The sequence below is a fragment of the Schistosoma haematobium genome, chromosome 3 (assembly GCF_000699445.3).
Source record: "Schistosoma haematobium chromosome 3, whole genome shotgun sequence".
NCBI lineage: Eukaryota > Metazoa > Platyhelminthes > Trematoda > Strigeidida > Schistosomatidae > Schistosoma > Schistosoma haematobium.
Window position 1 is genome coordinate 24,501,098 of NC_067198.1, and position 60,948 is coordinate 24,562,045.

Consider the following 60,948-nt stretch of genomic DNA (forward strand, 5'->3'; position numbering starts at 1 on the left):
AGAATCGATCACACAAACATGTTATTTTATCGTTCAGTCAGTCGCGACATGAATGTATGTTAAATTTTTGTACGCTTACTAATTTAGGGCAATCAAAAACACTGTCTGATCACAAATTGTTAGGAACTATAATCGCTCTAGCTTTATTTCGGCACATTGGAGATCTAACAACATATGACCTTAAATACTCCTTGTTAGTCTTGGACTCAGTCTTTACGCAACTTGATGACTCTAGTCAAATAATGTTCCTTCCACCTATGAGGAGGAATGATCATGCGATTATCTTATTCAAGTTCATGGGCTCTACTCTCCATCAAGCAGTTGAGCAGGCAGTTCTAACTTATGAAACGCAGATGTGAAGGAGATCAACTCCCCAGCCTCGATCAAAAAAATGAAAAACTGACTCCAACACATCAGTAAGAGGAGCATGGACTAATTTTCGGCAGTTATGCAATCAAGGTACTTGATAAACCGAGACATTTGACGTTGGGTAAGACAAGAATATTGGAACGTTGCCATCAGCCATGAGACGTCAAATACGATGGGACGATACAGGTCCGTCGGAAATAAGTGTTTAGGCAGTCTGGGCAGCTCAGCAAAAATACGAAAAGCAGTTGGCTCAATCTGTAATCGATCTGCCGAAGAGACTGTTCTTGTACATAATTTACAGAACAAGAACTTACCATTGGATTCCAAACCTCATTACAGGAGTGCATCATGAATGGCGGAGGAAGACCAGGAAAAAACAAGAGGAATGATGAACAATTTGGGGACATTTTTCATTCAGGAGCCCATTCTAGACGATTGACTAGACCCAAATACAAAGTCACAAAATTAGCTGCTCACTGTGAATTTGGATCAAGACGGCGTACCAAACATCTTTGGTATTTAAACACGGAAAAATCAATGGGACTGGATGAACTACACCTTAAAAATTTTACTTATGGACTGGAAAGATTTTATTGCCACTCCAATTCATAAGACAGGACTAAGACAACTCCCATCGAGCCACAGACCTGTCAGCTTCACCAGATTCGTAGTAAAGTACTGGTAGAAATAATAAAAAAGGCTACAATTTCATTCATGGAAACTAAGAATTTGTCAAACAGTGAACAACATGTGTTTAGGAAGGGATTACTTTGTTCAATAAGCCTTATAACATGAGAAATGGACGGAGGTTCCAGATAGTGGAAAATCACTGGATTCCGCCTACGTAGACTTCCGCGAAGTGTATGATCAGATGCAGAATAATAGACTCCCCCTAAGGCTAAAGAATCTAGGAATTGCTGGACCTATCGCAAAGTCAAACAAGGGTTTCGTAGCAGACTGTAGGCAGGAAGTAAGAATAAATTCAAAATTCTCCCCTTGGGAACCGGTACTTAATAGAGTACGTCAAGACTCTGTCCTAGGTGATCTACTTTTTATACTGCATGTAAATGATCTCTCAAGCATAGTTAAGTCTCCAGTGCTGCTTTATGATGATGATTTAGGAATTTGGCGAGAAACGTCAGAAAATCGAATTTTTCTACTCATTGGGATATTACAAATACACTAATTTATTTATTACTATTTTCACGATATTTAGAATCGCCCATACGAACATGTTATTTTATCGTTCAGTCAATCGCGACATGAATGCATGTTAAATTTTTGTACGCTTACTGATTTACTCATAATCACATGCTAGCATTTCCACTTTTATTCAAGTCTTGACGATATGAATGTACCTTTTTACATAAGGATAACACTTTCGCATAATATATTCACTCTTCACGTGATACTGTGATCTATGGTGTATAGTACAACTGTTTTCGCTACGTATTGTTAGCGCTAATCACACACCTCTTCAGTGTTATTTCCAAAAGCCGACTTTTTTAGAAATTAATGTATTATTAATTTGATTTTGTTCATGAATGCACACACGCTCCTTCGCCCTCATTTATTTTGCATACGTGTTTCTTCCGGACATTCTGCGGGGGACCTACGTGAGGAATAGTGCTATGTTAACCCTACATAGTTTATTCTAACTTCCAAACAAACCAATCTATTCATTCTTCTTAAACCACATTTCGACCTTGTCACTTATTGGCTTATTTATTCTGATTGTTTCTAGATGAGCGTATGTGTGTGCACATCTTATCCTACTCATCATATGTCTGTAGATTATTTTTATCTGGTTATAAATATTGATTAAAGCTTGATTAAACCGAGTTGGCCCGCTCGCCTTCTTCAATATGCTTCACTTTTCCCTGTTTCGTTTCCTTGATTGCCTTTTCAAATCACTGAATGCACGAAATACACATATTCAAAATCCATTCTCGTATTCGGCTTATTTAATTCTTGTCAGAATGAGGGTTTTTGGAAATTGTGGTGATATTAATGGTTGAACTTATGAGTCGATTTAAGCTACACAAAGTGGTAAGCCTAAGTAATACATATGAAATAACCGGGGATCTACAAACCAGTTGAAGTCAAACTGGGCTTGTGTGGACATTTGAAATAGGCTAACAAATTACTACTAACCTGAAATGGGCTAGAACTTCGACAGGACGAAATCACGAAGTCAAATTTGAAATAGAATTGACTTGTATTCTATCAGTGTAACATTAAAAAATGTAACACAAAACATTTAATTGTACAGTAACTCTATTGGATATTCACCAGAGATATATATGTAATTATGTTATATGAACGAGCTAGCAACGATTTGAATGAAAAGGTAAGTGCTTGATCGAAAATGCAAGTCTTTTCGATATGCATAATTGTTCTCTGTACTTATGAGAAATAAAGACGACCTGTTTAAATAGCTAGTGAATATCACCTTCGAACAGCAAGGTCTGTCAATTTGATTGATTACTAAAGTACATTGGTCAATAATAGCATTATCTACACGGCTTCAATCTCATTACTTTCCTCGCCCAAAACAATTACTTTTTCCGAGGATACCAACTTAGTCAGAACCGGGGAATAAAGATGTGGTTAGCACGACTGAGGCAACTAATCTAAGACCAAACGTTAAATGCTCATTGATTGCGAAAAGCTTAGAGTTAATATTGGTAGGCTTTTGGCAGCATAAAACAAATGGTAACCCACAACGAAAAAGCGTTGTGCTTGCTGGCACAGGAGTTTATCTAGCATAACATCTTTGTGAGGACGGAATCTAGGACTGTAACCTGTAGCGGTAAATAAATCCCCAAAATAAATAGCATTAAGTTTTCGACATTGGATGCTGACCATATGTTTTAGTGGACTCATCTAGCTGAAGGCGCTCGGTCAGGCATCCGTACCAGATCACGTGTGGTAACGCCGTGCTCAACATCAACCGCAATCGCTAGCCAGATTAGATCAGAGAATTCCGATATATTGGTCATCGCCAAATATACTCTTCCGATCTCCTCGACTCTGTCTTTTGATTTCTCTTGGTGGGAACGAAATATATTAGAAGGTGTTACTGATAGAAGCGTTGTCAAACACTGAATACCTGTGACATCATCATTGGTGAACCCGACGTGATCTGGTACACCTAATTGCAACTGTGAGTCTGTTCCTTTTTGGGATTTTTATATATCATTGCCTTGTTTTTTACTTTTTTTAAACATTGTGATTTTTTTTCGTGTTTTTTCTTGGATATATATATATTTTCCCCTCGTTCATTATCGTACTTCATACTTCATCATGACTGAACAGACACCTAAAGTACTCAAGCTTAAGACTTTGTCCCCGCCTTCGTTTCAACTGATGCCTTTCTGGCCCGACAACATCGAAGCCTGGTTTTGCTACGCAGAAGCCTACTTCTCCGAGCACGGCGTGATCGACACACGTGCACAATTCCTCGCAGTAGTCAAGGCACTACCGCGCGAATTCAACAGGTACGTAACACCTAGTATGTTTACTAGTGATGTTTCCGATCCTTACGAAATCTTAAAACGCTCGATTCTTAAACGAGGAGATCTAACCGATCGACAAAGGTTAGATCAACTCTTCAATAACATCGACCTGCAACACGGTTCTGCGACAGACATGTTGCAACGGATGAGAGAGGTTATAGGCCTAAGAACTTTCGACGAAGGTCTATTCAAACAACTCTTCTTGTCAAAACTTCCCCAACAGGTGCAAGCAGTTCTGGTCTCGTTCCAGAACAACGGCTTAGACGAGCTAGCTGCATCTGCCGACCGCATTCTAGAAATTACGAAACCTTCTACTACCGAGGTATTTTCAGTCAAAGAAAGGCCTCACACGACTCAGAATGATACAACCGACTTATGTCACACACTCACGCGTTATCTTAGTCTTCGTACCGACCGTAAGAGATCGCGCACACCACGTAGAAGCATTTCTCGTAAGCGATCTGTCTCTAGACCACGAGAGACAGATAACCCCGACTGGTGCTGGTATCATAACCAGTATGGAAAGCTTTCCAGAAATTGCAGAAAACCCTGCAATTTTCCCAACACGAAACCGACTGATTCGAAAAACAATTCGGGAAACTTCCAAGCCGGCACGCGTTAACGGCAACCGTAGCCGGCGAACAAAGCCGTCTGTTATTCGTCACAGATGTGACAACGAGAGTTCGCTACCTCGTCGACACTGGCGCAGAAGTTAGCGTTCTCCCAGCAAATCCTAACGACCGACTACACGAATCGACCCTAAACTTACAGGCGGCAAACGGAAAACCGATCGCTACATATGGCAAAAGGTACGTTTACCTTAACGTGGGTTTACGCAAACCCATACACTGGATTTTCGTTGTTGCAGATGTTTCTATACCAATCATTGGTATGGACCTTCTACAACACCACAATCTGATCATCGATACGCGCAAACGGAGGCTAGTAGACGGGAACACTAATTTGTCCGTTTGCGTAACTTCTTTTACTGGTTGTAGAGTATCCCCAGTCACAGTTAAACATATGATAGACCCACTCTATCAACCACTACTCGATAAGTACCCTGGGATACAACAAACTCAACCGAAACTACCGTGTGTAACCAGCAACGTTACACATCACATCACGACTACAGGACCACCTGTATTCTCTAAAGCACGACGACTAGCTCCTGAAAAGCTAAGGTTAGCGAAAAACGAATTCGATCACATGATGGACTTAGGAATCATACGACCGTCAAGTAGCCCATATGCATCTCCGTTGCACATGGTCCCTAAAAAGGACAGCAACGATTGGCGTCCAACTGGTGACTATCGGCGATTGAACGCGAAAACCATTCCCGATCGTTACCCGTTGCCTCACATTCACGATTTGACAGCTACCTTGAAAGGTACAACTGTCTTTTCGAAAATCGACTTGGTTAAAGCGTATAACCAAATCCCTATGGCTACTGACGACATACCGAAAACAGCTATCATAACTCCTTTCGGACTCTATGAATTTTTGCGAATGCCTTTCGGTCTAAGGAATGCTGCTCAAACATTCCAAAGATTCATAGACGACGTTTTTCGAGGTCTCAACTTCGTACACGCGTATGTTGATGACTGTCTAATCGCAAGTCCGGACAGAGAAACACATCTCAAGCATCTGGATCTTGTTTTCGAACGACTTCAAAAACATGGCATTACTGTAAACGTTCAGAAATGCCAATTCGGAACCGACTCGTTAGACTTTCTGGGACACACTATCGATGCTCAAGGCATTCGACCTCTTAGGACCAAAGTGGCGGCCATTCTGGATTACCCAGAACCGACCACCGTCAAGCAATTACGCACGTTCAACGGCCTGGTAAGTTTCTATAGACGTTTCATACCCAAATGCGCATTACTTATGAAACCTCTGACCGACCAACTTCGTGGAAATGCGAAATCCATTAATTTGGACGACACCGCACGAAAAGCATTCTCCACAGTTAAGGAACTGATTGCTAAAGCAACAATGCTCGCACATCAGGACACCCGAGCACCCATTAGCATCGCAGTAGACGCATCCGACTCAGCAATCGGAGGAGTCTTACAACAATGGGTTAACAACTCCTGGCAACCCTTGGCATTTTTCTCTAGAAGGTTGCTAGACACCGAATCGAGGTACAGCACATTCGGTAGGGAACTCCTAGCTATGTATTGTGCTGTACGGCATTTCCAACACTATATCGAAGGCCGTGAATTCACTCTTTTCACGGACCATAAACCGCTCACTTTCTCGTTAAGCTCTCCTTCTGACAAGTACTCTCCTCGTGAGTCTCGACAACTGGACTACATTTCGCAGTTTACTTCAGATATTCAACACATCTCTGGAGCAAACAATGTAGTTGCAGACGCTTTATCTCGTATAACTTCCTTGAACAGTTTCCAAGGAATCGACCTTCTTAAACTCGCCGAGCTTCAAAAAGAAGACAGTGATCTTCAGCACGAGTTATCGTCCACAACACTTAAACTACGCATCAAACAGATGGGAACAGGTAAAGAAACCTTACTTTGTGACACATCTACAGGTAGGGATCGCCCAATCGTGCCGAAACATTATCGACGCAATGTCTTCAACACATTGCACAAACTTTCGCATCCAGGTGTTCGTGCAACCATCAAGCTTATAGCAGAAAGGTTTTGCTGGCCTGGAATGAATAAAGACGTGAGGGAGTGGGCACGCTCCTGTGTAAGCTGCCAAAAATCTAAGGTTATCAGACACAATAAATGTCCCTTAGGCTCGTTTAAAACTCCCGATGCCCGTTTCGACCATGTTCATCTGGATTTGGTAGGACCTTTACCAGATTCAAATGGATACTCTTATCTCTTAACCTGCGTTGACCGTTTCACTCGATGGCCAGAAGCAGTACCTATTAAGGACATCACTGCTGAAACAGTGGCCCGCACCTTCGTCGAACGATGGGTAGCAAACTTCGGTTGCCCTTCAACCATCACTACAGACCGCGGACGTCAGTTTGAATCTGAACTTTTCCGTCGTCTGACCACACTTTTAGGAATCACTCGCTTCCGAACGACCGCCTACCATCCACAAGCAAACGGGTTGGTAGAACGTTTTCACCGACAACTGAAAGCTTCGCTATCAGCAGCAAACGTTTCACAGTGGACCGACGCTCTTCCACTCGTCTTACTAGGTATCCGCAATGCAGTGAAAGCTGACATTGGATACACTGCGTCTCAACTCGTTTATGGAACGATACTTCGACTTCCAGGAGAATTCGTGGATCCTTCATCCTCTTCAATGAACATGGATCTAACCTCCTACACGAACAGGCTTACAAACGCAATGCGTTCAGTTAAACCTGCTTTCACTCGACCTCAATCAACTGATGTTTTCGTTCAACCTGGCTTACGATATAGTACACACGTTTTCATTCGTCGAGACTCGCATCGACGACCATTCGAATCAGCATACGAAGGACCCTTCAAAGTTCTTCAACGTGAATCTAAGTACTATATAGTCGATAAGAACGGAACAAACGATAGAATCAGCATCGATCGCTTAAAAGCAGCGTATTTAGAAGGAAATCCTATCCACGTCGATTTTCCTTCGGTACAATCGAACGACACGACTCCGACACTTACAATACCTCATCCGACAACCAACACACACGATGATACTTCGACAGTATCCGAAAATAAACTTAAAACGACGCGTTCTGGAAGAAGGGTGAGATTTCCAGAACATTTAAACGACTATTGCACGTAAGGCACTTCTCGACATTTTATATTATTTTTAAAAAAAAACAATTTTAATATGCTTATATATTTTTATTTCTATTTAAAAAAACAAAAAAAACAATTTTTTAATGCTATTACGTGTTCATGAGTTTATTTTCCATTTTTTCCGCCGACATTGTGTTTTTACGCACATACGAGTGTATTTCGACATGCACTTACATTTTCTTTTTTCTTTTCCAGGACGGCTGGAAAAGAACGATGACGTTTATGAGGATCCGAAATTTTCATTGTACATTTTCCTTTTTTACTATGTTGAACCTCCGTCCCATATAGTAAGGAAAGACGACCAGACGCTGCTAAATTTAGTAAGCTATCAGAAGAGTGTTTACCAACGACAAACTCGTTGGGTTTAAACTTCTGGCTGGCCACGTCTTAGGGTGGTCACTGCCCCACTAGGGGGGGGGAGTGATCTGTAGCGGTAAATAAATCCCCAAAATAAATAGCATTAAGTTTTCGACATTGGATGCTGACCATATGTTTTAGTGGACTCATCTAGCTGAAGGCGCTCGGTCAGGCATCCGCACCAGATCACGTGTGGTAACGCCGTGCTCAACATCAACCGCAATCGCTAGCCAGATTAGATCAGAGAATTCCGATATTTTGGCTATCGCCAAATACACTCTTCCGATCTCCTCGACTCTGTCTTTTGATTTCTCTTGGTGGTTACGAAATATATTAGAAGGTGTTACTGATAGAAGCGTTGTCAAACACTGAATACCTGTGACATCATCAAACCTAAGAGGATATGACAAGTTGTACTGGTATTACTTGTTAAAAAGAAGAGATTTAGGTTCATAACAGGGGATGCAGACGCATATGCACTTCAGATGAATTTAGTTGTTCTTGTTGGATGGTCTGAAAGATTATTGATGCCTTTCAAAGCGGAAAAGTTTGTCTACATGCACATTGTGGGTACAAAGGTAAATAGTTGCAGCATAGTGGGAGAGTCTTTATCCTTAGATCGATCTCACAGTGATCTTGGGGTAACAGCAAACCGTGATCTTAAGACTGCGGCTCACTGCCAACGGTCGCTGCCAAGTGGTGCAGAACCCTATGGGCTATAAGACAAACATCTAACAAGTTGGATTGTAATATGTTCACTACAGTACACATAGCCTTTGTAAGGTCCTGAATTGAAAACTGCCCCCGTCTAAAAGGTGACTTAGATATCCTGTAAAAAGTACACCTGGAAACTACCCGTGCAATTCCAGAACTCCAGGGTTAGCTATACAAAGAGCAGCTCGACCTTTTTAATCTGTCCTACCGCTGATTAAGGGGTGGTCCGATTTTGATTAATAGAATAGTAATGCATAATCTTAGATCTGATATATATCCTCTTTTTCTTCCTACCAGTTCAGGGCAACTCAGAAGACATAGCAGACAAATAGGAAAGCCGAAAAACAAACGAAATACCCAAGGCATACAGGTTTACACACTGGGTCATATATTCTTGAAACCTGTTACCGTAGGAAGTGGCGTCCGCCTCTTTATTTGACTGATTCAACAAAAAACTAGACACTCTCAGAAGCCTACTAGAAAAGGACTGATACGATTATTGGGCCTTCTGTCCTTACCAGACAAATCTAAATCATAATGTGAAACATCTAGATTTCGCGCCACCACCCGACATTTTCAAGTTTTCTTTTTCGTCCTACACTAAGCATTTCTTGCAAGCAAAATTATGTTTTTTATGTAGATGTAAGTTCTTCATATAACAAATAAGGTTTAACACATGCTCCAAGTACATCTCCTGTTTGTTTCTCCCAATCCGATCTTGGCGAGAATTCTGAGTTTTGGGAAAGCTGCATTACAAATTTTCTGGAGATACGAAAAAAGCTAAAACCTTTCTTGGGTGTGGGTCCTATTCAAGTGGGACTTGTAGGAGTACTGCAAATGCCAGTAAAAAGACCAATGACCCCCTATTGCACCATATATGGTGCAGGCATATTTTAATTTCGTACTTTTAATTTTATATAACAGTGGACGGCGAGTGTTTTCTTTTTTAACTGTAACTCAGTTCTTAGTGCTTTAGGTTGTCATCGTGATAAATCCGCAATAGTTTATGAACTGGCGGACAATATCAACAAGAACTTCATTTACAAGGGTTCTTATTGCAGTCCCATGCATTCGGTAACCCGAAAAACCCTATATACCTGTAGTTACACATAGGTGTTGATAAGCTTTCTTTTGTTAACACCAACTAACAAGCTGAATCTGCTTAGAAGTACTACACCCAATATAGGGTGGCGACAATCGATTTGCTTGTATGAAATGTCTCCACTGTATGTAGACGTTTATCATGTTCCCTCTGCATAATAACAAAAGCTCACCTGCAATGTACTTTTGTATTAAACAAATATTTAGACTAACGCTTATCTTGGGTAAAATTGTTATCTAACTCAGTACTTACAGGTCATTTTCATAGATCCTTCAACTACCAGTAGTTTCTTAAGAAGCATTTGTAAAATGTATTCAATAAGAATAAGTCGCTGTAACGACTTACATACAATTACAGTAGCACTGGTTGTTTGGGCCTTAATAATGGGGGGACAGGGTTGTCTTCATGTTAAAGGATCGTGTTGGCGAAATTCCTGGTTACGAAACCAACTTGGTTACTACCCACCGTACTTTTTCGTAATATGATTTTTGAAACAACAATGTGTTTTAAACACACGTATGTAGCTTCCAGTGTACTAAACTTAACAGTGATCGGATCATGAGCTTCTCTTTTTGCACATTTACCTTCATCTACTGGTAAAACTTTATAACAAAACTTAATATTATTAATCATACTGTTATGTTAACGCTGTTGTAAACACGTTTAATTTGGAAAGCCGGATATCTTATAAGTTTATGTATCAAGTACTCAGAATGCTCTCTATCTAGGTTAGTTAAGTTTTTCAATCACTGAAACATGTAAATTCAAGTTTATATTTCTTATCTTAATACCGATGGCTTGGAGGTTAATTTATTAGATCTTCAGCCACTAAGCTACAGCTTTAATCCTCTATCTATTGTGTTTTGGTTTTGCTGAAATTGAATTTCACATATATGTAAATTTTTGAATAACTTGTATTATCATCATTGCCGTTAATATCACTATTAATATAAAGTGACATTTGGAGAATCAAGGATTTTGTGTGAAACTCGATGCAGATTGGATCTCTTTAAATGTACATTTAATCACAAAATGATACACTTATGTACATCAATAAATGGGGAAAAATGTATCAAGGAAATAAATTGCCCTAGAAAGTAAGAAAAATATACAACTTTACTGGTTGATCACAGGTCCTAATACCAGTCCTACGCTCGGTCATTCACACTGGAAATTTTTAGTTTACAGAAAATCTGATCCTACATTTTGTGCTTTGTAGCCTTTATTCGGCAAGTGTCATAACTCTACATTTTCTCTCAGTTGTCTAACATAAAGAAATTATTTCTGAACTACGAGTTATTTGACTGATCTTCCTTGAGACGACCCCACAGCAAGTATTGTCCCCAGATACATTGGAATCTTTCTACTGTATTTGTGAGACCATTAGCCTAAGAATTTACCAGTCACTGGAGCATTCGGTACAAAGCCATAGGGACATTACTTTTGATGTCAATGTAATTAGTTCTGTGACTACTTGTACCAAGTTATATAGGGGAGAAAAATGTTTTTTGCACTGTCTTATCCTATAGTTGGTTCAGTCTTGACTTTGTTGTCTCTAACATATTTTCATGTTATCAGTGAAACTAAACCGTGGATTTGTTTTCAAATGTTCTCGTTTTTTCTTATAGTATGGATGATAATAATGATGATGCTCCATTAGAAACGTCATTTAAGGAATTTAAGAAAAAGAAAATATATCTAACAGAAAACCTTAAAAGTGTTTATCAAGACGGTATTCAATCGTTGAAACGTAAACAAAATCGCAAGAGTGACCCTAGATTTGACCCTAGAGTTGATGGTATTTGTTACGTTGATGATTGGGAATTTTTAGAAGATGAAAGAGCGAAAACCTTAAAAGTATGTCATGTTTTGATGTATAATTATTTAATTCTGTTCTGTTTCTATGTGGGTTCAGTAAGCATGGATATATTATTTGACACAACTTCATTGATTTGCTATACTACTAAGAGTGGATATCAAAGAAAACTTACAATACCACCTGAATAATAAAATGACTTATAATAAACTAGTCAACGAAATCGAATCTAGGTGCATCTGCTTAATGACCGAACCTATCCATTACCGTGAATCCTGAGGTGTTAGTTATTAATATCTACCTTCCGACATGTCGCTACGTTCAAAATTTATAAAATTCAATACGTAACCATAAATGGTTCTTCGTAGAATATGGTGTGTTATTCTATAGATCACTTTTACAAGGTTTACGAGATAAAAGCACTAAGAAGAAATTAGTACTAGTAGCAGAAAATAAAAGAAGCTCTTGACTAAAGTCGACGTTAAGTGTTATCCAGGGGAGATATGCTGTTAATATGAGTATATATGGAACTCTCCTAACCGAGTGAGGTAGTACCTTGAAGTTACCAGGTTAACGGTTGCTATTGTACCCAATCTTTTCACTTCATAAAGATATTTCTACTTGAAACCCTTCATTGCGATAAGTGACTTAAAACATACCTCCAAATGCCGTGGTACGTCAGGAAGTGGGGAGAGTCAGCTCTCCTCGAAATGCTGTTATATGGCCACGTGCATACCACTGCCAGAAAAAGCCCTACTCATTGCCTTCTCGCGGCGTGGGTATTGTTTATGAAACTGAGAGGACGAAAAGCGAATGTCTGGCGCTCTAACCGGGTTTGTAAGTACGGAAGGCCCACCTAGGGGAGTTACAAAACCTGATTCCAATCTACTGGTGCACATGGGCTCCAGGATCCTGAGGGAACAAATGGTGTATGAACCAATTGTTGGTCACAGGCTACCATGGGACTGCATCTCCTTACATTGCTCCACTGCCTTGTGGACTAAACCTCTAAGTAAAAGACTCAGGGAGTAGCCCCCTAAGAAAACTACCTTCGGTTTGGGCACCCGGGCAGTATTCCAGCCCTCACGCAAATCGAATGATTTATGTGGTGCATATCTATTTGGTGCCTCCTCATACCAATGTTTATGTGTTTAAATAGATAGATAAAACATACTATAATAAGAAATTAGTTATTTGGTCAAAGTATCCTGGTTATTTCATGTTTACTCATATGTACTTTGGTCACCGAGGCGGATTTTGTAGTACTGTTAAGTATTCTACAAGTTTATCAAGTCCCGAGAATTTTCCAGCTCTAGACATGTTAAGAACTGTTAAAGATTTCACATATTAATACAAAATAACAAGTGTGGTGAATTTTTCTAATGTTCTATCTAAACGTTCTCGAGTCACTGCCTGGTAGAAAATTGTATGCTACCACCAAATACGCATACTGAAGCAGTTTTTCTGAAACCACGTGCACCATTCAAACTGACTGCCTTCAACGTTCGCACACTTATGCAGGTCGGACAACAGATAGGGTTGGGTATCTCTTTGGGGAGTCTTAATATCAACGTTCGTTGTCTATTCGAGACCCGTATTCAAGACTCTGGTGAAGAACTACAAATTCACACTCCATCTGTCGCCTCAAAAAGCTTGTTGTACGTGCGTTTATCCTGGGACCCTGTGGCATTTTCGTCTGGTCTTGCTGGCGTTGGTGTCGCACTAAGCGCTAGAGCTGAGGCAGCACTAATCGATTGGATCCCCATTAACAGTCGGTTATGTGCTGTTAGATTAGAAAGTTCCATCAAAGTGAGAAGAAATCGGCGTGAGAAACGATGTCTTTTCGTCATCTCCGCCTATGTTCCGACAGATTGCAGCCCGGATGCAATCAAGGATGAATTCTACCACCAATTATCTGTTCTTCTCCAGAAAGTGCGTTTGACAGATATTGTAGTACTAGCTGGAGACTTGAATGCTCAGGTCGGGCGTCTAGGCACAGAAGAGAGTCGTTTAGGTGGCCGATGGGGAATTGTTGGTCGCAGGACAAATAACAGGGACCGTCTACTGCAACTGTGCACATATCACAACCTGTTTCTGGCTAGCACCAACTTCCGGCACAGTCATCGCCGATGTGCCACCTGGCGTCCTTCCTCTGCATCTCAAGCCTGGACTCAGATTAATCACATCGCGATCAGCTACCGCTGGCGTGGTTGTGTACAAGACCGCCGCCAATCTTACCTTACTCTTCAGTGGCCAACGAAGTGACCACCACGAAAGGATTGATGTCAGCAGGTTGGTTGCAACTTCTGTTGCAGGTAAGTATCGAACCGAGCTAGCTTCTAGGCTGGCTACCATTTCACCGAAAAGTATAGATGAGCATTGGTTGCAACTGTATGACGCCATGAAAACGGCGGGTACAGTTAGTTGTGGGTTCGCGAAACGTCCCGCTTATAAGCACTGGGTTTCTGTAGTTTCCTTACAACTCATCGAAGCCCGTCGGTCTACTCTGGGTGACCGTGAGTTTGACCACAAACGAAGGATGTTACGTAATGAAGTTGGGGAAAGCTTGCGTAAGGACCGAGAAGCCTGGTGGTCGGAGCGTGCTAATGAGTTGGAAGCAGCAGCTGCATCTGGTAATTACCGGAAGCTCTTCCAGCTCATCCGAGCCACTGGCAGCAAGAAGTCTGGTGTGAGCGAAACAATCTGTGAGGAGGACAGGATGCCAATCACTAACATCCATCGACGTCTTGGACGATGTGCAGAATTCTTCGAAGGGCAGTTCAACTGGTCTGCTGCTCCGACAACATCGGTCAGACTGTCCTGCCCTCCATGGCTGGTGGCGACTGATCCACCAAATGAGGTGGAAGTCCGCAAGGAACTCCAACTCTTAAGGCGCTACAATTCACCGGGCCCAGATGACTTACCTCCGGCTCTTTTTAAAGATGGTGGTGACTTTCTGGCATAGAAACTGATTGTGTTGTTTACAAAGGTCTGGGAGCTAGAGAGTGTACCAACGTCATGGAATGAGTCGATAGTTGTCTCTATCTTTAAAAAGGGTTCATGTCATTCCTGTAACAACTATCGGAGGATAAGTCTGCTTCCGATTGCGTCCAAGCTATTGGTTTCCGTCATACTTCGTAGGTTGTTCAAAACCCGAGAAAGATTGACTCGCGAGGAGCAGGCTGGTTTTCGTTCCGGTCTAGGATATATTGATCATTATCTTTACCCTCCGCCAAATGTTAGAACACCACCATACTTATCAAAGGCCAACAATCGTAGTGTTTCTTGACATCAGGGCTGCCTTCGATTCGTTGGACAGGACTGTTCTTTGGGATTGTCTATTGAAGAAGGGTGTGCCTGAGAAGTTTATTAACATCGTAAAAGCCCTATATACAAACACGTCAGGTAGAGTGAGGGGCATACAACCACTTCTCTCCATTGTTCCATTCGAGCAGTGGGGTTAGGCAGTGTTGCCCAATCTCACCATTCCTCTTCAACTTCGCCATCGATGACATTCTGGAAACAGTTGTGATGGATGTAAGTAATGGTGGTGTGGATCTGTTGCCTGGAGAAAGACTTCTCGACCTTGAGTATGCGGACGATATTGTCTTACTGTGCGATAATGCCCAAGGCATGCAATCCGCACTTAATCAGTTGGCAATTAGTGTCCGTAGGTATGGTATGTGCTTTGCACCTTCGAAGTGCAAAGTACTTCTACAAGACTGGCAGGATTCTAATCCTGTACTCACCCTGGATGGTGAGCAGATAGAAATAGTCGAGAAGTTCGTGTATCAGGGTAGCTGCATAAGTGCTGGTGGGAGTGTGAGTGATGAGATCAATGCACGTATAGTGAAAGCCAGAGCGGCTTATGCCAATCTGGGCCACCTTTGGCGCCTTCGTGATGTTAGTCTGGCTGTAAAAGGTCGGATCTAGAACGCGTCGGTGAGAGCAGTTTTGCTCTATGCTTGTGAAACCTGGTCTCTCCGAGTTGAGGACGTTAGACGACTCTGTGTTTGATCATCGTTGTCTCCGAAGGATTGCTGACATCCAGTGGCAACATCATGTTAGTAATGCAGAGGTTCGGCATCATGTGTTCGGGCACAGAGACGATAGTGCAATTGGTGTCACTATCTTGAAACACCGACTTCGGTGGCTTGAACATGTTCTACGAATGTCGTCCCAGAGAATTCCACATCGTGCATTATTTGCCGACTCTGGGACTGGTTGGAAAAAGCGGAGAGGTGGTCAGTGTATGACATGGTGTCGTAGTATGAAAGAAGGCTGCAAACGGCTGGCTTGTGTTGATCCTTCACGACTCCCTGGTTGGGGTCCGAGAGATGGCGCAACACAGTGGCTAGAGACGTTATCAGATATGGTTCAGAATAGAAGCCAGTGGTGATCCTGCTGTAACCTTTTACTCTCTTCATAAAAAAGTGGTTGTATCTTCCTTAACTGAAGGAATTCTTCTGGCTGTACCTCTTCGTTTCCCCCATTATTATTATTATTATTATTATTATTATTATTATTATTATTATTATTATTATTATTATTATTACACTACCTTGCACCAACCTCTTCGTTATTGTTCTTTTTTTAACACTCCTTACCTTCTTTTTTTCTCTTCGAATTCTCATTGTTTTGTGTGGCGCATATATATTTAGAGCCCCCCTTGTACTAATATTTATGTGTTCAAATAAATATCACTCTCACCCAACCATAGCAACTTATATCTTCTACCGCAATCAACTGGCTATTCAGTGTAGTTTATTGTGACTGTAAAGCATTGTACTGAATTCAAAACCTACTGTATATTTCAAATTTGGGATATTTTTTATCAGGTTAGTAACTAGTTATCTGCATATTGTCGTAAATGTTCCTGTTAAAATATTTATCTACTTTCTGCTGTGTGAATATATACTTCCAAACCAGAAACTGAAAAAGATGCTGCGTCAGAATTTAGACTCGAACAAACGTAAGGAAGTGACGGATGCGTTACATTTGGTAAGACAGCGAATAGCCACAGCAAAAGATAGAAAATTCCGTAAGCAATTCATGGATAAACTGCAGAAGGAACAAATTGAAAACTTGGAATCAGGGAGATCTGTTGGTTTTATTCCTCGAGGTAAGTACACGTATGTTACTTTTTCAAGAGCCTAAAATAACTGGGCATAATTTTCAGACATTCTTTTCTTTTGACGTAACTTTCGTCACATTTGGGTTTTCTAAAAGCTATAAATGTGCATTTACTAAAGTTTTTATACCTAAAAATGAATAAATGCAATTAATTTGTTAAAGGAGTTTGTGTAATGTGTCTAGTAGAACGTGTAGTAAACTGAATAAGAACGTTGAGAATACGTTTAAGAGCAAAATGAATGATGTCTTTGGAAATAGACACCTCTAACCAGTCAATCAAGCTATAATGAGATGCTTTCGCAGATGTTTTGTAAAACCTGAATCAAACTAATCGTTTTATCGATTTTCTGAATGCTTTGTTTTCACTTCATGATACTTTAAACCTGGATTTAAAACATACAGTATGACGTAGTAACTTCTAGTCCAACATCTGTAAATCTTCTATCTTTTGTTTAGTTGAGCAGTACTAATTATCATTTAGCTGAAAATACTGAACGCATATCTTAGTTATTCTGTTCGACTCGGATTCAGAGCGTTGCAAATTAATTTTCATCTATTAAATGGGTATGCTCTTCACATCAACACTTCTGTTTTCAGCAGTTCCACCACCTGCACCTGTTTTCCTATTTGAGCGATGACTTGTCACTTATCACTTAATACTATTAACTATGATCCCCGTGTATGCGTAAAGCGGTCTTCCATATCGACGTTTATCTTCTAGATTCTTATCCAACTTTGTCATATTTACCTTTTCAAAGGTAACAGTTTCTTCCTTCAGTTGATCATTATTAGTTTCCTACTTTAGTGTTCTCTAATTCTTCTGGGATATACAGGCAACATTTTTTCAGTGCTCATATTGGCAAAATACGGTTTCATTAATATATGTATTAATACTATAAGGATATTTGATATCCGTTTCTCACTTCCGAAATAATAAAATAGTGCCTTAGTTGTTGGTCTACACCAACGTCTAGCCTATCAATAGGGAGTGACGTGGTTAGTCACTGTGACCATTTCATATAATTGCCGGGTTACATTAGTATTAGTATAGATACCGAAAAGAACTAAAAGTAAAGTTCTAAATATTATCCACCAATATATAGCAGTAACGGTCGTTTTATTCATTACCACAAATATTTTTACAATAAGGAATTTTAAGCACCACTTATGGAGTATTGCAGTCAGTTTCGCTATGAAACATTTATGTTGCAATTATGGAAAAATTTTCATTAGTGATTACCGATAATCACTATCTGCCGCGGTAAATATCAGATCAGTCTCGCTTTAATCTATCATTATTTTCTGAAATTATTTTTATTTTACGAATGTAAGGCTCATTGACATGAACATATAACCCCTAGCCACTTCGAATTTCGTCAAAGTTATTATTTGACTTCCTTATTTATAACTTGTCAATCAGTATAACAATCACGTAATTCTTGGGACAGTTTATGAGGATATAAGTTACTGATTCTGACAGTCTTTTGTAGATTTTTGGTTGATTTATCTTTTCGATTATCAGGTCTCATGAAACAAATTTTCATTACTTCCGGTCGCAAGCACAAAATGATTATCGACTTAAATCAATTGAATATATGGAGTAGAGACACTTGTATTTGATAGGGGAATGGTATCGTGCTCACAGCGGAAGGTTACCACCCCTGGTTGAATTCCGTTCGGGAATCACAAACTAGAAAATACCGGTCATTAAATGCTTCCTAATATGTATATGTTCTTCGTAATACAAACTATCTTTGAGAAATAGTTATGGTTCGTTTCGTTGTCCTAAAACCGCGTTCTTTTTGTTAGACTTTAGATCAGTTCAACAAGTATTTTTTTATGTCAGAGCTTACTTACACTATTAACATAACTTTCAAACTAATTTTCAAAATTTATCAGCGGAACTCCGTAAACTCGTTCAGAATGAACGTCTGGCACAAATGAGCAAACGGCAAAAAGAGCGGTATTTGAATAGGAAAAAAAGAAGATTTACTTCGGATGATAGATAAATTTATTTATATATTCTGCATATAGTTTTCCTAAATGATACATTCGAACTGCCCACTGTAAATTACTGTACATTTGTAAAAGTTATTATCTCATCCCAACAATGTTGTATTCTTTGTCCTCTATCAGTATCTGGTTTTTTTGTTTATATATATATATATATATATATATATATATATATATATATATATATATATATCGGTAACATTTTAGTATTCAGTTTATACTGAAACTACACGATCACAAATTTCAGCAACATATGTAACAATGAATATTTAAGTTGAATTTTACCACTTTCCAATTGAGCTTATTAACAGTGTCCTTGCGTGTGCTCAAAGTATTTCTGAAACAAATTGATTAATGAATTATACGTATAACTTTATTCCCATTATTCTTTCAATTTATTAATCTTAATTTTCTTACGTTAGGATCAGTCCTCAGTGATTGCTCTTTCAAATGAAGTGATTTTTAGCTCTATAGATATAAAAAGACTATTATATAATTTTCCGTTCAAAGAATATTCGTTCTCACAGGTGCACTTATTTTAAAATATAATATATATAAGGTGATACAGCAATCAAAAGACTTCATTACAGTCAATATCGAATAAGTTTAGGATTTGAAGATTAAAACAATACATATTTAAGTTAGTCAGGAAGCTTCATATCAGTAGTAAACTAAATTTATTCTTTTATTCACACAACTGGTATGAGTATGGGGTCTATGTGGAATAAATAGAATGTGGCTAACAGTAGGATCCAGGATGTTTTTTCCTGTTTGGGACTCTTCAGGTGGGTGTACCTGTACCCTAGAGTTAATGTCCACCCCGGTTTTCGGACCCAGTGCCTTTTGTTTCGAAAGCCAACGCGTTGTCAACTTAACTACTCCATCCAGATAGACACATCTGAAGATGGTATAAAGTTTTCGATTTGTAGTAGTTTGGATTATTCTGTCATTGACATTTGACAAGTGAGTGATCATATGAAATTGTACTGTCAGTTGCTACGTTAACCCTACATAGTTTATTCTAACTTCCAAACAAACCAATCTATTCATTCTTCTTAAACCACATTTCGACCTTGTCACTTATTGGCTTATTTATTCTGATTGTTTCTAGATGAGGGTATGTGTGTGCACATCTTATCCTACTCATCATATGTCTAGACTATTTTTATCTGGTTATAAATATTGATTAAATCGGGTTGGCCCACTTGCCTTTACTGCACGTCACTTTGTTTTATCTTGCTTTCCAGTCAACGCTTGTTCGAAATATGCATATTCAAAAATCCATTTTCGCATTTGACTTATTTAATTCCGTTCTTCACCAACGCGAGTTAAGTCGATGATTATATACGAGGTTTGGTGATAAGCATGTTTCAATAAACATCAGCATGCAATCTAACTGGATTCAGATTAAGGACTACTAGGGACCCAGTAGCTTGGTGGATAACGCGTTGGCGTTCGAAATGAAAGGCAATTCGTTTGAATCTCAAGGTGAACACCACCTCTAAGGTACAGATACACCCAGCTGATCAGTCCCGAATAGAATGAAAACACATCCTGGATCCAACTGTAAGCTGAATTTTGTCTGATCTACGTAAACTTGTAACAGTGTCTATGTGGGTGTGATCCTCATGGAATGAACATGCGCCAACTAAAACTAGTCAATATATCAACAACGGGATAACCCAAACCAATACAGATTAAATTAAAAAATAAGTATAAGTTTCCAAAATTGGTCGTTAGTCTTTGTTGCACCTTTCATATTATTTTTACCGTCTGAGATCAGTTGTGTGACTTCTCCATTCATCTAACAGTATCATGAAATTTACTGTGTAATGTTATATGACCAGTCGATAAAATCTGAACATTTCTTTACGTCGGAGTAATTAAGGACTACTGACGCAGTAATTCAACTTAGTCCTTGTACCATTTACGCTCTTTTAATTGTTTTATTCGGCTCTAGTTTAAATTAACCTCGCCAAGTATTGGAGTATTTATTGTCTACTGTTAATTCATAGGTTTACTGGTGTCAGCTTTCCTGTCTGCTGTCTTCTGTTAATGCTCTGCGCTAATTTCTAAACGATGAGTGTTGTAAACTAGTTAGAAACCTACCTCTTTCCGTACATTGTATTCCAATTGTTATGAACCTAAATCTCTTCTTTTTAACAAGTAATACCAGTACAACTTGTCATATCCTCTTAGGTTACAGTCCTAGATTCCGTCCTCACAAAGATGTTATGCTAGATAAACTCCTGTGCCAGCAAGCACAACGCTTTTTCGTTGTGGGTTACCATTTGTTTTATGCTGCCAAAAGCCTACCAATATTAACTCTAAGCTTTTCGCAATCAATGAGCATTTAACGTTTGGTCTTAGATTAGTTGCCTCAGTCGTGCTAACCACATCTTTATTCCCCGGTTCTGACTAAGTTGGTATCCTCGGAAAAAGTAATTGTTTTGGGCGAGGAAAGTAATGAGATTGAAGCCGTGTAGATAATGCTATTATTGACCAATGTACTTTAGTAATCAATCAAATTGACAGACCTTGCTGTTCGAAGGTGATATTCACTAGCTATTTAAACAGGTCGTCTTTATTTCTCATAAGTACAGAGAACAATTATGCATATCGAAAAGACTTGCATTTTCGATCAAGCACTTACCTTTTCATTCAAATCGTTGCTAGCTCGTTCATATAACATAATTACATATATATCTCTGGTGAATATCCAATAGAGTTACTGTACAATTAAATGTTTTGTGTTACATTTTTTAATGTTACACTGATAGAATACAAGTCAATTCTATTTCAAATTTGACTTCGTGATTTCGTCCTGTCGAAGTTCTAGCCCATTTCAGGTTAGTAGTAATTTGTCAGCCTATTTCAAATGTCCACACAAGCCCAGTTTGACTTCAACTGGTTTGTAGATCCCCGGTTATTTCATATGTATTACTTAGGCTTACCACTTTGTGTAGCTTAAATCGACTCATAAGTTCAACCATTAATATCACCACAATTTCCAAAAACCCTCATTCTGACAAGAATTAAATAAGCCGAATACGAGAATGGATTTTGAATATGTGTATTTCGTGCATTCAGTGATTTGAAAAGGCAATCAAGGAAACGAAACAGGGAAAAGTGAAGCATATTGAAGAAGGCGAGCGGGCCAACTCGGTTTAATCAAGCTTTAATCAATATTTATAACCAGATAAAAATAATCTACAGACATATGATGAGTAGGATAAGATGTGCACACACATACGCTCATCTAGAAACAATCAGAATAAATAAGCCAATAAGTGACAAGGTCGAAATGTGGTTTAAGAAGAATGAATAGATTGGTTTGTTTGGAAGTTAGAATAAACTATGTAGGGTTAACATAGCACTATTCCTCACGTACGTCCCCCGCAGAATGTCCGGAAGAAACACGTATGCAAAATAAATGAGGGCGAAGGAGCGTGTGTGCATTCATGAACAAAATCAAATTAATAATACATTAATTTCTAAAAAAAGTCGGCTTTTGGAAATAACACTGAAGAGGTGTGTGATTAGCGCTAACAATACGTAGCGAAAACAGTTGTACTATACACCATAGATCACAGTATCACGTGAAGAGTGAATATATTATGCGAAAGTGTTATCCTTATGTAAAAAGGTACATTCATATCGTCAAGACTTGAATAAAAGTGGAAATGCTAGCATGTGATTATGAGTAAATCAGTAAGCGTACAAAAATTTAACATGCATTCATGTCGCGATTGACTGAACGATAAAATAACATGTTCGTATGGGCGATTCTAAATATCGTGAAAATAGTAATAAATAAATTAGTGTATTTGTAATATCCCAATGAGTAGAAAAATTCGATTTTCTGACGTTTCTCGCCAAATTCCTAAATCATCATCATAAAGCAGCACTGGAGACTTAACTATGCTTGAGAGATCATTTACATGCAGTATAAAAAGTAGATCACCTAGGACAGAGTCTTGACGTACTCTATTAAGTACCGGTTCCCAAGGGGAGAATTTTGAATTTATTCTTACTTCCTGCCTACAGTCTGCTACGAAACCCTTGTTTGACTTTGGGATAGGTCCAGCAATTCCTAGATTCTTTAGCCTTAGGGGGAGTCTATTATTCTGCATCTGATCATACACTTCGCGGAAGTCTACGTAGGCGGAATCCAGTGATTTTCCACTATCTGTAACCTCCGTCCATTTCTCATGTTATAAGGCTTATTGAACAAAGTAATCCCTTCCTAAACACATGTTGTTCACTGTTTGACAAATTCTTAGTTTCCATGAATGAAATTGTAGCCTTTTTTATTATTTCTACCAGTACTTTACTACGAATCTGGTGAAGCTGACAGGTCTGTGGCTCGATGGGAGTTGTCTTAGTCCTGTCTTATGAATTGGAGTGGCAATAAAATCTTTCCAGTCCATAAGTAAAATTTTTAAGGTGTAGTTCATCCAGTCCCATTGATTTTTCCGTGTTTAAATACCAAAGATGTTTGGTACGCCGTCTTGATCCAAATTCACAGTGAGCAGCTAATTTTGTGACTTTGTATTTGGGTCTAGTCAATCGTCTAGAATGGGCTCCTGAATGAAAAATGTCCCCAAATTGTTCATCATTCCTCTTGTTTTTTCCTGGTCTTCCTCCGCCATTCATGATGCACTCCTGTAATGAGGTTTGGAATCCAATGGTAAGTTCTTGTTCTGTAAATTATGTACAAGAACAGTCTCTTCGGCAGATCGATTACAGATTGAGCCAACTGCTTTTCGTATTTTTGCTGAGCTGCCCAGACTGTAACTCCGCCTGAAGTCCCTCTGGGGGCTACTGCCGGTCCGAAGCTCGGATAAAAGAGGTGGGTTGTGCATGGCGTTAGCGTCCTCATCCCGTAGAAAACTAACTCGCTAAAAAAACGCTAACCAGAAAAAATTATTCAAACCTTTTATACTCTGCCCTGGGAGTCAGAAGGTCTTCATTTAGAAGAATTATGACGCCTCATGATGAAAGCCGAATTCCTTCGGAAGTTACGAGGCCGATGCCCCTTCTGACAACCAGAGCGACCATTTATTTAGGTACATGGAATGTTCGTACAATGTAGGACACCGGGAGAGCCTTCCAAATTGCTGCAGAAATGAGAAGATACAACCTAGAGGTACTTGGGATCAGTGAAACACATTGAACACAAGTTGGACAACAACGACTAACTACAGGAGAGCTCCTGTTATACTCCGGCCATGAAGAAGAAAATGCACCACATACACAAGGAGTCGCATTGATGCTGTCCAAACAAGCACAAAAAGCACTTATAGGATGGAAATCTCATGGACCAAGGATCGTCAAAGCTTCCTTCAAAACAAAGAAAGAGGGCATTTCAATGAACATCATCCAATGCTATGCGCCTACCAACGATTACAATGAAGAAGCCAAAGATCAATTCTACAATAGGCTGCAGTCAATCATCGAGAAGTGCCCAAAAAAGGACCTGACTATTCTGATGGGAGATTTCAACGCCAAGGTTGGAACGGACAACACTGGATATGAAGACATCATGGGACGACACGGACTGGGAGAGAGAAACGAAAATGGTGAGAGATTTGCAAACCTATGTGCCTTCAATAAGCTGGTCATAGGCGGCACCATATTCCCACATAAACGCATACACAAAATCACATGGACTTCACCGGATCACTCTACACAAAACCAAATCGACCATATTTGCATCAACAAAACGTTCAGGAGGACGATGGAAGATGTGAGAACCAAGAGAGGAGCTGATATAGAATCAGATCATCACTTACTGGTCGCCAAGATGAAATTGAAACTCAAGAAGCACTGGACAACGGGGCGGACAATATCACAAAAGTTCAATACGGCCTTTCTTCAGGATACTAACAAACTCAACAAATTCAAGATAGACCTCAGCAACAAGTTCCAGGCCTTTCATGATCTACTCAATGGAGAAGGAACTACTGTGGAGAGCAACTGGAAGGGGATCAAAGAGGCAATCACTTCAACATGTCATGAGGTTCTGGGTCACAAGAAGCACCGCCACAAGGAATGGATCACTGTTGATACACTGGATAAGATTCAAGAAAGAAGGAACAAGAAGGCAGCAATCAATATCAGCCGAACAAGAGCAGATAAAGCCAAGGCACAAGCTGAATACACAGAAGTAAACAAACAAGTGAAGCGGAGCATCAGAACCGACAAACGTAAATATGTGGAAGATTTAGCAACGACGGCGGAAAAGGCTGCAAGAGAAGGAAACATGAGACAACTGTATGACACGACAAAGAAACTCTCTGGAAATCGCCGCAAACCAGAACGACCAGTAAAAAGCAAGGAAGGCAAGGTAATCACCAACATTGAAGAGCAACAAAACAGGTGGGTAGAACACTTCAAAGAACTCTTGAATCGACCGGCCCCATTGAACCCACCTAACATCGAAGCAGCACCCACGGACCTCCCAATCGATGTTGGCCCACAAACAATTGAAGAGATCGGCATGGCCATCAGACAAATCAAGAGTGGCAAAGCAGCAAGACCGGACAACATTCCAGCAGAGGCACTAAAAGCAGACGTAGCGGCAACTGCAAGGATACTCCACATTCTCTTCAATAAGATTTGGCATGAGGAACAAGTACCAAAAGACTGGAAAGAAGGACTTCTGATCAAAATACCGAAGAAAGGCGATCTCAGCAACTGTGATAACTACAGGGGCATCACTCTTCTCTCAATACCGGGAGAAGTCCTCAACAGGGTATTGTTAAACAGGATGAAGGACTGCGTAGACGCCCAACTTCGTGACCAACAGGCAGGATTCCGTAAGGATAGATCGTGTACAGACCAAATCACAACTCTACGGATCATCGTGGAACAATCAATTGAATGGAATTCATCACTCTACATCAACTTCATTGACTACGGAAAGGCATTTGAAAGCGTGGACAGAACAACACTATGGAAACTTCTTCGACAATACGGCGTGCCTCAGAAGATAGTCAATATCATACGGAATTCCTATGATGAATTAAACTGCAAAATTGTGCATGGAGGACAGTTGACAAAGTCGTTCGAGGTAAAGACCGGTGTCAGGAAAGGTTGCTTACTCTCACTCTTTCTCTTTCTCCTGGTGATCGACTGGATCATGAAGACGTCAACGTCTGAAGGGAAGCACGGGATACAATGGACACCTAGGATGCAGTTGGATGATCTGGACTTCGCAGATGATCTGGCCCTTCTATCCCAAACGCAACAACAGATGCAGGAGAAGACGAACAGTGTAGCCTCAGCAGCAGTAGGTCTCAATATACACAAAGGGAAAAGCAAGATTCCCCGATACAACACAGCATGCACCAACCCAATCACAATTGACGGAGAAGATTTGGAAGATGTGAAAACCTTTACATATTTGGGCAGCATCATTGATGAACATGGTGGGTCTGATGCAGATGTGAAAGCGCGTATCGGTGAAGCAAGAGCAGCATATTTACAACTGAGGAACATCTGGAACTCAAAGCAACTGTCAACCAACACCAAGGTCAGGATTTTCAATACAAATGTCAAGACAGTTCTACTGTATGGGGCAGAAACCTGGAGAACTACGAAAGCCATCATCCAGAAAATACAGGTGTTTATTAACAGTTGTCTACGCAAAATACTTCGGATCCATTGGCCGGACACTATTAGCAACAACGTACTGTGGGAGAGAACAAAGCAGATCCCAGCGGAGGAAGAAATCAGGAAGAAGCGCTGGAAGTGGATAGGACACACATTGAGGAAAGCACCCAACTGCGTCACAAGACAAGCCGTCACATGGAATCCTGAAGGTCAAAGGAAAAGAGGAAGATCAAAGAACACATTGCGCCGAGAAATGTAGATAGACATGAGAAAAATGAACAAGAATTGGATGGAACTAGAAAAGAAGGCCCAGGACGGAGTGGGTTGGAGAATGCTGGTCTGCGGCCTATGCTCCGTTGGGAGTAACAGTCGTAAATAAGTAAGTAAGTGCCCAGACTGTGCTTAAACACTTATTTCCGACCGACCTGTATCGTCCCATCGTATTTGACGTCTCAAGGCTGATGGCAACGTTCCAATATTCTTGTCTTACCCAACGTCAAATGTCTCGGTTTATCAAGTACCTTGATTGCATAACTGCCGAAAATTAGTCCATGCTCCTCTTACTGATGTGTTGGAGTCAGTTTTTCATTTTTTTTGATCGAGGCTGGGGAGTTGATCTCCTTCACATCTGCGTTTCATAAGTTAGAACTGCCTGCTCAACTGCTTGATGGAGAGTAGAGCCCATGAACTTGAATAAGATAATCGCATGATCATTCCTCCTCATAGGTGGAAGGAACATTATTTGACTAGAGTCATCAAGTTGCGTAAAGACTGAGTCCAAGACTAACAAGGAGTATTTAAGGTCATATGTTGTTAGATCTCCAATGTGCCGAAATAAAGCTAGAGCGATTATAGTTCCTAACAATTTGTGATCAGACAGTGTTTTTGATTGCCCTAAATTAGTAAGCGTACAAAAATTTAACATACATTCATGTCGCGACTGACTGAACGATAAAATAACATGTTTGTGTGATCGATTCTAAATATCGTGAAAATAGTAATAAATAAATTAGTGTATTTGTAATATCCCAATGAGTAGAAAAATTCGATTTTCTGACGTTTCTCGCCAAATTCCTAAATCATCATCATAAAGCAGCACTGGAGACTTAACTATGCTTGAGAGATCATTTACATGCAGTATAAAAAGTAGATCACCTAGGACAGAGTCTTGACGTACTCTATTAAGTACCGGTTCCCAAGGGGAGAATTTTGAATTTATTCTTACTTCCTGCCTACAGTCTGCTACGAAACCCTTGTTTGACTTTGGGATAGGTCCAGCAATTCCTAGATTCTTTAGCCTTAGGGGGAGTCTATTATTCTGCATCTGATCATACACTTCGCGGAAGTCTACGTAGGCGGAATCCAGTGATTTTCCACTATCTGTAACCTCCGTCCATTTCTCATGTTATAAGGCTTATTGAACAAAGTAATCCCTTCCTAAACACATGTTGTTCACTGTTTGACAAATTCTTAGTTTCCATGAATGAAATTGTAGCCTTTTTTATTATTTCTACCAGTACTTTACTACGAATCTGGTGAAGCTGACAGGTCTGTGGCTCGATGGGAGTTGTCTTAGTCCTGTCTTATGAATTGGAGTGGCAATAAAATCTTTCCAGTCCATAAGTAAAATTTTTAAGGTGTAGTTCATCCAGTCCCATTGATTTTTCCGTGTTTAAATACCAAAGATGTTTGGTACGCCGTCTTGATCCAAATTCACAGTGAGCAGCTAATTTTGTGACTTTGTATTTGGGTCTAGTCAATCGTCTAGAATGGGCTCCTGAATGAAAAATGTCCCCAAATTGTTCATCATTCCTCTTGTTTTTCCTGGTCTTCCTCCGCCATTCATGATGCACTCCTGTAATGAGGTTTGGAATCCAATGGTAAGTTCTTGTTCTGTAAATTATGTACAAGAACAGTCTCTTCGGCAGATCGATTACAGATTGAGCCAACTGCTTTTCGTATTTTTGCTGAGCTGCCCAGACTGCCTAAACACTTATTTCCGACGGACCTGTATCGTCCCATCGTATTTGACGTCTCATGGCTGATGGCAACGTTCCAATATTCTTGTCTTACCCAACGTCAAATGTCTCGGTTTATCAAGTACCTTGATTGCATAACTGCCGAAAATTAGTCCATGCTCCTCTTACTGATGTGTTGGAGTCAGTTTTTCATTTTTTTGATCGAGGCTGGGGAGTTGATCTCCTTCACATCTGCGTTTCATAAGTTAGAACTGCCTGCTCAACTGCTTGATGGAGAGTAGAGCCCATGAACTTGAATAAGATAATCGCATGATCATTCCTCCTCATAGGTGGAAGGAACATTATTTGACTAGAGTCATCAAGTTGCGTAAAGACTGAGTCCAAGACTAACAAGGAGTATTTAAGGTCATATGTTGTTAGATCTCCAATGTGCCGAAATAAAGCTAGAGCGATTATAGTTCCTAACAATTTGTGATCAGACAGTGTTTTTGATTGCCCTAAATTAGTAAGCGTACAAAAATTTAACATACATTCATGTCGCGACTGACTGAACGATAAAATAACATGTTTGTGTGATCGATTCTAAATATCGTGAAAATAGTAATAAATAAATTAGTGTATTTGTAATATCCCAATGAGTAGAAAAATTAGATTTTCTGACGTTTCGTGACTCAGTGTAAGCGACTTCTGCATAGAATATATAACCAAATGAAAATTAATCCGAGTTTAAATAGTACAACAGAACAACACAAGAATATATTAGTTTATTTATAACAATCTACCCAATGCTCAATTTATTCGGAATTATCAAGCCAAACCTTGGTAATGATGCCTACAGAGTAATAAATCGTTTATGGGTATCCCAGTGGAATAAGTCGTGAAAATAAGTAAGGTGGAATATGATAACTTGGTCTGTGGTGCCGACTGAGTATGATGATAAAGGACAGTGAAATATGAAGATGTTCCGATTAGCCACAGTGGAGTAAATAGCGTCGATTAGCGACCAGTGGATTCAAATTCATATCCATGGAGTTTATTTGAGATAAAAATAATCCAACCGTAAAATGATAACTGTACTGATGGGCGACATGCGTTGCTGTACTGCAATTGACAGTAATCATAAAATGCGAAGTCAGTGCACCTCGTCGTTCACGTTAAAACCAGATGCTTCGAGTCGTCGCTGAGCACATATTCGTGGATTGACCAAGGGAGCAGAATAGTGACTGTGAAGACGAGATATTCTGTGCCGTATTACTTTTTGGTAGTGAAGCCTAGCGTAGTTTGTGTCGTTGGAGGGATACGCGCGCGACCTCGTTTGTTACGAAACCGTACTTAGGCGTGAAAAAATACCAATACATATTATCGATGACGGCAGGACTGACTTGGATGGGACAAACAAGAGTATATCTTTGAGAGACTAGCTCTAAGTTCTATGTTCTGACATATAGTACGACTGGAATAGAATAATAATTGCAGTGATGAGATAATGTTTATGTGTAATTGATGATGCGGCATGCAGATATTCATGTGAACGAATAGATAAGATGAACATAATCGTTACTAATCAGTTAGTAATGCGGCGTCGAATATCTGATGTGTATAGAGATTGAAGTAAGGATCATCGATTAGACAAAAAATGGCTGACGTTCGGTTTATGTTGTCGCTGAAAAATGTAAGACGACGATTGCTGTGTACCATTGAGATTGTAGCGGCAAATAAATCCCTAAAATAAATAGCTCAGTAAGTTTTCGACATTGGATGCTGACCACATGTTTTAGTGGACTCATCTAGCTGAAGGCGCTCGGTCAGGCATCCGTACCAGATCACGTGTGGTAACGCCGTGCTCAACATCAACCGCGATCGCTAGCCAGATTAGATCAGAGAATTCCGATATATTGGTCATCGCCAAATATACTCTTCCGGTCTCCTCGACTCTGTCTTTTGATTTCTCTTGGTGGTTACGAATTATATTAGAAGGTGTTACTGGTAGAAGCGTTGTCAAACACTGAATACCTGTGCCATCTTCAAGATGAATGAACATTACTTGCATATCGAGAACATAAATTCTTACTATCGGAAGTATGACTCCAAACTTATGTCCATAATAGAGTTGCTAACCGTTACCAGCGTACAGGGAGTTCGCTTGACTGCTTGGACTGACAATTTGTGTGCATACGTGGGTCACTAGACCGCCAATTTACTAAGCAGGTTGCTCTGTGTACGAGCAGCTAGTAAAGACGTCGGAAATATATGACGTGCGATAGCCATATATCCACAAGAATGGATTATAACAATTAAGTCATTGATTTGATAAATGACCCAGAACAAAATAAAGATGATCGATCCCAGCAAAAAGTTTATTATAATTAAAGGCATCCACAGACATAATAGATTATATCGAAATGAAAAAAATGCGCGGTATAATGACATAAAAATGAATAATAAAAACCAGTCCAGTGAGTTTCAAATTTCATCACGTCAGTGGAATGTTCACAAAATTATAATTTGTTAGATGAGTGACATAGTTGCGTGAATGTCAATACGAACAGTAATAATACTCCCACGTTACGTGATGATATGACATTAATGTGATAATGGAAACATGATAATTATTCCAATCATAATGGAACGATCTGCCAAATAGATCAGTGAGTAGAGTTGACACGAGTTTATTCGGTAATAAATTATAATGACTTCGCCATTATTCATTCCCGGGCTTTTGAGAAAAGACTGTGGTACTGTCAAGAGTGCTGAAATCAGTTATCAGGATGTGAGGTGAGTCTTTCGGGGTCCTTATTAATGTGTGATTGTGGATAAATATATAACGTCTTGTAAACTCCTGGCAGGTGTTATGTTATCAGACACTAGCCATCCACTTCATTCATATCTCTCTCCTTGTATATCATCTAATAGAACGAGGCGTCAGAACCCATACACGCAAGCGAGAGTATAAAAGCCCTACAATACCTTACCTAGTAAATGCACTGTGATGAACAGGTTGTTAGAGTTGATGTAGTCAACAATTTGTATTCTTAAACATGCTTCTAGTCGAGAAAGTTGTACAGATTCAAATCTGCTTTTAAAAACATTTTAATTAATATATATATATACATATATATATATATATATGTATATATATATATATATATAGTTATCAGTTTCTTCCACGTTTTGTAAGAGAAATTTGTTGAAATACCTTATGCTGAAAATTCTATGTTGTACCGAAGATATAATATCTAATGAAGCCATCAATAATAATACTAATAATAATGAAAGTACTCATTAGTCGCAAAGAGTGGTCGTCAAATTGTTATATCATTTTGTAAAGTTTGCATAAACCAAAAAATGTTGAATGATGGAACAAAATCAGTATGCTCATATGGTTAGCTGTGGTGTTAAACTTTGTAGTGGCATTGGTCATAACTACACAATCCTCAAAGTTGAACGCGATATAACTACGAATATAGATATTTGACACTTAACAAGAAGAGAAGGCCAACAATGGTGAACGCGGGAACTTTCGTTCGAGATTCAATTGGATGGCATGGCTCAGCCCCACAGACGTGGTCATCCTGTATAACTTGTCTTTACTCACATTAAGTACGTTATTCTATATTTATCCTAAATGTGTTCTCTAGAAACTCCAAACATTATGTTACTGATTATTACGGTACGCCGAGTCCGAATAGACGATGATGTGACTTCTACGTTAATCTCATAGATTAGGTAGTCGCATCATGACAAATCTACAATTTTAGGACTAGGTCGATCATTAAAGCAGTATTGATAACAAACTATACCGTAATTCTAAAATTTAAAAATATTTGAAGATAACTCAAGATCATAATGATTGACCGAACAATTATATGTCATCACTTTTGTTGAAGTATGGCTGCATGCAGTGCATTTGGACGGGATGTGTGGTGTTTGCATGAACTAATGATTGTTTTATAGTTGAATCCTAGATACAATACGTTCGTTTGCGCTCACCCAGTTTTGCCTGACCAGAATTGCGTTATTTCGGGGATTGCTGGTTCGTAAAATAATTCGGATACTTCAAATTATCATAGGATGACAAAGTTGAAAACAATTATCCTTAACTAGCAATTGCCGTAAAGTGGTTGATCCACTTCACGTTTTATATCCAGATTATTTTTACTTGCCCAAATATGGAGTGATTCTTGTGGTGTTTGTACGAACCAGTGTTTGTTTTAATTCATTTCAAATTCTAAATATAGTAGGTTCATCTGTGTTCACCCAGTTCTATTTGGGAGGAAGAACAAGTGTTTATGGACTGCAAAGAAGGACACTTCATCAAGATTTCAAGGAAATATCTGAGTAAATGTGAAATCTACAGAGGCAATTCACTATCGTCAGTAACAGGGAAAGTCTTCAACAGAGTGTTGGTGAACCGGATGAAGGATGCAGTAGACGCCAAACTTCGAAATCAACAAGCTGGTTTCCGTAAGGATCGGTCCTGCACAGACGAAATCGCGACACTACGGATCATCGTCAAACAATCAGTTGAGTGGAACTCGTCACTGTACATCAACTTCATTGATTATGAAAAGGCATTTGACAGTGTAGATAGGAGGACGTTATGGAAATTTCTTCGACACTATGGAGTTCCTGAGAAGATTGTCAACATTATCCGGAACTCATACGACGGACTACTATGCAAATTCGTGCATGGAGGACAGCTGGCAGACGTATTCCAAGTAAGGATCGGAGTCAGACAAGGCTGTCTACTCTCTCCCTTCCTCTTTCTTCTGGTGGTCGACTGGATTATGGAGACCTCGACATCTGAAGGGAAGCACGAAATATTGCGGAGAGTGCTGAAGGCAGTTAGCAAGATGTGTGGTGAATTATTCGAGGTCATAATTAATATGGTTGTGGATAGACATTTAAAATCATGCAAACTCCTGGCAGGTGTTATTTTATCAGATACTAGCCATCCCCTTCACTCTTATCTTTCTCCTTGTATATCTTCTGGTAGAACAAGACGTAGTTACATCAAAATCCATGCACGCAAGCAAAAGTATAAAAGTTCTATAATACCTTACCTAGCAAATATACTCTGTGACGAACATGGTGTTAGAGTTAACCTAGTCAATAATTTGCATTCTTAACATGTCCTTGATTTTAAAAGTTGTACAGTTTTTTTGGGTTTTTTTGTTTTTTCTCTTTCGCTTTCAAAAAAACCTTTTTTTCATTTTTTTGTATTCGTTACTGTGTTTTTTTGTTGTTGCATAAGTAACTTGTTGAAATAACCTGTGCTGAGAATTCTATATTGTACCAAAACTATAATATTGAATGAAGCCATTAATAATAATAATCAAATGGACAGGTTAGATGCAAGTAGACGACTTGGACTTCACAGATGACCTGACCCTTCTATATCATACACATGAACAAATGCAGATAAAGACAAACACTAGCATCAGTATCTGCATCAGTAGGCCTCAACATACACGTGGTGAAAAACAAGGTGGTCAAATACAATACGGAGTACACCAATCCAATCACACTTGATGGCGAAACTCTGGAAGATGAACTTGAAGGATATGACGCAGACGAAAGGGCGAGGGTTGGCGAAGCGCAGCATATCTACAGTTGAACACCGTATGGAACCCGAAAAAACTGTCAACAAATATCAAATGAAGGATCTGTGCTGTACGGAGTCGAAACGTGGAGAACTACTACAAATATAATCAAAACAGTACAGGTATTTATAAATAATTATCTACTCAAGATACTCAATGTCCTTTGACCGGATGCAATCAGCAACAACCTACTGTGGGAGAGAACAAACCAGCTTCCAGCTGAGGAGGAAATTAGGGAAAGATGTTGGAAGTGCATGGGACACACATTGAAGAAATAATTCAATTGAATCACGAAGCAAGCGCTTACTTCGAACCCTGAAGGGAAGTGAAAAAGAGAAATGCCAAAGAACACTCTGCAATGGGGATTATAAGCAGACATGAAAAGGGTGAGTAGTAATAGGAAAGAAGTGGAAAGTATTGTTCAGGAAAGAGTTGGATGGCGAGTGCTAGTGAGCGGCCTATGCTCCTCTTCGAGGAATAACAGGCGTAAGTAAGTAAGCGATAAAGTCATGCAGAAACTTAAGGAATTTACATCACCGTTGGCTTTTCGAAATCTGTAAATGTTTATCCTCTTTTGTTCTTCAGTCTTCCGTTTACTGAGTCTTGTTTCCCCGTTACAATTCTTCACACATTTTGTTCGGTCCTTATGGTTTATCCAAAATTCCCTCCTTAATTAGCTTGAGTTCTATCTGCCAAAAGACAAACTTCAACCTCTCACATTGCAAAGATAAAAATGTTGGGTTTTATCAACCAATTTTCTTATATTTTTCCGGTGCCACGAATGTGATACGCAAAGACGGAATTTGGAGCAGATGTGCGTTTGATGAGGTCACATTTTGTATAATGTGCCATTTTTGGAAAGCTTATAACAACTGTGAACTTACACAACAGTACCAACACACAAACCCATTCACTGATCAGTTTGATTGTATGAAAATTCTGTCGAAAACTTTCACGGATGCTATCTACTTGATAAACTCACTTAGGTTATATGTGACCTGCAAAACCGTTTTCTAACTTATTGATTAAAAACACCGTTTACCTGCTTCGGTAGAGAAATATTATCATCTTTATTAATATCATTAAAAATTCCGTAGTTCTTACATGTTCTCTCTGGTTGCCGTCCTTAAATTCATTGTTCGAACCCATCCGTCAGGGCTGTAGCTTTCTCGTTCACCAACCGCTTTGGGTCATGGACTTCCACTTGCCTCATTAATGTTAACGAGTGCCGAGTCACCTTGTCAAAAACGATTGAGCTTCTCCAATACGATAGGTTCTCTTCGGAACTGAAAACAGTCAATGAAACTCAGTACATCAAACCTTGACGACTATGACAGGAATAAGATGGAATTGCAGGTAACTTGATATATGCCGTAGCACAAGTAACTCAAGCGAGATCGATACAAAGGCTGTTACTTTGGTAGCAGAACATGACTTTCGAGCATATAGCAACTTAGCGAACTAAAAATGACGAGCAATTACAGGAAAATCGAATTGATTGAAGGTATGCGAGTGGTTATCATTCCAGAAGAGATTTTATCCCTTTTAATAAAATCTGATTATTTTTATGACCGCCTTAGCAAAAGGTGAATCTGTGTCGATGAAATAAGCCATATCGACACCATGACTCTGCTAGACAGGCAAGTAAACAAGCAGCCGTAACGCCTTGTAGTGACCGATTGTACCAGTGATTGTTTCACTGTACTTGTTTGTTTGACTCCACTAAAACCATACCTTCTTCCGTTGATTATGACCTCGCACGCTTTCGTTTACGCTACTTAGTCTCGCTTGTACTATTTAGCATGATTTCGGTATTACTTCGATGCCACGAGATAGCCAACGAATATATTCTATTACGACAGTCAATCGCCTTTTGGTTTTTGGTCTACGGAGGGATCAAACCTAATATCTGGTATACAATCTTCCTGTAGTGGTGATCATAGTCAATCGCGACTTGACGCCTACTACAGCTACTCGACAACTTATTCCAGTTTGGTATAGAGTAATCTGAAATAATCTGAGCCTACTAATTTGAAAGGCGGTGAGTGGGCCTTAACTTGGAATTTCGGGAACGGTGCCATTATTTAGGAACATGGTGTGAAATGATGTTTCAGATATAGACAAAATCATTTACAAAATCTGGATGGTAGAGTAGCCTCTCAAGTTCCAATGATCTTCCGGAAGACCACTCAGGTTTAGAATAATTCCGACATGCGAGTTAAGTAATTGAACGTGCATTATTGCAGCGACAAGATGCTTACTAGGGAGTATATTCAGACGGTTAGTTTTAAAGAGTAGATGGGACGATTGTAAACGCTCGCCTACTTGGATCATACCTTCTAACACAAAGACGTTGAGATTGTCTTTCGCACTTTGAAAAATTAGTAATTTCCTTCTGGCAATTTCGTTAATTCTTTCTGTGCGTTCTTGCTGTCTCGAAATATTGCCTCCGTATATGACTGGCGGATTTAATTCTCCTAGACTCTGTTTTCGACGGGGAATGTGGCACTTCAGACCAGCTCAATAATGTCTCGCTACATCAAACACACCCTTTGATCTCACATGCCTTTAGAAACCGACAATTTCTAACAAGATGGCTACCCTTTAAGTAGACATCACACAACTTATTTTGGAGCACTGGTCCAGAAAATGGGCTCTGCAACATACCAAACATCATTTCCCAAAATGATTAGGTTTACCATGTGAAGTTGCTTCATTCTCAACAGCTGTAACATGTGATATTCGAGCCTCCTTGTGCTCTGTACGAAAATGATCTTCTCACAGTCCATTCATCCGTGTTATAACGGCTGGTGAATCCCTGTTGATGAAAATTCCGTAACAAGTGTTTTTCATATCAGATTGCTCCTTTACAAATCCTGTAAGATTACTAAAAGTGGGTTCCCGATGGTTTTCAATAGCTTAAAAGGTAATTCTTGCTCAGTCACGCTGAGTCTGCACCCATATCTTCGAAAGTCCTCGACAAATTAGAATCTGAAGTGCAGTTCATTTAATCTAGGGTCAACTCAGAAACTATTACCTCCCCCTCGATGTAGCTTCTTCGAGAGGTCCGAATAATTCACTTTAATACTGAAAATATTTAATAGATTATCGATAATATCTTGGCTATGGTATGTTTTTGACCGAGTACTTCTGTTAGTCTTTCTACATCTTTACAGCAGCCAACTTCCTATTCCAGTAGGGCACAGTAAGTTGATGCTGTCTTTGTCTCGCCTTCGTAAAATTAGGTAGTGAAAATACATTTCACTGTAAATCTGATGTTCTCATTACCGATCAAATCTTCAAAACTCCTCATGAAATTCCAGCAGCGTAAAGATGTTCCGCTGAACCACAAGATTTTATTCGTTGGTAAGTATATATTGAATATTGAATAAAGCCATTAATAATAATATACATTTTAGTATTACAAACGCCTTGTTAATTATAAGTTGATCGAAACCTTCCCTATCCCTGGGATGAAGAGGCTTTAGAGCAAGACATGTTTTATTTATTTTTAAGTTATTACTCTGAGTACAGTTTAAAAGATTACGAAACTTATCTAGTTAAGAAACAAGATGTCACACTTCACTGCAGGGCATATACCATTAGTCTTAGACATAATCTCCCGATTTGCCTTACTTCTTTTCGAACCAATCCCAGGAAAAGTTGTACACAAGTTGTTTCTGTCATTTTGGTATCTCGATCCAAATTCGGCTTTTTCGTAACAACTGAAGTGCTATTCTGAAATGCAAACAAAAAAGAATGAAACCAGTGTTTCTTAAGTAACTCTAAATTTAGAATCACCTTACATCCTAAGATGCAGTGGGGAGAACAAACTGAACCCAGTTGTTGTTGTGTCAACTGGGAGTTCAGAAATCTCAGACATAACTTGCAATGTTTTGGCGACCTGACTGTTTCGCATACTTAATTACACCTTTTAGGATGATGTAAACTATCTCCAAAACTGTTATTTCCATTGTATACTATAAATACTACGACAGCTGCCCCAGAAAAACCTGAAATGAATATCTGAGTAACCTTGTAAAGAGAATAGTTGTTCTTGAAAGGTTTGTTCATAACATAGTAAAGCAAGCTCAGAAAAAGGTGGTAAACAGAAAAAGTCACGAAGACGATGGCCTGATGGGCAGCAGAAACGTTTGGTTCCTAGATCGACGTTAAAAACAGGAGTTATATGGTAGATAACAATGAAAAAGTAACAAGTATCCCTTGAGAACAATGAATTGACTTTTTAATGATGATGAGAACTGTAAAATCTGCGATATTTCGATGCATAAAAAGAAACATTTAGTTTGTGTTTCATAAAATAATATTGAGATTATAGACGCGTTATAGACAAAGATATTTGATTTTCTGCCTGGAAAGGACATGAGGATAGGTGGCCTATATTAATCATGGCAATGGTGGTCACTAAGTTGATTCAACTTTCCTTTGAAAGCATTGACATATAGTGCTTCAATAACGTGTTGAAGTGATGAATTCAATTCGCTGATGATTCGATCGCGAATTCGATAGACATCAGACAAGTAATTTGTCTTGAACTTGCAAACATCTTTGTAGTATCCTCATAAATTCTCCTTCTCGAAAAACAAAAAACGTGAGGACACATCAGATGCAAATTTATCGGTAAGCACTTCTAATACTGTGGTCAAATCGCCTATAGTTCTTCTATATAACAATAAAAACAGACTTATATTAACCAATCGAGCATCATACGGGAGCTTTTCTATTCCTAGAATCAACTTGTTTGCATTTCTTTGAACCTGTTTCAACGGCCCAATGCTTCTTTTTAGGTGGAGTCTAGCCGCTTGTATGTAGTACTCTAGTTTATGACGCACGAATACTGTGTAAAAGTTCAAAAAGATTTTAGCATCGACATGTCTAAAGGCCCTACGTATTAGTCTTCAGGTTTTAAGATCTTTGGAGGCTATCACATAGTGGCGTCCAGTAGTTTTCATGCCTTGGCTGACGATGGCAACAGGTAACTCATTGTTGCTCACCATGTATATATCTGTACCATCATGACCAATATGAATTATAATGCACGTGGAAGCACTTATCTTCATCTGCGAGATTCTAGGTCAGTTAGATGATCCTGCTTTTCAGGAGTAATTCAGTTTTCGTCGAACTAGTTATATAAACTCTTTCCGAATAATTTTTTTAAAATTTTAACAATCACAGTGGTTAGACCTACAGGTTCACAGTCCTTAGGTATGTGACCCTTATCTGTTCCGAAGACAGGACTTACTACGGAGTTCTTCCAACCTTTTGGTAATCGATCTTGGGTTGCAGATAAATTAAAGCATGTGCTTAGGGGATTTGCAACAAAATTTGTCAGTTCCTTTAGTAACCCAAAATGCGTCTCATCGGGTCCTATGGATTTGCGTGTATCTAGCCTGTTTAGTAGACTAGAGACATTGGGTCATTTATTGATCGCAGTGTCTAGTGTGTGTGTGTAAGTGGGTTTTATGTGAACCGAAGAGAGAGTATGTCTACGGTATACAAATTGCCGAATCTATTTGAGATCACTTAAGCCTTACCTTAATCGTCCCCCACCAAATACGCAGCACTACCATCTCTCCATAATGCTAAGATCTCAGCTCCCAGCCTAGTCCTTCGCTTTACGTACGAGTGCAAGGGTCCAGGGTATTATACAGGCTCTTTAACAAGTTTTCCTTCATACGACCTTCTAGATTTACTGAGGATCGAAGCGCAAACATTTGGAACTCTTCGATATTGAGATGTTGTCTCGTCAGTACACAATGACCACGGTGAGAAGCTTTTTGGACCCCTTGGTGTAGTCTAAGAGATTTGAGGTGCTGCGACTTTTATGTACAAGTTTCTGAGTACTTCCTAAACCATTTCAGTGGGGATCCTCGCTCTAATGACTAATCTATTGAGGATACTGAGTTTATAATGCCTTGTATATTTAATTTCCAGACGTTTGGTCTGGCTTAAAATGACACATACTCATTTTTTAAAGATCAAAAATTAGAACTGCATGTTCACATTTACATGGCGTGGCATGTAACTGTCACTCTCATAATGTGTTAATATGAAATCGAATAAAGACGGTTTGGTGTTCGGGTCGTGCCTAGTTGCTCCTTTCACATGTTGCCCTAGGGCATATATGATAATCGTATCAACTAGTTCCTGTTCAGAGGACATTTTACACAATTCATCCTCAAAATTTTCCAGTCTACCGTGGGTGCATTAAAGCCTCTTAGGTTAAACATGGACTACCTTGTGACCAAGTGTTAAAACAATAATAATTTGTTCTCAAATAACAGTTAGGTACATCAGGGATGCCACTTTACAGGCAAGATCAGGTTGTTACAAGTGATACAATTTTCACTGCAACAAATTACTAAGGTGGGATGATATTTTATAAGATATGAATTAAGACGGCTCTAGTCAGTATCACAGTTGACGAGCTTTATGAAGGTTACGTTGCGACGTGCAACTGATGGTTGAGAATATATCTATGTGAAGTTAGGGGCTTCTAAAAATCGCAACTTTACATCCCTCTTGAATATTTGGGGCTTTAATGATGGTGCAGGACGAAATCACTCGTTCCATATCTGTTTTCAGTGACATATCTCAAGGCGGATGAAAAAAGGTGCAAGAAAAAGAAAGGATGAGAAGCAGAGCAGACAGTGTTCACGAAGGAATAGTTAAGGTATGACTACTCAGTTTAATTCTCTTCTATTAAGGTATTTATTAAACAAGAGCATTCTAACAGGTTAATGAAAATAAGTGCAAACAAGTTATGAGTGGATAAACAATTGACAAATGGAGGTGGTTCAGAAAGAAGCTGAGAGTATGGGATTATGTGTAGTTATAAAATATAGTGCTGAAAACAGTATTCTGATACACAAATGGCTGTCTCTCTTTTTTGTCGAAGCTATTTGAGTCCACTTTTTGTAGATTTTACAGGGATTCGTTTTTGGCTTCGTTGTTAGTGAATTGTCCAATTCGATTGCAACAGGATTACTCGGTAGGAAGTGAAACCAATCCAACGTTCTAAACACGATATAAAAAGGTATTTTGCATAATTAGTTAGCGTCAATACAATTAGTTCGTGATATTCCACCAGATCATAAGGAGCCGTCATTAAACAAAATGTCTTGCCCCACAGACATGGGTCGATTGAAGTTACCTCCTCACCACCATGTTTGCTGGCCAGTAACGCCACTCTCCCTCCTTTTGTGATGTTAGGCTCTCTTACGTTTGTGGTAAGTATGAATACTGCTCTAATTGAAGCCCATAGTTGGGATACACTGTCTCTACTAATTCCATGTTACAAGCAAATCAGTTAGTTAAAAAATTTGTATTATGGGTTAGGTGTCCAGTTAATATACCATACTGCTATGAAGATAACTACTGGTGAAAGTTAAAAAACAGGTTAGATTACATGTGGTTTAATGATGGTAAGGACTAATAGCAAATCAAAGGATATGAAAGAGCATAAAATTGTAAAGGTTTCAGGGTAAGAAGAATAAAACTCTGAGCGACTCACAAGACCATGACATTTTGAGCTTTGTATCATCGGTCTCAGTTGATCAGCATCCATAAGATTGGTGAGTTATCTGTCTACTTGCAATAGAAAAGAAAGGACATGACACTTAGGAAGAATAATGTTTCTTTAACCATTAGAAAGATTTGGGAACTGAAAGTGAGGGTCAGGTGCATGAGGCCATGATTAGTAATCAATAAATAATAGGAGAGGATAAATCATATATTCCGTAATCTAGTTATATTCATATTAATAACAATGGGGCTAATTATATTCTTGTTCCGTCCAGATATTATGCAGTCCATAGTACTGTGCCTCATTGGTGGGCGGGAGTCCAAAGAGTAGTTGAAGCTCTTTAGAGTCTAGAAACAGAGTTATTAGACTATTGAACATAGTAAAAATGTCACAGTTACAGATAGGTATTGGCGACCTGTTCCACAATAAACTATACCACACTGTAAAAAGCTTACAGCGCATTTGTTTTTAGTGTTTCATGGTAAGTAGTGTAAATGCATTGTTTATTAGTCTATAGGCTGGGTCATGGATCATGGTCGGACAGGAGGTTAGAAATGATAGTCCATATATTGCTTTGTAGAGAAATATTAGATTGTTCCTTTGCCTACGGTGCCATAAAGGTTCTAAACAGAGGTGCTTACATCGATCTGTGTAATCGAGATTGGAGTTACTTTCTAGCAGTTGGCGTGTGAAGCGTCTTCGAACATCTTCTACTTTTATCTCGTCTGTGGCATTCATATTAGAGAAGATAAAAGAGCAGTATTCAAGGGAGGGTCGTACACATATTTTCTAGAGAGTAAGCTTAGTCTCTAATGTGAAGGAATTTCTCATTATAAAACTAATTAGCCGTCTATATTTAGAAATAATAGAGGAGACATTTTCTTCAAAGTTCAGGCTTCCTGTGTAATAAATTCCTGGATCGTGTATTGATTTGAGTGTTTGGACTCTACTTTTATTTAGATGGAGTTGTAGTTTATAGGGATGCTTTCGAAAGTGCATGGTCCCGCAATTGTTGAGGTTAAGTAATAATTATCATTCTTCATTCCAGATAGTTAAGTTATTGAGGTTTTTATGGAACAGGTATACACTTTCACTTAGATTCTCAGGCTTACAGCTGTATACTATTTTGTGATCATCAGTATATAGGTGTCGTTTCCCAAATTTTATGATGTTACATATATCGTTTATATACGTAAGAAACAAGAATGGACCTAATACATTTCTCTCGGTGACTGCACTTGTTATTAGTCTAGGTGATGAGAGACAGTCATTGTACTTTACAACCTTTTTACGTTCTGTTAAGTACGAAGCAAACCATGAGTATTGTAGGCTGTTTATTCCGAAGCACTTTAGTTTGGCGAGAAGTTTTTTATGTGGAACCTTATCAAACGCTTTCTTAAAGTTTAAGGATAGGACTGGTACAATGAGTCTGTTGTCACGTTTAAGAGTTATAGCATTCAGGTAGTCTACTAGGCATGTATCGCATGATCTGGACCTAAGAAATCCATGCTGGGAGGTCGAGATGAGATTATTAGTAAGTAGATGTTAGACTACCCCCGCCTTAACTACTTTTTCCATCACTCAAGGTACCATTGAAGTTATGTTTATGGGCTGGTAATAGTCAACATTTGCTTCAGGTCCTGTTTTAATTTTGAGAATGATATGTGTAGTTTTCCAGGCAGTAGGGTAACACGCTGAAGAGAGTGATATCGCGAATAGTTTGAGAAGCAAAACACACATATCATCACCACGTTTTAGCATGCTAGATGGAATACCATCTGGTCCATCAGTGTAGGAGTGTTTCAATGTACTGATTGCCTTGGAGATATTTTGTACATTGAATTCTACATTAGTAATTTCACGGGGAGCTACTGGGATTGGTTCTGAATCGTTAAATGGTTTTTCGTTAGCTAGTGCGAAACAAAAGTGTTCACTAAATAGTTCCGTAACAAGCTTAGGATCTTCGTATACTTGTTTGTCTTTAATGAAAATATGCTCCCTCTTGATTTAGAACGTTTAGGTTTATTTTGAAGGAGTATGATGAGTGTAGAGGAGTTATTATTAGGTTCGACTGCACGTTTTTCCTGTGTGACTGCTTTTTGTGTACTTATTGCCTCTGCATGGACAAATATTACAGTCATCGTTACTGAAAAGGAAAAGTCATTAAAGCTGTGAAGTCGAGTACAATGCCTTTGAAGACGTCTTCGTGTACCGACTGGTATATAGAGGTCTTTAGAGAACGTAGGTCTACAGTATCCTAAAGGTGCGATGTTGTTGATGGTACTTCTGATGTTGAGATAAAATATATTGGTTAGTGTGTTGGTATTGTTTGCAGTAAATAAAGTTCTCCAATCAGTGCTTCTTAGGTAATTGTGGAAGTTATTCCAATCAATCTTGCGATAGTTTCTACGAAGTGTTACGGTTTTACGTCTACCGGTTGTGGTTTTTATATTGAGGCTGCATATGACAATGTTATGATCATTACCTGGAAACGTTTTTCCAATAAACACAGTATTGGGGATGAGGCTACTGGTAAAGACTAAGTCCAAGATGTTTTGATGTCTGGTAGTGCTATTGACATACTGAGTTGATTGTCCAAGCTCTAGACATTGGATAAATGATTCATAACGTTTCAGCGCCTTGATTGAGAACCAAGAAATTTCGGGCAAGTTGAAGTCACCACAAATAAGCTGGCCTGTGAATGGAAGGGATGGTGGTAGTGTAAGATCCATTTTGAATGTTTTGTGTGTTTGTGAAAATCCCTCCATGTATATACTTGTACTTTGTTCCTATTGATTCCCTTAGTTGTACATTGTTGTATTTTGATTACATTTGAGTTGTTAATACTTGTATTTTTTATTATAGTTTTTGTTTTCTTACGCATTCACTAAGTTTGTGTTTCTTCCTGAACTGCATCTGTGTTGTTTTACTTGACACTTGTTCTTGGCGGTAGCCATATTGAATTGTTCCTCCTGTTGTGTGTGATCTATCCAGCCAGGATAGAATAACGTTGATTTGTTGTGATTGGTAAATTTCTTGCATCCTTTATCAACTTTCTTATTTATTGTAATTAGATTTGATCAATTGAACAATTATTGGTTGGATAGCTGAGTGGTTATATTTGTTTAGGTAATAATGTACACTTAAATTTATGATAAATTATAGAACCGCTATCTTACCCAATTACCTTGTTTTGGTTTCAAACGGGCGAGGGCGCGTATCCAACTTATCCAGGCAGCTGTCCAGCAGTCCAAACGTGGTTTGGATCTTACAGTTCTAAACAAATATTTGGTCGAATTCGTTTGGCTTTCGTTTCGTTGATTCCAATCATCGTCTCTGGGAATATCTGGTCGTTCGCTTGCGATGCCAAACAATCGTCGAAGGAAATTAAGTCCAAGGCTCGTGGATGTTAAAAGAGATGAACAAAAGGATGGATCCCCTCAGTCAAGGCAAGTGCCTTCTGATGCTTCTATGTGTCATGGTTCATATTCTAATAGGGACGATTGTAATTATAGTGAATCTAGTTGTGATATAATGGCAGATGGCATAGAAAACCTTAATTTAGACTTGAAGCAAGCAAAAAGCGTAAGGCCTACGGCGTTTTTCATAGGTCCAGAGTTACCAAAGGTTGAGTTAAGTTATTTCGACGGTCAACCAAGAGGTTACTGGAAGTTTTTAAGGGAGTTTGAGACCTATGTGGAATCAAGGGTCAAGGATGATGGTCAACGCTTGCTTTATTTGATACATTATTGTAAGGGTAAAGCGAAAACAGCCATTGAGGGTTGTGTTATGTTGGAAGCCTCTTTTGGTTACAAGAAGGCCAAGGAAATTCTAAAACGGTTGTTCGGACAGGCGCATGTAATCGCTCGGGAGACTTTAGAGGACTTATTCAAAACTACAAATGTTGATTACAGTGATCCTGAGCAACTAACAAATCTAGCTATTAGGATGGAAAATTGTTCTATGGTTTTGAAACAGATGAAGTACACTGCCGACTTAAATTCTCTAATTACCTTAGAGAGAATAGTAGGACTCTTACCTCAAGTTATGCAAGCCCAGTGGGCGGACTGGGTGGATGAGTTGACTGAAGATAATAGAGAACCAACCTTTGACGAGCTTACTCAATTTATAGCATTCCGCGCGAGAGTAGCTAGTAGTAGGTTTGGACGGTTAGCGAATCGTCCGAGAAAGGGACACAACTTAAAGACAAATTGTCACTTGCAATTGGAGCGGGAGAATAATTCAAAAGAGAAAGCTAAATGCAGTGTGTGTTCCCTGGACCATGCTATTTATAAATGTCCAAAATTTTTAGCGCTTACCGTTCAAGAGAGATGGTCTCACGCGAAGGTTAATGGCATCTGTTTTGACTGCCTTAGGCAAGGGCATAAAGTTAATGAATGTAAGCTGGAAAAACGTTGTAACGTTAATAGTTGTGAGAAGAAACACCATTCTTTGCTGCACAGCGAAAGTGATAAACCTGGTATCCCGAATTGTTGTGGATTTACTAAATCCCTAAGTAGCCAAGTGTGCTTAGGAATGATTCCTGTACGTTTGGTGTTGGGAAATGCCGAAATGGTGGGTTATGCTTTGTTGGATAACGGGTCTGATGTAACGTTGATAAAATCGAGCTGTTTGAGGTATCTCGGGTTGAAGGAAGACCGAGCGTCAGTGGTAGTAGAGACTGTGAGTGGTAATAGGACAATGACGGTCACAAAGACTCCTTTTGAGGTGTATTCTCTAGATCGGTCTGAACATGTTACGATCGAAGGGGCTCTGATTGTCGCAGATATTCCAGGTCATAAGCCAACAAGGTCGGCAGTGAACAACTTAGTTAAATGGCCACATTTAAGGGATGTACCAATAGGCAACCTAGACTCTGAAGAAGTTCTGCTGTTGATTGGTTGCGATGTACCAGAGGCACACTGGGTGTTAGACCAGAGGTTGGGTGGAAGAAAAGGCCCGTACGCTGTGAAGACGTTGTTGGGGTGGACGGTCTTCGGACCTGCGTCATATCCGGAATACAGGAAAAGAGTTGTCAATCATACCAGTAAGATACAGGCTTTGGAGAACGAAATACGTAAACTTTATGATGTAGAGTTCTCTGATGTTTATTCAAATGATAAATCAGTATCAATAGAAGATAAGGCGGCTATAAGTATTGTAGAAGGGGGCACACGCTTCGAAAATGGTCATTTTGTAGTCCCTATACCATGGAAGGGAACCCAGATATGAAAGGGGGAATTATGAAGTGGTAAACAGTAGGCTACAGAGTTTGAAGCGTAGATTGTTGAAAGATGACATTCTGTATATCAAGTATACAAAAGGTATTGAAAGTAATTTTATTAAGGGCTATGCGGAGAAAGTCCCTGAAATACAAGTGCAACCTAGTTATCGACCCCGGTGGTATTTACCTCACCATGCAGTTTTAAACCCGAAAAACCGGAAAAACTGAGAGTGGTATTTGACTGTGCCGCCAAGTTTGCAGGCGTTTCTCTAAACGATATGATTTATCAGGGTCCCGACACAACTGCGGAGTTAGTGTGTATACTATTGCGTTTTCGCAAGGAAGCGGTCGCAATCTCTGCGGATGTGGAAGAAATGTTCATGCAAGTAAAGGTCCCTGAGTCTGATCGAGGAGCCTTAAGATTTCTGTGGTGGCAAGAGGGAGACATGGCGAGGGAACCATCCGAGTTTCAAATGACATCTCATCCATTTGGTGCTACATCATCGCCGTTTTGCGCGAACTTCGCCTTGAATAAGACGGCACAAATATTCTCTGACGGTTATGATGGTTATGTCGTAGATGCTGTTAAGAATAATTTCTATGTTGATGACTGCTTGGTATCCTTTCCCACTTGTGATCAAGCAAAGAGTTTCGTTAAGCAGATAAGTGAATTATTATGTAGAGGAGGTTTTAAACTAAAGAAATGGGTTACTAACTCGGAGGAGGTAAGGACCATCTTGCCCGATGTATGTAAAGAAGAGTCCTTGATAGAAATGTCAGCGAGTTATGACACTACACATCGAACTCTAGGAGTAGAGTGGGATTTTAAACGAGATGTATTCAAGTTTTACTTCGATGCGCCTGAAAGGCCTCTGACTAGGAGAGGGATTCTATCTATAGTTTCTTCTCTGTTCGATCCTTTGGGTTTAATTGCTCCAGTCTGTCTTACTGCCAAGGTTCTCTTGCAAAAACTATGTAAGTCTCAATTAGGCTGGGATCAGCCTCTCAACGAGCCATACGTGTCGGCGTGGCTAAATTGGGTAAACTTTATGCGTCAAATAGGTCATGTTACGGTAGATAGGGGTATCAAGAAGAGAATTGACGAACCCGACGCGGAAGTAGAATTGCACCTGTTCAGTGACGCTTCGGAGATCGGTTACGGAGCAGTCGCGTACGCTCGAGTCAGTTATTTGAAGGAACAACCCTACTGTATTTTGTTATACAGCAAGTCTAGGGTAGCACCTATCAAACAGATCACTATACCGAGGCTAGAGATGGCAGCGGCAGTGTTAAGTGTGAGGCTTAGCGAAGTCTTACGGAGAAGTCTGCCTAATTTTTCTGTAAGGTAAACTTCCATACAGATTCCATGGTAGTATTGTACTACATCAAGAATATCGAGAATCGCTATAGCACCTATATAGCTAACCGTCTCGCCATTGTGCATCAGTATACGAAGATTGAACAATGGAGTTATGTAAGGTCGTCACAGAATCCAGCTGATTGGACCTCGAGAGGTATACAAAAATGTCAGATCTTGAGCTTTGGTTCAAATGTCCTACTTTACTGCATGGCGAATTTTGTACAGCAATCACTGACTGTCCGGAACCTACTCCTGACGATATTGAGTTTAGAAAAACTGCCGTGGTTAACTTGAGTAGTATAAAGTACAACATGTCACCTATTCTCGCTTATTATTCTGAGTGGTTGAAATTAGTCAGGGCCGTAGCCTGGCTTAGAAGGTTCATAGAATTTCTGATGGTGCTTCGTTCACCGAGTCATGAAGGATCCGTTCATCTAGGGTGTTTAAAGGTCAAAGAACTTGACGTCGCCAAGCGTAAAATTTTGTTGATGGTTCAGAAAGAAGTGTATGGAGAAATACTTAGTGGATTTAAAACCAATGGTAAGGTAGTTAGTCACAATGATCTGAAGGGCTTATCACCGATAATGCTTGATGGGTTACTCTGTGTTGGAGGCCGACTAAGCTACTCAGATTTCTCAAATGCCTTTAAACATCCAATAATATTGCCCAGTCGACACTTAGTGACAGAAATGATAATTAGACATTATCATAAGGAACAAGGGCACACAGGAACGTCACAAGTACTGGCCACGATTCGAAAAAGGTATTGGATAATAAAAGGAACCAGCACGGTTAAGAGAGTGATAGGAAGGTGTGTGACATGCCGGCGGTATACGATGGTTACAGGGCAACAATTGATGGCACCACTTCCAGCTTGTAGAGTGCAACAAGGATGGTATTGCTTCTCAGCCGTGGGAGTAGACTACTTTGGACCCCTTTTTGTCAAAAGAGGAAGATCACTAGAAAAAGATATGGGTGTGTATTTACTTGCTTGCAAACCCGAGCAGTTCATATTGAAATGACACATAGTTTGAATACTGATTCGTTTATAATGGCCTTGCTACGTTTCATTGGAAGAAGAGGGAAACCTGCAGAAATTTACAGTGACAATGGGTCGAATTTCGTGGGTGCGGTCTCTGAACTAAAGAGATTTGTGCAACAGTTGAATCAGCAAAGGATAGACAAGGAACTGTCAGCTAGGCAGATTCAGTGGCATTTTAACCCGCCCTCATCCAGCCACAGGGGTGGGGTTTGGGAAAGGATGATTAGGTCTATACGTAGACTGTTATTGTTGATAACTAGAGAACAGACTTTAACTGATGAGACCTTAAGCACTTATTTGATTGAAGTTGAAAGGATATTGAACGATCGACCCTTAACTCCAGTCGTCCAAGATGCTAACGATCAACTAGCCTTGTCGCCAAACAGTCTGTTATTATTGAGAGAATGTGACGGAATAGTCGAAGAAGGTAGCATCAGAGATAAATATGACAAACGATGGAAACAGGTTAATCATCTTGCTAATGTGTTTTGGAAAAGGTGGTTAAGAGAGTATTTACCGTCTTTACAGAAGCGTCAAAAATGGTTAGTTGAACATCGCAATTTTCAGAAAGGTGATGTAGTGATCGTGGCTTCGGACATATCGACCCGTGGAAAGTGGCCCTTAGGAGTAGTTGAAGATTGTAAAATAGATGACGACGGAAGAGTTAGAACAGTGGTTGTTCGTACGAACGGTGGATTAGTCAGAAGAGATATACGTAGATTATGCCTCCTGGAAGGCACGAATTAATTCCTCGCGTATCAATGTAAGTAGGTCGAGTAGGCGTACTGTTGTAAGTCCTACTCGTTCCTGTAGTGCGATATGTTATATAATGAACCATGACCGTAGACATCAAGGTAGCTTGTGTGGTATGGAGGGATTTTGGGGGCCGGTGTAAGATCCATTTTGAATGTTTTGTGTGTTTGTGAAAATCCCTCCATGTATATACTTGTACTTTGTTCCTATTGATTCCCTTAGTTGTACATTGTTGTATTTTGATTACATTTGAGTTGTTAATACTTGTATTTTTTATTATAGTTTTTGTTTTCTTACGCATTCACTAAGTTTGTGTTTCTTCCTGAACTGCATCTGTGTTGTTTTACTTGACACTTGTTCTTGGCGGTAGCCATATTGAATTGTTCCTCCTGTTGTGTGTGATCTATCCAGCCAGGATAGAATAACGTTGATTTGTTGTGATTGGTAAATTTCTTGCATCCTTTATCAACTTTCTTATTTATTGTAATTAGATTTGATCAATTGAACAATTATTGGTTGGATAGCTGAGTGGTTATATTTGTTTAGGTAATAATGTACACTTAAATTTATGATAAATTATAGAACCGCTATCTTACCCAATTACCTTGTTTTGGTTTCAAACGGGCGAGGGCGCGTATCCAACTTATCCAGGCAGCTGTCCAGCAGTCCAAACGTGGTTTGGATCTTACAGGTAGTGTGAATACCTTTGATAACACTGTTATTTCATCTGTTGATGCGTGAGGTTGAATGTAAATACAGCCGAACAGTAAGGTAACGGGATTCGACGGCTTTGATACAATCCACACCGAGTCCTTCAGTTTGTTTAGTTCAGGCATATTACATAGTAGTGATTTTAGGCTAGAGTGGGCGTAAATAAGGCATCCTCCGTTTCGTTCTTTCAGTCTATCACTTCTGTATAGGAGATAGTTATCAAGAGGTTGTCTACCAAGACCTCATTCATCTCACAGGTTGAACCAAACCAATCAGCAACCAATCCTTTTCATTCCACGCAGCAAATTCACACGCACAGCTCTCATGCGACATGTCATCAATAACGGTAAAAAGATAGTTTTTCTAATGAATCGAGTCACTCCTCTTCCTATACGCTTTTAGAATCTGTCAGCTCTAACTAATATGAAACTCTCAAAACCAAGTTCTATGCTGTACATGGACTGCGACAGCTAATTTTCTGTGACTGTGACTTCGTCCGAGTTTATCTGTACATCTAAATTCGGTTGCTTGTTGAGATGCTCCAATCATTTGTGCAACAGATCTGAAGACCATTAGAATGGCTTCGAGCCCCACTCGAGGTGGCTTCGGCTTCATTGTGTCAGATACTCACCACTCGAAAATTTACAATTTTTAGGTCCTTCTCGTCAGCATCCGACCTTAGTTTTAGTTCTTTTTCAGGTTCTCGTCTTTTTATACTGTCCGCGAGCGTCAATAGTTAACGAATGAAAACTGTTGACTCTTTTGCTTATCTGTGGTAATAAGTTTTTTCATCAGGAGATTTAAGTACTACTTTTATCAGCTTGGTTTGATTATGTTTCAAGTTCGTTTGGTTGTCTAGTCTACAAACGTTTAGCAAGGTGGCTTCGGAGATATCCTCAGGCATTAGCCGGTTTGGTTGCTGTTTAATCAACTCAATATAATGCTCAAAACAAGTTCTGAGTTTTCATTCTCGCTGAACGACAGGTGACCTGTCACTGTGACCAGTCCTCGACTTTTCGGCTGCTTTTTGGAGAACTGGCTTTTCTTTGGCAACTTGAGGTTGCTTCCTGTTCTTGATTTGCACTCATTTTATCATTTTCCATTGGAGTAGCAAACACGGTTGCGCCACACACACACACACTGTTAGATCCTGGATGATTATCGATGACGTGGTTGGCATTCGCCATAGTAGTGGCTTCGGATAACAAGCCGTTTGCATCCGAACGGCACTTCTGACAAGGCCACACGCAACTATTTTTGCCAGACCGCTTAAAAGACTCACGAAAACTTCGTGAAACAATCGTTCGAATTCATCACACTGCAGGCCACTTCCTACAGAGTATCAACAGACTGGCTGTTGGCAATCGCTTTTCTAGCACTTTACAGTTATCATTTGTAGGTTTTCAGAGGAAAGTCGACACGAAAACTTTACAACGACCGGAGCAACTGATGACCAGACAAAGTGGAAAACTGTAAATTGCTAGAACCAAAATAATAAATGTACTCAAAAGTGTTGACGACAAATTACTTACGAAAAGAACAATACTCTTGATGAATAATTTATTTGAAATAAAATCGATTATGTTGAAAACAGAAGCTTTGATGCTAAAGTCACGATCAAAATAAAATCAACCATGATAGGAGAAACACCAACGTCCTTTTTAAATAGTGCGTGTCTTTCATCCAGTAAAACACTAACGTTTGTCACGATACCATAGCTTGAGTGAGACTGAACTCTGAACATAAGAATATTCACCAATAACTAATAGGGTCGGCGAAAATTGTGCAGATTCCAATGTAAACACACGACCTTGACTGGTAAGTAGGATAATTTCTAACGGAACAAAGTGTAAACACAACTTATATTCCTTAACAGTAGTCAAATGCTAGAATTCATTGTCGGCTGAGCTAGTCTAAGCGACTTCACAGGAGTCCTTCAAGAGAAAACGTGACATATTTTTAAGGAGTAAAGATGGTATCTTACTATGATTTACCAATTTCTTTTTCCTCTTTTATCGATAATATACCTAGTTTCCTGCCTGAAGGTAATAGTGATCCACTTCTACTAGACACGGAAGCCCGTTAAGCGAAACCTACTTTTATTCTTCTTCAGCAGCACAACACCGAACTTGTATTCCGTCCAAAACCATCTGTTCTCAAAAGCTTTTGATAAGGTTAACCACTTGTGTCTTATCAATAGGCTCAAACGACTAGGTATCAAACCACCTCTAATCGATTGGCTTACTTCATACCTAAAAAATCGACACTTTAAGGTTAGGGTTAATTTCACTTTATCTCAGGCTGTGGAATGTCCTAGTGGGGTCCCCCAGGGCTCAGCACTAGAGCCTCTTCTCTTCTTGATCTACATAAATGATCTTCCTCAACAGGTAACGTCAGACTTATTACTTTTTGCCGACGACGTGAAACTTTGAAGAGAGATACGCAACCAAGACGATATGCAGGCACTTCAGGAGGATCTGACTCGACTTCAAAGTTGGGCAGACGATAACGGACTTACCCTTAACACTTCAAAGTGTAAAGTAGTCCATCTGCGACATGTCGCAGACTACAGATATAACTTAGGTAACTCCTCTCCAGTAGTATCTCAAGTCGAAAAAGATTTAGGAGTCTTGGTGCCCTACGATTTAAAGTCTTACGCTAACTGTGACAAAAATGCCTTCCGAGCAAACCTTGCACTGGTAACGTTGAAGCGCATTTTTGGACAGTTTGACGGACGAACTTTCCATACAATCTTCAATAGTTTCATCCGTCCCCATTTAGAGTACGGAAACATAGTATTTCCCCCCTCACTCCATAAGGACAAGGTCACTTTGGAGCGTATCCAGCGGCGAGCCACGAAATCAGTTCGAGGACTCAAATCTAAGCCTTACGAAGAACGCCTCCATTCACTAGACCTTTACCCATTAGAGTATAGGCGTCTTAGAGGTGATTTATTAATGGCTTATAGTATTCTTAACACTTCTGGACATCCTCTCAAACACCTACTTAAGCTTAGTTCGAATAATAACCTAAGGGGTAACACCCAGAAACTGGAAACACAACATAGCAAGACGGAATGTAGACACAACTTCTACTCCTTAAGAGTTGTCAAAATCTGGAATTCGCTGCCGGCCGAGCTAGTCCAAGCGACTTCTCAGGAGTCCTTCAAGAGGCAACTTGACCTATTCTTAAGGACCAAGGACAGCATCACACTATGATTTACCAATTTCTTTTCCTCTTTTATTGTTAACATACCTGGGTTCCTGCCTGGAGGATTTGGTGATCCCCTGCTATAGACAAGGAAACCTGTTAAGCGAAAGCTTCTTCTATTCCGTCCACAACCATTTGAACCATTTAGCGCGTGGTCTGTCTGTTTGCGCTACCAAGTGGGTTAATCTGTTTCTTATTCGTAAAACCTGAAGTGTGGTAGGAGTGTATGCATTAATAAAATTCAAATAGACAAGTGTCAAGTGGAACATTATAGAAAATACGACTCTACAGTTCATTTGCCATGTTATATCTGCAATTTCACTGCTCCCGAGCTCCCAATTTTGGGGAAAATTTAACCCATTTTGGGGAATCCGCCATATCAAACTTTGGGGAAATGGCAGAAAACCTCAAAATTTTCCTAGAATCTTATTACACTTTGGGGAAGTGGGTTTATTATTTATTGATAAAACCCCAAAATTGTGAAAAATTTTAGGGAAATCTTGAGTTTCCCCCCAAAATTTCCTCTGACATTGGGATTTTTCACCGAAATGTCCCCTGTATTTCGTGTTTTTTTCTCAAATTTTCCCCTGACTTTGGGGTTTTTCCCCAAAATGTACCTTGAAGTTTGCGCTTTTCCTCAAAATTTCACCATAAACTTCTCCGAAATTTCTTACAGAAATCACGGAAAAACCAGGCAAGAATACATACGTACAGCTTTTACTGCGACGTTACTTTATTTGTCAATTACGCAGTGCCAAAGAAATTTAACGTTAACCGATCTATAGCTGTAATTATAAGACTGGCGAGACTCTAATTTAGCGACGACCTTTGAACGAATCTTAAATGGCCTTGTTAGTTATTAGCCAATCAAAAGACAGTTAGTATAAAGTGAGAATATATTGTAAGTAATGAATTACAGTGGATATTCTTCATTTACATGATTTAAAAACTTGTTAAGGTTTGATAAAAGTTCAGAGGCTCTGAATTCATAATGCATATTGTATAAAAACTCGTCTATAGGGTTATTGGTTAGGGTTGTAGCCTAGGGTTAGGGTTAAGATTGGGTTAGGGTGCTAACATGCGATCAGTTTACAACGGATTTTAGAGGTTAGGGTTAGGGTTCAGAGTTATGGTTATGGTCAGGATGGGGTTGTAGCCTGTCAATAAACACCTCTTCTCTAAAATCCGATGTAAACCGATCGCATGTTAGCACCCTAACCTTAACCTAACCCTAAACCTTAACCTAACCCTTAACCCTAACCTTAACACCAAACCCTAACCCTATGGACGAGTTTCTATACAATATGCATTATGAATTCAGAACTTCTGAGCCCTTATCAAACCTCAACAAGTTTTTAAATCATGTAAAAGAAGCATATCCACTGTAATTCATTACTTTCTTGTAATATATATTTTTACTTTATACGGTCTTCTGATTGGCTAATAATTGAGATTGCTCAGACGCTTCTCATTGGTTCGTCCCTAAATTAGAGTTTCGCCGTCCCATCTGTTTTAACCTCTCATTAATCACCTCCTCTCTAAAATCCGCTGTGAACCGACCGTATGTTAGCATCGCGTGTTGTACTTGGCTCCGTGACCTTGAAATTGCTCAAACGCTTCTGATTGGCTCGTCGCTAAATTAGTCTCGCCCAGGTTACGTAGACGTTGAACTATCATTCGCAATGTTCTACAGAAATAAAAAAATTTTTTGGTTTCTAAGCAAATGTCAAGATATGTAAAACGTCAATGACGTACCAGCGGTATAACAATTTTGTTAATAATGCGGACAAAGAACTTACAGTTACGTCTGTTAAAACTTGCGAAGCGAGCTGAAAGCAAGACGAACAAGAAATAACTTTTTTACTGAGAAGAAAAAAGTTGTATCAGTATAGATATTGATCACAAAGTAATATTAAAAATGAAATATGTATTATACCAAACATGTAAAGTGCTTTTAGCTCACCCTTTCTTTGGATCGCCATCCATGCTTATTTACTTTTTCTCTTGCGTCGTGCAAGAAAGCCTGGTTTGCAACATCCATGACGTGTATTACTTCTTTTTCTGAACAGGTTGCACTTCGGAATCGGGAACACAGAACACCTACAAATATATTAATACAGTAGTGTGGACTTTGAACCGTCCGGTAAAATTTATGCTTACTAATACCAAATTTACTTTTCGTTCCGTGTAAAGTGTACGTGTGCGCCAGTTCCGGCGACAACAGGTAACTTAGACAGGTTTTTGCTGATTTGGGAGGGTCATCACATATGAACTCGTACAATCTGGCCACCTAAAATTTGTTCAAACACGTGTTACAACTTACGAGCTGATCACAGAACTTTAGCTCATCTAAAGCAACTTCAAAAGAACACAACTCCTCATGCATTCTTAGTGGGGAGGCAATAGTTGAATTATCTAATTGCTCCGTACGCCTGTCCATTACACCCATGGATAAGCGTTCATTTAAAGCGATCAGTTTGTCCATCTTGCTAGACAGTTCAGTGACTTCAGAATCAGAATAATTATTCTCTGATATATCTAGTGATACGTACCACTATATACATTTGCTACGTAGCGAACCCGTACGGGTTAATTAACGATAGTATTCAAAACCTGAACTAAGGAAGCCTAATCTGTAGCTGTGTTTGGAGGTTCAGTTTACTCACCATTAAAAAATAGCTTCAAATTGTACATTGTGTTAGCACTTAACTAAGACCGGGACTCAAACAGTAGTAACAGTTTTCAACTAAGTTGTACTGCTTTTACTTTTCAGAACTGACTGACATTACTTAGTGTATATGTACAAATTGGGAATTAGTATTATAATCTGCTAATTATCGTGATCATTTGCGTTGTAGTTGTTGACACAAAAAGGTTCGTCGTCGTTTGGTCTTCAATATTAGTATGCTACGATCATCTTTTCTTTGTAATTCAAAAAAATGGAATCTACTGCAAAGACTTGTTCATTCAGAAGCTATCACTTATACTGAGCATGGCGATCCAGAACAGGTTTTACGTTTATCATCCACTCCAGTACATCCGTTTGCGAATGACGAGGTTTTGGTAAAAGTTTACGCGGCCCCTATTAATCCATCGGACATCAACACGATACAAGGTACTTATCCAATCAAACCAAAACTACCTGCTGTTGCTGGGAATGAAGGTGCGGGTAAAGTAAGCATGATTATTACTCTGTGAGTAGTATGTTACCAACAATAAATGATAATTTGTGTGTTTTAGTTTCCATCAAATCCTGTTTCTATTATCAACTTATTACAACGTCTATTCTACTTTGACTTATCGAGAAGTTATTTTACATGATTTTAGCTAGTATAATTAATGTGCCAGGTACAAACTTATTTAGTTAACTTTAAACCACACTTTGACGGCTAGAAAATTTGTCAGACCACCAAAAATCATAGTAGGAAAACCAACGATCAAATCAGTACATACTTGGCACGTGCATTTACCACCAAATCACCATTCTACTCAAAACCCTTAATATTCTATTGGGTTTTGGTGTCAAACATTTAAAAGGTTAATTTACTGACATTTCGTCCTTCAACTGTGTTCATAAGTGCAGCTTTAAGTTAGGCACACTTTAGTGTTCAATCTATGGCTAATTACTTTTAGAACTGAAACATATGTCACCGGTAGAGCAGTCTATAATGTAGCTAAGCTCTCCTGCTGTCCAATTCCGGTTGGAACCACAATGGACTTCGGAAATCAAGTATCCATTTGAAACTTTTCCGATGAATTTTTGTGGAAATAGTGTTCATGTTTCATTGTCTCATGTCGCCTAGCATATTTAGTAGGTTTATAGTCAGTTTCGTAGTTATAAGCATACTATCCCGTCTGTTTAAACTGTTGCTTATGAGCAATGCAGTGTTAATGTTAGTTAGCTTTGGTTTGAGCGCCCGGGCAGTATCCCAGCCCTCACACCAATCGAATGATTTATGTGGCGCATATATATTTGGTACCTCCTTGTACCAATGTTCATGTGTTTAAATAAATAAGTATATAATATAAACAAACGTGTTGATAAAAGTGACTAAATATATCACATAATAATGAGTTAGAAACAGTTACTTGAGTGGATTCACTTAAGATGCCTTGGAAGGTTTCAGTAAACAACAGTTTTTTGGCATTTACTTCGGCGTAAAAACAGTCACGAATTTTTGTATACTCGGTACTAAAGGCTGGAAACATGTTTACAAAAAAACCAATAAATTTCCACCTGTTTTAATGTCACAGTTAAAACCACTAATGTTATTTATTGTCATATCAGATTATTGCGTGTGGGAAGAACGTGGATGGTTTCTCCGTAGGCGATACAGTTATTCCTTTGGAATTAGCGTCAGGGACATGGCAAACATACTGGTGTGGTAAAGCTGACAGTTTCTTGAAGATAAAACATCCCATCCCGATATCTTATGCTGCAACATTAGCAATTAATCCTAGCACTGCACTTCATTTACTCAATAATTTTGTAGAACTTCAAAAGGGCGATATTTTAATTCAAAATGGTGCGACTAGTGCTGTTGGAATATATGTGATCCAAATAGCAAAAATATTAGGACTCAATACAGGTGAGAGTTTTATTTATTTTATCAACTTATCTTGACACTGCCTTCATATTTTATGTGTTTAGTGAACCTGTTTCGTGAAAGAGATACACCTGAAGCCACAGAAGAAACACGTAATCTTCTTAAAAGTTATGGAGGTACATGGTGTCTCACAGAGTCTGAATACATGGAACGAGCAAAAGAAATAGGCCCTTTCAAACTTGCATTAAACTGCTTAGGGGGGAAACCTGCATCTATCTTGGTGAAAAACCTAAGTCATTCCGGGACTATGGTTACATATGGTGGAATGGCACGGAATCCAATGCCCTTACCCGTTGGTCCATTCATTTTTAAAGATATCAGTTTACGCGGTTTTTGGCTGTCTAATTTTAATCTACATCAGTCCACTTCAAAAAGACAACTTACTATCGACCAATTATCAAAATGGTTTTCTGAAGATCTCATTAGACCCTCACCATTTGAAGAAATTCCTTTCAAAGAATGGCGTAAGGCGTTGCATATGTCATTATTCAGTGATTCAGCACCAACAAGTATTAGAAAAAAGTCTGTTTTGATTATGGAATGATGTACTAATTTCTATTGTAAATTACTGTGTAAATTGTAATATTACTGAGTTAGTTGATGTTTTGCTTTTTTATCTCCAGAACTTAAAATTCCTACTGTTTAAAACATACTTATACACCGACTTGTAATTACCATTCTACAAATATTTTGACTTTTTTTCAAGAAAATAATTTTCAAGATCACCTTTTTTGTACCTTTACATCTGTATAGTATACTGAATAGCGTATAAAGTATATATTGGATTAAGGATTTTGGTTCGTTAATTTAGAGTCTTTTATCAACCAAAATAATATTTGTTGCCTTCAAAGTGTTTATATTCATTGCTGTTTCAAGTCAAAAAAACATTGGTTAGCTCTAGGTTTTGACCGAAGTTTATTGGCCAATATATATATATATATATATATATATCAGGTAACTTATTGCATGTCAACTTTGTATATTATTTAGGCGGCGGATAGTAATGTTATTATGACTTTTTTTCTTATTGGGAACTAATAAGTATTCGAAAAAAGCAAGAATGGCCATATTTTCAGAATACTATGAATCCACTGTATTTTGTTGCTTTTTTCTTCGTTTGCATGCGGACTAACTCACTGGATTGTGAGTTGAACTCACACGTCTTTTTTACCTTAAATATCCTCGGACTATCACCCGAAGTATTTATAGAAATCCTATTAACACGTTAATTCTTAACATCTTTCACATTTCGAGCAACTTATTTGTTATCAGTTGATAGTTCACTTTTCAACATTTTGTTAATAGTCGAAAACAATTGAACTTATTAACTTGTATGTAGCTTAAGAGAAGGCAACGAAATACAATAAATTCCTCGCCTTCTCCCAAGATCGTTGTTTTTACTTTGTTTAGATTTGTACAGCGAATCAATTGCTTAAAACCAGTTGTTGTTTTCTCGTTGAGAAACTGATTTCAAAACCCCCCACTTTCGAGTTTGAGATCTCTATGGAGCGAGTTAATTATTTATTTTAGTCACCTCTTCTAACAGAACTTATTAGTTATTATCAGAGCTTTTTGTGATGATTTTGAATTTCACTCCCGACCAACACCGTATAAACACCATAGTATAGTTGATGACACCGTTACGACGCTCATGTTCAGTTTACCACTGGAGACGTATTGGTTTTTTTTTCAGCATAGTTCCGACCGTAAGGTAACAAACTTGATCGACAATAACCCGGTTTATACCATTTCAGCATAAATTATTTCTAAATTAAACCTTTGCTGATAAGTGCCGACTGGTACGAAGTGTGCATTCAGGGCTTTCTGGCGGTTGCTTCCAAACGCTCAAATATTGAACGCTGTAAATGATGATTGAATGATTAGCTTTTTTATACAAAAGATAGAAGTTTCTGGTTATATTTCAAAGTATACTATAGAGTGAGGGTGGTTTAAGACTAGTTTTTCGATGACATAACTGGTGAAAAGTAATTTGAAGTTGAGTGTTCAGATGATAAGTATTTCACAGTAAGGTTGAGTCCCTCGAGTTCTTTTTCTCTTGATGTTCGTTGTTTTGAAGTTTTTCGTTCAACAGACAATGTTTTCATAAAATTGGAAGGTGAAAGCAATTTCGGGGATCTGATTTTACGTAGATTTTTAGTTCACGGGCTAGTGTTATAAAAATCCTACCTCAGTTTCTTAAATATATTTTTAATAATTTATTGTTTGTGTAAGGCGACAAATTGGCAGACAATATGCATAGATGCAACAACATATAAACTGTAGAAGCTTTTTAGACCACTATATCTCTTGTCAGTGGTTAAGTTGAAACTTCACGAAGCGTTAAAGAGAACCTAATGCGCTTCAAAACTCATTCCTTGTACTATGTTGAACAGGTTATATCCTACTGAAGAGGACACTCAGTCAGTCCTTTGACTTTTTCAGCTCAAACGCACCATAGAATGCACATAGACTAGCCTACAAAATCCTACTATATCTGGTCTGTT

The 60,948-nt window shown here is 39.0% G+C and overlaps 2 protein-coding genes across 3 annotated transcripts; both read left to right on the forward strand.

Annotated features, from left to right (window-relative positions):
* Positions 1-9,113: 9,113 nt before the first annotated feature.
* On the forward strand, positions 9,114-30,115 carry RRP36 (rRNA biogenesis protein rrp36). 2 transcript variants are annotated; one of them, XM_051213378.1, is made up of 5 exons: positions 9,114-9,370; positions 9,415-11,687; positions 16,576-16,768; positions 18,679-23,467; positions 28,275-30,115. In XM_051213378.1, exons 2-4 carry the CDS (start codon positions 11,460-11,462, stop codon positions 18,786-18,788), a joined length of 531 nt encoding a protein of 176 aa, XP_051069351.1. In that variant the 5' UTR covers positions 9,114-9,370; positions 9,415-11,459; the 3' UTR covers positions 18,789-23,467; positions 28,275-30,115. The 2 variants fall into 2 exon arrangements, with proteins under 2 accessions (XP_051069351.1, XP_051069352.1); XM_051213379.1 differs by having other exon boundaries at positions 9,415-11,580; positions 11,621-23,467.
* A 23,870-nt stretch (positions 30,116-53,985) lies between these two features.
* On the forward strand, positions 53,986-60,727 carry MS3_00005326 (uncharacterized protein). Its single transcript, XM_012944718.3, has 3 exons — positions 53,986-57,011; positions 58,126-58,426; positions 58,489-60,727. Exons 1-3 carry the CDS (start codon positions 56,742-56,744, stop codon positions 58,986-58,988), a joined length of 1,071 nt encoding a protein of 356 aa, XP_012800172.1. The 5' UTR covers positions 53,986-56,741; the 3' UTR covers positions 58,989-60,727.
* Positions 60,728-60,948: the final 221 nt, after the last annotated feature.

Excerpts from the sequence above, each read along its gene's own strand:
- RRP36 (XM_051213379.1), top strand. The coding sequence starts at position 13,075 with ATGCTACCACCAAATACGCATACTGAAGCAGTTTTTCTGAAACCACGT.
- MS3_00005326 (XM_012944718.3), top strand. The coding sequence starts at position 56,742 with ATGCTACGATCATCTTTTCTTTGTAATTCAAAAAAATGGAATCTACTG. Across the intron at positions 57,012-58,125 it reads GGAATGAAGGTGCGGGTAAA|ATTATTGCGTGTGGGAAGAA; the intron begins GTAAGCATGATT and ends TTGTCATATCAG. Across the intron at positions 58,427-58,488 it reads AATATTAGGACTCAATACAG|TGAACCTGTTTCGTGAAAGA; the intron begins GTGAGAGTTTTA and ends TTATGTGTTTAG.